General features: G+C 41.4%; 1 long non-coding RNA gene and 1 pseudogene across 1 annotated transcript; one reads left to right on the forward strand and one right to left on the reverse strand.

Annotated features, from left to right (window-relative positions):
• Positions 1-20,235: 20,235 nt before the first annotated feature.
• LOC116084436 lies at positions 20,236-42,574 on the reverse strand. The gene is made up of 4 exons (XR_004116110.1): positions 42,431-42,574; positions 37,275-37,388; positions 32,969-33,118; positions 20,236-20,361 (listed from the first exon to the last, which is right to left on the reverse strand). It is a non-coding gene; the product is annotated as an uncharacterized LOC116084436 (long non-coding RNA).
• Positions 42,575-63,369: 20,795 nt separating this feature from the next.
• Positions 63,370-70,707, forward strand: LOC116084210 (annotated as a pseudogene).
• Positions 70,708-72,089: the final 1,382 nt, after the last annotated feature.

The raw sequence follows: 72,089 nt of genomic DNA on the forward strand, positions 1-72,089 counted from the left end.
CCTCTAACAACAAAAATAACAGAAAGTAACAATTACATTTTCTTAGTATTTCTTAACATGAGAATTAATATTACCAACTTAGTAGATTCAAATTCAAAAGTATGAGGACTTGGAAATTTGTTGGCTATCACCTGGTGGTCTCTCTAATTTGGTAATTGGAGAAATAGGTCCAACATTGTACAATCTATATGCACTTTCTGCTTGTTTGTACCTGCCAGTGTCTTGCCGTGTACCACATAACAGTCTTGAAACCATGCTTCTCCTCTCTCAGCCTCGCTATTAGTAGGATTGTTTATTTGATGTTTTTACACTATACTATGGTTTTCAAAATAGCTTACATATTTCAAAAGTATTTATACAGCCAAAAGAAACATAGACAATTAACTTGTGAGTTGTCTTATAAGAGAACAACAAAGCCTGAGACTGAATGCTTTGCTTGACGTTTGTAACTCTTGTATCAAGTTTGAAGAAAAGGACTTTATAAGTTACTCTTTCTCTGCTATGAATGCTTTTCAAAATCATCACAGCCAATGAACCAGATTTTTACTCTCACCTAATGTCTGTGCCACCCTCAAAGTAGAACCATTGTTCACTGAAACAGTTGGTGAATGACTTCATGGATAGACCATCTTTATACACACACCATTTCTTAAATGAATGTAACCACTTCTGGGGGCTGAGAATAAAGACAATCACTCCAGTCAAATAGCTTTGACCATAGCAGGAAGTCTGTATCCAAAAATCGTGCCTACAATTCACTCCTTGGAGCAACAAAACTGCCAACTCTTAGCTTAGCTACTAGGGAGGTAAAATCCTTTGGTAATGTGAGGGTCATTACAATGAACTCCAATGTCTAAAAATTGTTCTTATTTTGGGCTTGTATCACAGTAAGAGCCAAGATTTTAAACTCTATTAAAAGTAAAACAAACAAACAAACAAAAAGACTTTATCTATTTATGTCCATTTAAAAAAACTAGTAGTGATGTATTATTTTAAAATATACAGTTAATATGTTTGGAGTTATTAAAAATTTATATTGAGAAAAATGTATGTATTTTCAGTATTGCTGCAGACAATTATCTACATAACACTGTTTAATTGATTGTTGTACATCAAACAACTTTTATACTACTCATTTTTATTGTTATAATATTTTATAAATTTTAAAGAATATGACAAAATAAAAAAACAAAAAAGGAATTATATAGGATAAGTTTCACATAACATTGAAAATATATATATTATGTGTATCAAAATTAACTTTAAATTAATACCAATATATAATAACCTATGCCAATGTATGAAAAATAACTTTACTTTTGTATCAGTATACAAAATTCTGCACCAATGTATCAAAATATAACTTCAATTTTGGGTTAAAATATAAAGATATCTACCAATGTAAAAAAAATTGTATAAAGTATGAAGCATTCATATTTTGGGATATTTAATTTTTGAATAAATTATGATTGAAAAAAAACCAAGAAATAAACTCATCAGGGCTGCTTTGGGTGCACTATGAAGAAAGCTGAGCAAACGTGTTTCTATCTTTCCACACGGGTTGATGGTTTCAATGACAGGATTTTGTCATATGATCACCTACCTTGGTAAGCTGGGAAGAATGTGGGCTTTTCTCTATTCCAGCCTTAATTTCTAATACTAATTCTTATATAACAGCCAGTAGATATATCTGTATATCTACATGGATCCTATATGCAAATATGCATGGGTAACAGAGTGAATACAAATTAAAAGGTGCTGTGATGGAGTCCAAGGGGTTTCAGAAGTAATCTGGGGAGAGTCTGTACTGATGAGATAAACAACCAGGTCAGTGTTAGGCAGCGACTGTAAGAACAGCCGCTGCTCCAGCAGCTGTGAGCAGGTTTGAGAAGCTGCTGAGTTCAGTTATGGGTGAAAAGTCAAACCAGAGTCTGTGATCAGGAAACCGTGGCTTCGGATCAAGATCCATACAAACACTAGAATGTACAGGCAGTTGAACGGGCTATGGGGGACAGGGCGGAGCCAGAGCTCTAGGAACAAGAGTCCACAGTCCTTGATGCGAACACCACCTATCAGGAGAAAACCTGTGGTGCCACGCCATTTTGGAGTTAGGTGTCTATCACTCTATGCGGTCTAAGTGAGGGGCGGTTCCAACAAGCTCTTGAGCCTTGTTTCCCTGATATGATTTCAGCATGCCCATATACTCTTACAGTTTCAGTTCTCCCCAATAAACTTACACGATGGCTTCCTTTCTATTCTCAGAATAAAACATGTATCCATCTGTGTTGGATGTGGGGTGTCTGAGACATGGTGCTGTTTCTGGAGCTACCAAGAGTTGCAGTCATCTTTCTCCTTCAAAATGAAGTCAAAGCTGATTTAAGATGGTGGCTCCAAAGACAGTGCCCAGCCTGAAAAGCCACTGTTTCTACATCGTTGAGTCACTTAGAGAAGGACATAGCCAGAACTCAACAGGCTGTGATAGCTAATCTCAATTGTCAACTTGATGGGTATTTAGTTGGATCCATCACCTGGTCACATTCATAATGAGTTATCTAAAGATGGGTTAATTTAAGGATAAACACCTGCCATGCATGTAAACCTTATCATTCCATGGGCTGATGTCCTAGACTGGATAAACAGGAGAAAGCAAGCTGAGCACAAGCGTTCAGCACTGCCTGCTGCAGACTGCATACAATACAGCGAACTACCACCTACCTTGCGTTCATTGGAACTGTAAGCCAAATCAAATCCTTTCTTCCTTTCTTAATGTTCCTTAGCCAGGTATTCTGTCACAGCAACTAGATGTAGCCAGTACAAAGGCCACAAGAATGCAAGAGGATACAATGGTAAAAGAAAAGATGTTACTATGTGCCTGGAGGGTAGACATAATGGAGCAGAGAAAGCTGGACACCAAGTGTGGAGACAAGAAAGTAACTATGAAATGAGCTGTTTCTTTCTGTAAAAACCAAGAGGAACCCAGGCGCTAGAGACACCAGTGTCTTAGCAAGCTGGACAAGTAGAAGCACCTGAATTCCTGTAGTAAGTCAGACTGTTAGATCCTCTTTTCCGTCTAACACACCCAGGCAACTACCCTTCCCCTACTGCAGCAAGTGACCAGAGGTTCATTTATGAAGAAGTCAGTCAAAAGGATTCCAACCCTTCTCATCTACTGGTCTGGAGGAGATGTAGCCCAATGCTACATCCATTGCATGTCATTCATCAACTTATGGTAGAAATTTCTGAGCCAGCACCAGCTATGTAACATTCTTGGGATAATTGGGAAAATTGGCACATCTCCCTAATGCTTTTCAGTAAGAGACTGTGTAGGTTTTCCTGTGGAAATATATGTAAGGGATTATCTCATTAGTCATAAGTCCGCCTCAGTGTCCAGAGCACCATTCCCTATATGTGAGATCCTGGGTTGGTATAAAAATGGGGAAGTGAGATGAGCTTGAACATGCATACATCTGTCTATTCCTTTCTGTCTCAACTGTTGACACAGGTGACTGGGTGCTTTATATTCCTGCCATCTTGGCCTTTCCACAGTGGTGGGAACTGTCCTCCAAGCAAGCCTCTTATCATTGTAGTTTCTCTTTTTGGCATACTTCCCAGTAAGAGGGGATCACACTAAAATAGAGAGCTTTAGTTGTAGTAAAACTAGTCCAAGCTAAGTTGAACACATGGTTTAAGATCAGAAACCTATGCTCACAACCAAATAGAAAAGTAGTCCCTGCGAACTAGAACAGACTTATACAAACTGTAAAAGCGCAAGCCTCGTTCCTGTCATGTCTTGTTGAATTATTTGACCTTTGAACTTATGTACACATACCCTGGTGATTATAATGTGTATGTTATTAAAGACGGGATATTCTGAGAACAGGCATTATACTGTGCTATGCTATGCTATGCTATGCTAAGCTATAATATACTTAGGCTTGCTTAAGTTCACAGAATATCAAGGCTCGGGGACAGCCTAGCTCCCTAACTTGTTTTAGTTTATGAAAGGCACAGTGATTATACCTTGAAAGGTTGTGTGGCAACATCAGTGAGGATATGGCATGGGAGAGCTATACCGCAAACCTTCAGAGTTTCCAGAACCAAGTGCCATTAAACTTATAGTGATGAAGACTTGGACCAAAGAATTCCGAAGAACCACAGAAGAAATAGTCTGGTGGGGAAAGTAGGCAACAGAGAACTGCAGCCTAAGAGGAAATTCACAAGCTTCAGCTGGTTTTAAAACATCTACAAAGATGGAGTTATAAAAAGACCCCAGCTGTACCCCTCCCTATGCTCTTTGGCTGAAACCAACTCATGCTTGCTATACCATCTAACTTCTGAGGACAAGTAGGTCTCAGGACTGATGTGATACATAGGGTAGAATATAATTTTTCAGGTGTTGTGACTTATCTAATGTTTGAACCTCTTTAGGAGAGTGACGCATGTCATCACGAATTTTAAGAATTGGGAGGAGTGGAATTATACCAAGTGAGTGTGGAGACAAGGCTAAAGAGGCATGCAGGAAGCCATAGCTGCGAAGGGCAGCTAAAGGACAGAGGCCACACGAAATGTTGGTCTTGTGTTGTGGGAAGACGCTGAGCATTGTGTAGTGTTCTCAACCATTCAAGTGTAAGTGACAAATGCCAGCATTTTGATGTCATTGATGATATGATAAAATAAATGGGCATTTTGGGCCTTAACAACTTACTTGCTTAAGTTTCAGTCCTGCTAGGTACTGCAATTATTAAATTCTTCATTTAAAGTGGAGACATTGCTGTAATGAATAATAGGCAGGAAGAGATTATAGATTTTGCCATTTAAAGTCTGACCCACTGGTCTAAGGCCATACTACCCTGAATGCTTCTGATCAAGCAAGATATTACCTACAGGAAAATCTGTTTAATTATAAATCAGATGACTTCATAGTTTAAGCTGCCTCATCTCTAGTGTGTCTGTAAAATGTACATTCAGGGAAATGGTGCTTTTCTAAGACTACATTAAAAATTATCCTTTTGTTTCTATGCTTTCCAAGCCAAAGATAGACATTAAGTACGATGTGGCCCCGGTAGATGGCAGACATCTTAGCTGCAGCCGCTCTCTCACCCTCTTAGTCACAAGATGCTGACTGGAAGGTAAGGCACTCTTTGGCAGGAGAATAGCAAAACCTTGGAACTGCCATTTATATCCTTACAATCCCGGGGAAAGCATCACTTCACAGAAAGAAGCAGAAGGTATCTAAGAGAAAGGAAAGGGCAAGGGGCAAGGTTGGGTCTTTTAAGGAAAACTGGGGCCTTCTTCAGGGGAATGGCACATAGTCCCAAGAACCAGAAAGCAATACTGAGTAACAAATTTTTCTACTTGTATAAGTTTCCCCTTGCAGTTGGTTCCACCCCCTAAAGCAGCATTCCACTTTTTGAAAAACACTCTTTAATGACATTGTCTACCCTGGGAATTAAAAACAACAACAACAAAATATATGTTTTATCTGTAAGGTAGCTGAACACATCAAGCTTAAATTCCAGATTTGTACCAACAATAGTCGGTAGGCAACTCTGACACCAGAGATAGTTTAGTTGGGTACAATAACAGCGATATAGAGTAATGTATATCCACGTCCTTAGTATTAGAAGGAAAGTCATTTGGGGCTTATTGTGGTGACCCATTGCTAGTCAATATGTACAATCCAGTCACATCAAAGAATAGAAAATGATCCAGTACTACCTTATGTTATACTATTACATGTAATGTAGAGAGTTAGATCTACGGTTAAGAGAACTTACCTCTCTTACAGAAAACCTTGATTCAGTCCCAGCACCCACTTGGTGTTTCACAAATAACTGTACTCCAGTTCCAGGCCACCCAATGATCTCTTCTGACCTCCATAGGCACGTGCATATGTGTTGTACACATTTACTCATGCAAGCACACACATACATGCCCATAATAAAGTGTGTACATTTTAAAGACTACTACATGTATAGATTTTCTATCCAAATCCACCAAAATTGAAATAGTTCAGAAATATTCACTGAAGCCACTTATAATTCTGATCACTAAATGACCCAATATCTGAAAACTTAATGAAGTTATCTGAACTTGTTGGTAATAGTGTAAACTGTGCTGCTGTATGATAAACTCTAGATTCTATCCTGACCCAGTCACATGGCTATCCAGAATATTGTAATATTAAAGGAATAGCAAACTCTCGGTGAGTTACAACCATAAACATTTATTTTGGCCACAAGTCAACTGCACACCTGGGTAGCCCTTCTGCTCTAGCACAGATTTATCTGAGCTTGGCTGGATTTCTATGTGGATCTGCATCAGCTGGAAGTTGAGAAGGAGGTTGGCTGGTCTTCTTGGTCTCTGCATTTCGTTGGCAGATTTCCTCTCCGTTTCATGTTGCCTTTCAATCCAGCAAATGATGGGGACTTCTCTTGAAGCAGGTCAGCATTAAGAGAATGAACAGGACCTCTTGGAATACAAGAGGGTTCCAAAGGGGTAGTAGTCTCCAGCTTTCATAAGACGTACTAAAATTTCACATTGCATAGAATATGCTTACAAGGAAGGATGATAAATACACACCATTTGGGCAATCAGTTATAATAGCTGTCTATTAGCATCACAAAATTAACTCTGTGATTAAATCAAAAGAACTTAGTTAATGCCAATATGGTATCCTCAAAGGAAACATTAATTGCCAGAGAGTTGCTAAAAGCTGGATAAGGTATACTTAATGGTAATATTATTTCTTTAGTTTTGACACTTCACCACAACTATTGAAAGAGAAGTTGGGTGGAAGGGGATATGGTATGTCTGTTTTGTTCACATAACTTTTCTATAAAGCTGAAATTATTTCTAAGTTACTCATTTATATTTTGGGACACATGATAAAAATATAACTTGCGATATCAACCGGTTTGATGGCAGTATCCTTGACGCCATCCTGATGGAGACACTACTGTGAGCTGGGAAAACTGAGCAGCATGAAGAACCCAGTTAAGCAAGTAAAGTGACTTGGCCAGAGCCTTGTCTCTGCAAACTCCCAAAGTCCCGGCTCACAGGGAGCCTCAGGTTTCAGTAGGGAGATGCCAAGATACGCAGGGCAAGGGCTCTGCCAGTATCCTTTCTCAATGCGATGGATGACCCAGCTGGCTCTGATGCTTAGAGAAAATTCCACAGGGCCACTAGGCTGCAAGGCTGGGAAATTTCCTCCCCATTTAGTGGAGTAAAATCTAGATTTTATCACCTTCTAATTTTTGAAGAGTGATAGCGTGTGATCTTTCTTAGTGTGTGATACCTTTGGGTCCAATGTTGAGCCAAATGAGAATGATAAATACAGAGCTACAGTATGAGGCAATCAGCTTGTATAGCAGACACAGACTTCATCCCTGTTCAGTCCGCTTTCTTCAAGAAACTCCAAACCCCTTCTAATGTGGTTATCAAGGGATCTCCCTCCACTTTCCCTACTATGTGGCCCATGGAGTAAACTAGGACACATACCCCAAATCTAGCTGCTCTGAATGCCCATCCTTGGTTACTGGAATTGGCCAAGGGATCTTGATTGCTCTTCAAACTGAGCTAATCATACTTTCTCCATCATGTTTCATATAAGACCACTTGGAAAAGAAGGGTTTCCCTTTCAAATTGTAGCACCTACTGTAAAGTTATTTGACACTAAAGACCATCCATGAGAAGAAACAAAATACAGAGAAAAATGTCCTCGTGATAAAGCAATTTACACCCCAGACATAGGCAAATGGGGCCAGAGACATTGCCGGGGCTTTGCTGGCTTTCCCCTACTTGTAACCCAAACAACCTAACATAATAAAGAAATCAATATATAAAATTAGGGTAATGGAATGAACATATATGAGGATGTGGAATGAGCTGAGCACTGATAGAGTGCTAGGCAATTGCATTGTTTTCTTTTTTGTTGTTTTGTTTTGTTTTTTGTAGCAGAATGGCTGGGTAGATTTTTGCGTGTACTCTGGAACTCAACTTTGTGTCTGGAACTCAACTCCCCTGTGGCAAAATCGAACTGAGTTGACCATGTTTTCCAGTCCCCATGAACTCTCTCAGGAGCTCTAATTCAGCCTGTCTCTCTGAGGTCAGGAAGGACAGGGCACACACTACCAAATGAAAGAGATGAATTCTTCCTCTAAGAAATGTTACACTACCACAAGCACCCTCCTTCAGCTTGAAGATAGTTAAGACAGTGATGTGGGAATACTGATTTCCTAGGTCCTCATCACAGCCTTCTTCCCATCTATTCCCCATCTGTGAAGGCAAATTCTTCCAGGTTCAAAGGGACATAGATAAGAATGTGTCTCTACCTCAGCATCCTAGCTCAGTGTCCCAAAAACAGGGGACAAGAGGAGGAAACTTCCAAACCAAGCTGGATTCCAAGGCCATACTGTCCTGCAACCCTCTGGTCTACATGCAAGATCAGCTCACCACATTTAAGAAGTCTCTCAAGTCCTACAGTCTTATCCAATTTAGGCATAGTCCTGGGGGCCTGAAACAAAATGAAAGGAAACCCAGTGTCTCTCTCAGTGGCTCTTCGTAACTTCTGGCAAGCTTGGGGAAAGGACTGAACATCCCAGCCTCTCCACCCCTCTGCTAAACCACAAGTTGCAGCATTCTCAGCAGCCATGAGGTATTGCATTTTGGCCTCATTTGCTAATATATCTAATCCACAATTAACCCCCCCAAAAAATCAGTAAGAGAAGATGATCAGCAATTAAATTGAACTCCCAACCCTCAAACCAAGAAGTTGACATTTTATTTCGAAGGCTTTAAGAAGCCATAGAGGAGCTGGAGAGATGGCTCAGCAGTTAAGAGTGCTGACTGCTCTTCCAGAGGTCCTGAGTTCAAGCCCCATCTGTAATGGGATCTGATGCCCTCTTCTGGTGTGTCTGAAGACAGCTATAGTGTCCTCATATAAATAAAATAAATAAATCTTTGAAAAGAAGAAGAAGAAGAAGAAGAAGAAGAAGAAGAAGAAGAAGAAGAAGAAGAAGAAGAAGGAGAAGAAGGAGAAGGAGAAAAAGGAGGAGGAGGAGGAGGAAGAGGAGGAGGAGGAGAAGGAGGAGGAGGAAGAGGAAACCATGAGAGGCTTGTCACTAGTTCCCAGCAGATTTGAGACCAAAAACACACATTGTGGTGTTTTATAAAGGTAATTCTGGCAACATGGTCCTTCAGCCGTCAAAGACTGGAAATCTAATAATTAGTAAACAATGGGGAAAGTAAGGAAGGATTGAGCTCATAGACTCACGGTAAGGCTGGAGAAGCACTGGAGGATGGAAGAGCTTATGCATAATGTGGAGGGAGTGGCCAGATAGGATGCTCAGCAGAAGCTGCACACCCTGCAAGAGACAAACATCAAGCTTTATGGCCTGTGCATGAATGCAGTCTCTTGTTTTCTTTTTGTTGGAGGGAAGCAAGAAGCAAACAGCTGGGATTTCTGTCTGAAACAGAAGAATCCCTGTTTATTTTTCACTTAAAGAGGATTTGTCCTGAAAATTGTCAAGCTGTATGGATGCTCTTAAGGGATTTTAGCCTGAAAAATACACATCTAAAAGTGCTTTGGTTAGCGGCCACATAAAAACCTAAATCATAGTGGACACTGAGGGCCCTCTCGGTGTTGTTAGGAAAAAAAGGAAAAATGCTTCCTTTCTGAGTTCTCAATTACCAGGATGACAATAGGGTGAAAGAAATTCTGAAGAGTGCACTGATCATAGGAACACACAGACTAGAAACATTTACACCAAACCACATTTTGTGTTTATGAAGGCTAGAGGAGATAGATGCCCAAGGGACTTTGCCATTGGCTTCATTGCAGCAACAGCCATCCCTTCACCCAGTGGGATTCAAGTACATACTGATTCCTCTAAGTACAGTACAGTTCTTCCTTAGTCAAAGTTTCACATAGTCACTAAATAGTGTCAAGTAAATGTCCTTTGTAACTTAGGAAAATACAGATTGTGTTTAGCAGTTGTAGTCCATCTATCAGGACAAATACACGACAGAATGAATGAAGCATTCTAGGGTGCGTGCTTCCTTCAGTTCCTGGAATATTAGTAAGCTACTACTCACATGTAATAGCTATACACGATCTCATGTACTTTGGGAAACTGCTGGGTTTAACAGCTAGAAATTTGCAGCGAGATTATCTTTCTTACCGGTAAGCTGCTTGGCTACCATGATCTTGCATAGATCTTGTGCATGCAAGCACAGAAAGAGTGAGTTCATGTGTGCACCAGAACTCGCATGTTTTTCAAGTGCTGTTTTCCTGGAGATAACTGATACCTTGGGATCTTTTGATCTTTATCCCCTCTTCTATAATGATCCCTGAACTCTCAGCATAGAGAGAAAAGGATTTATGAAATCCCACCCACTAGCTGAGGAGCTCCTGGTAATTGATGGCTACTAGAGAGAATCAGTTTTCTTCAGTGATAGGGTGGCTCAAAGGCTACCCGTGCTCCCACAGATGGTGCTCCAGCAGATGGCCCTACACACATGCACATACAGAAAGCACTAAATAGGCTTGCTGAGGGGTTTGTTGTGTTGTTTTGTTTTGTGTTTTTTGATTTGTTTTGTTTCGCTTTTAGGGCACATAAAGTTAATTGAAGTAAGTGGTAAGGAGATTGGGGGAGAACTAGAGAAGAGAGAATGGATGTAAATGTAATCAAAAACATGTTATATGCATGTATAGGTGAAACAAATGGAAGAAGGAGATGGAAAGATAACTAGTGGTTAAGAGTGATTCCAGAGCCAGCACTCAAGTCAAGGGGCTCACAATTGCCTATGACTTCAGAATCTGGAAATCTGATGCCCTCCTCTGTCATCCACAGGTGCCCACATCACACACACAGAGAAAACGCAGACAGACATGCATACACATAAAAAAAATGAAAATAAATCTTTATTATCTTAAAAAAAAAAAAGGAACATGGAAACTTGGAAGCTTAAAAAATAAACTTTTTTTTTTAATCAGAGCATCCAACACTCCCCGGCTAGGTCCAACATTACTATTGATTATACCTATGCTTCTAACTCCTTGCAAAGAGGAAAACTTATCTCTCATCATCAATGGGAAGTTATAAGGCTCTTGCCCAGAACTGTATTGAAGGTCTTTCCCCAACTAGGCCAGTTGGTCTTGAATTCAGGGTATCCACCCCAGAAAGCATGCAGCTGTTTCTAAGTGGAATGAGTCACAGATACTAAGTAGAAAAGTTTTCATGTCTTTAAGAGGAGCAGCAAGGAGTTCCATTTTTATCACAAAATAGTGCTTGCAGCAGACCAAAGTAGAGTCTGTCCCGTCTCATTTCCTCTTCTCCATTCCCTGTGACAGTGAGATGCAGGGAGGAACTGACAAGACAGAAAATTCACTTGAACCCTGGCAAAAGGCCACTTGGCTTTGTAGATTCACCAAGTAATCTTGGCCAAAAGAAAATGGTCCTTGAATAACAGTATGGAACAGTAAACCCCTCTGGGATGCTCATTAAATGCACATTAGCTGTCTGTAGAGAGTCCTAAACCCTGTTGACTCATGCTGTCCTATTTGTTGCCTCTAGCTCTGTGGCCTACCTCCCGCCGCCATCTTCTTTGGAGTCTATCTATAAACACAGGCTACTGTTGTTGAGACGTCATTTCTCCAAGACTAACCATGTAATGATGTGGGGTTTTATTAAGTAGTTTATTGATGACAGATATTTTCAGATAAGTCCAGACTTACAAATGTGTAAATAACCCAGGTTATTTTTGATATAGTTGTTGAGGATAGGCCAGTTTCCTGTTGTCAATGTTTTTCAGCATATTTCTTTAATTAATCATTATATCTGCCCTGGGAAAAGCAAAGGGCATAGCATTCATTCCATTGGGTGCAATTTTCTCATAGGCATTCTGTAGAAGGAGCAACCCTGCTATATACTTTGGAAAACATAAAGCTAAGGACACAGAGTCCCTATTCTTAGTTTATGTTCAAGGGAAAGGAGCAAAGCAAAAGTACATACAATGTAAGCAATGAAAAGTGTTTGGTTGTAAGCTAAATGGAAAAAAAACTGAATGGATGCAACTAGGAGAACATAACTGAAAGAATGTTTTAGAAAGATCATCATCCTGGCAGATGGAGGGAAGGGATCAGAAAGACCACAAAACCTTTAGGAGAAATGCATTGCTAAAGATTCCACAAGAAACAAAAACAAGAGTCAACTCAAGATGCCAATTAAAGGCAGATGGACAAACATTAGATAGATAGATAGATAGATAGATAGATAGATAGATAGATAGATAGATAGATGAATAGCCATTATAATTATAAAGAACTGGCTTGTGGTATCATTGAGGGTGATTCCCACCATCTTCTGTGTGCAAATTGAAGGAACTATGGTCCACATTTAGGAAAAGATCTGTATCTAAGCTCATTGTTAATGTAAAGAGAGAATTCACCCATCTGCCTTTTTGTTCTATGCAGACCTCTATTTAGGAGAGATGATAGCCGCCTGTGTCGGGTAAGGTCCAATGATTTCCCTAGTCCAGTGATTCAAATGCTAACTTCTTCTGGGACTGGTACATGCACACTCAGGTATGTTCACCATCTACAGCCCAGTCAAGCTGAAAAGTAAGATTATCCATCCTGGAGGCTGCTGGGGTAATCTAGGAAACACTGCAGTGAGGCCTGGGTTAGGAGGTTTGTACAGAGGCAGAGCAGGAAACTGATAAAGAGATTGTGGGAAAGGAAGTAGCTGATGAGGGATATAGCAAAGAAATAATGAACCATATGCCTCTCACTGATTGGTGGGGAGCACTGCTATTCACTGTCAGAGGGGAGAACAGAAGTGAAGGGCATTGGGTCAGCTTGAACAGAAGAGCATGGAAGATGGTTGAAACAAAAGAAAACATTATAAAAGAACAAAGGAGACTCTGAGTGAGAACCAGCTGCCTGGCAGGCAAGGCTTGAGCTCATTCCTCATCCTTCCAGGGACTGGACATTCTTCTGCTGTCAGACAGTCCCACATTTTTCAACTCTGGGGTTCCTGACATTTTAACAGTATACCCTCAGCCTCTTGTGTCTTCCTTCAGCTGTGGTCTAAGAGTAGAGTCACACCAACACCCTCCCTGATTTTGACTTCTCAACTTAGACTGTAGCGAAGGTTTTAGATGGTCAGATCTGGCATGTTTCAGCCTCCAAATCAGTTTGAGCCCATTGCCCTAATAAATCCTTTAAATCAGTCAGTCTCTCACCCCATGCACACTCTGAGGGTTCACCTTGCTTGTCAGCGTGACTGGGTATAAAAGAAAACAAGAGACAAGCCACTTAGCCCATCTGGAAAGGGACCTTTTTTCATGGAGTTAAGTGGCATGCCCTAAAGGTGGGCACCATCCAGTGGCAACCCAGGTAAAAGAAGATTTGTGTCTGCTTGCCTTCATGTCTTCCTGGAATATCATCTCCCCTGCTGCTGCCTGCTTCTGCTATTGCTGATAGCAGAATCCAGCTTCTTCAGGTCTCTAATGGGCAGTGAAAACCAGTGGCCTTTCAGGAATCCCCTAGGCCTTCAGTATCAAACTGGGACTTCTGAGGGACCCAGTTATATGGACAGAACAGCCTCCAGGCTAGTTCATCCAGGATAAAAATAGCCACTGTAGAACTATCCAGACTGTATCATCAAATAATCACTACTTAATATAAAATGTTTGAAATAAAATAGACTAAGTCTGTCAGTCTAACACACACACACACACACACACACACACACACACACACACACACACACACGGTGTATTTATTCAGTGAGAAATAGATAGGCTTTCAGGCAATAGAAATAATTGAAGTAATTTTCTTGGAAAAATTAACCTGAGCAATGAAGAGACCTGGACTGTAAAAGGTTAACAGTGTGGTGCCTAACCAGTGTCTGGGATGTGGCGAGGACTCAAGTCTGCAGACTCTACAACCGTTTTCCACAGGAAGGAACTTAAGTCCGTTCTCTCTCTCTCTCTCCAAACCTTCCTCCTTTAGTGGACTCCACGGCCTCAGTAAAGATCTTGAGCAGACACCTAAGTGCAGAAAAAGAGCAAATGGCCATGCGCAGCACTGTTTGACTAAGGCCCAAAGAGCCAACCCCATGCTATTCCTGTTTATCAAAAATTACATGTGGTTGCTCAATGTTGATAATGGCAATAACCCAGTCAAACTGCTTTAAAAGAGGAAATCAAAGAAGTAGAAAGATTTAAAAAAAAAGAAAAAAGAAAAAGTAAATATTTTAAAAAATAAATATAAATGGCTTGAAAATTATTTTCTTAATCACATTTATCAAAATAGAATTCATAATACTAATTTATATTATGTAGACAATATTAATTAGAGTTACGGTTTATCAAAGTGTCAGTCTTTGCCAGAGGCTATTTCCTTTTTGTCTTCACAAATAACTATTTGATACAGGAAAAAACACACTTAGAAAGATTAAGTCATTTATCTGATGCCTCTCAGTAAATGATGGATTTAGAATTTAAGTCCAGATCTAACTTACTATGTGTTGTCTGCCCTTAAGCTGTTTGCCTTTCTGCCCTTTGAAATGTTTGCTACAGAAAGCTCAAAACAAGCTAGAAGGAACAGCAGAGTTTATCTTCTTCTAAGAGTAATAAACAGTGATTTTCTTGTGGCTGTACAAGCCATTATAGCAGACAGTTGTCTTTTACTGGGAGCCACAAAGAAAACCTACCAACACAAATTATAGCTCCCAATCACAGCTGAACTGTTTGCAAAGAACAAGAAGTTCTCATTGCCCTGGAAATAAAGACTGGGGGAGAGGACAGAGTGAAGAGGGAGGGACTGCCATTAACCTCACTTATTTCAAATAAGCACTCTGATGAACAAAAGCAATCAGGAAGTTAAAATAAGCCAAATTCTAATGGATGTGTGTGCTTTCTTATGCTCTGTGCGCCTTTATCCATGTAGGAATGCACACAGAATGGAAGTGGGGGCTCTGACAAACCAAAATTCACAGAGAGCAGAGGCCTTTCAGGTTAACTTCTGGACAACTACCCCTATGATATAAAAGGTTGTATACTGGCTTTTTCTTTAGGTTAAAGCCCCTAGGTTGATTGTTTTATGAAGATGATTAATTGCTAAAGTTGGTGTAATAGAGGAGCAAAGTGACTATATTTTTAGTACTTTTACATTTTTATTTATGAGCGAGGAATGTGAATGCAAATGTCAAACATCCATGTCGAAATCAGAGGACAACCTTTGAAAGTTGACTTTCTCTTTCAGCTATATGGATTCTGGAAATCAAACTTGGGTAGTCAGTCTCTATGACAACTACTTGTATCAACTAAGCCACCCTGTGATCCAAACATGACAGTAATTTTAAACAGAGATTTAACTCCGTTTTAAATTAGCATATATTTTCCTATGATTATTCATAACAACAATGAATAATAAATGGGATTCTTTTATGATCCATCTCAAGTAAATTTCAAGCTTGATGAGAAAGGCTCACCAGAAAGAGACCCCTGAGCTGAAATAAGCATTCATGCTACTTGGGAAGGAATTAGAGGAGAGAGAAATGACCCAAAATGTGGAGAAGATCATGGTTAAAGGAGCACATGGAGTGAGGACAAAGGAAGAGGGTAAAAGACAGAAGAGACAACAGCAGCATGGTCAAAGCAGAAAAAAATGAAAGTTCTCTTGTACTAAAACTTTCAGTTGTGTGTATCCACATGTGTGCATTCCTGTGGTGTCAGGTAAGTATGTGTGGATGGGTGTGCATGTAGAGACCAGAGGACAACCCAAGTTCTTAAGGTGCTATCCACTTCTGTTGAGATGGAATCTCTATCTGGCCTGAAACTTACGCATGGCCAGTGATTCCCAGGACCTGCCTGTCTCCAGTCCTTCAGCCTAAGATAACAAGCAGGTGTGGGGTGCATTAGATGGATTCCAGTGATCATCCCCAGGTTCTCATACTTGCGAGCAAGCTGTTTATCAACTGAGACTGACACATTTTCTTGGTTCCATGATTCCCTCCCTTTCTCCAGCCTTGTTGACCAATATGTTTCATGGTATCTTCTGAATTATAAAGCCTTGGCCAACGCTATTGTGATGTCAACTTAAATAGCTACAAGGTATGTCCCATTAATTACATGTGACTTCTTCAAAGACCTAGAATGGATCAAGGAGTAAATTGTAGCCCGAAGAGACAAGCATGAGATGAAAAAGCCTAGGAGGAAAGAGAAGGAAACATGCATGAACACAGAAGAAACTCCAAATGGAATAGGTGTTGTTTAAACTTTGTATTTATGTTAACAAAACAGATTGAAAAGCCCAAAGAGAAATGAGAGGCAAATCTCAAAAATCTTACCCTAGACCCTTAAAATTGTAAGTTAAGAGTTGTAATATTTTTGGTGAGACTAGCCTTTAAAACCTGAGCCATATATTCAATTAAGTACAATAAGAGAACGTCCAGAGGTATCACCATCGATGATTTCAAACTGTACTACAGAGCTATCGTAATAAAAACTGCATAGTTTGGCACAAGAATAGATATGTTGATCAATAAAGTTGAACCAAAGACCCAGACATGAATTTACACACCTGTTGATACCTAATTTTTTATACAGAAGTCAGAAATATGCAATTAAAAGAAGAAAGCATCCCCTTCAACCAAACGTGCTGGTCTAATTGGATGTCTGCATGTAGAAAATGCAGATAGATTCATAACTGTCACCTTCCACAAAACTCAGATTCAAGTGAATCAAAGACCTCAGCGTGAAACCAGATACACTGAGCCTGTCAGAAGACTAAGATACCAACAGCACAAGCTCTAGAATCAACAACTTATAAATGGGACCTCAAGAAACTGACAAGCTTCTGTAAGGCAAAGGACACCATCGATAGAGCAAAGTGGAAGCCTACAGAACAGGAAAAAAAAATTTCACCATTCCACATATGACAGAGGGCTCTAGCATCCAAAGTATATGTTGAGTTCTTTATAAGAACTCAAGAAACTACACATTAACAAACCAAATAATCCACAAACATGGGGTACAGATCTAAACAGAGAATTCTCAACAGACGAATATCAAACGGCCAAGAAGCACTTAATGTTCAACATACTTAGTCATCAGGAAAATGTAAATAAAGGTGACTCTGAGTTTCCATCTTACACCCATCAGAATTGCTAAGATCAAAAACTCAAGTGACAGCTCTCGCTGATGAGGATATGGAGCAAGGGGAACACTCCTCTATTTCTGCTGGTAGATGCGCAAACGTGGACAACCACTTTGAAAATCAATATGACAGTGTCTCAGAAAATTGAGAATCGATCTACCTCAAGACCCACCTATACCACTCTTGGGCATATACCCAAAGGACTCACCATCCTCCCATAAGGACACTTGCTCAACTTTGTTTATAACAGCTTTATTCATAATAACCAGAAACAACCTCAATGTCCATCAACCGAAGACTGGGTAAAGAAAATGTGGTACATTTTTACTCAATGGACTGTTACTCAGCTGTTTAAAGAAATAACATCATGAAATTTGCAGGCATGGATGGAAGTAGAAACAATCATACTGAGTGAGGTAGCCCTGACCCAGAAAGACAAACGTGGTATGTACTCAACCATAAGTACATATTAGCTGTAAAGTAGAGGATAATCATGCTACAACCCACAGACCCTGAGAGGCTAAGGAACAAGCAGGGCACAAAGGGGGATGCAAGAATTTCCGTGGGAAGGAGAAATAGAATAGATCTTGTGGATGGATGTGGGATAGTTAGGGATGGGAATAGGTGGTATCCGATAGGTAGAGGGTGATTGAGGGAGAGAGTACTGGAAGAGAAGAGTGGAATTTAAGGGCATTGATGGATAAGGCAGAAATTTAATGCAATGGAAAATCTCTGAAATCTATGAGGGTAACCCTAGCTAAGACTCCTAGTAATAGAGGATACAAATCCAAATCTGCTCATCTTCTCTACCCAGGCAAGACTTACGGTGGAAAGACTGGAACACCATCCCTGCCACAAAGCTTTCATCCAAGGTATGCTAGAGTACAGGTGGAGTAGAGTTTTTGAAAGTGGCCAACCAATGACTGGTTTAAGATGAGACTCGTGCCTTGACACTGCCTGGAAGGCCAAAATCCAGAGGCTGGATAGCCCATAGATATAGACAAACAAACAAACAAGTCCTAATGATATTCTACTATTCTAGTACACCTGAGCCCATCATACTCTCCTTCAGAGAGGCTTCACCCAGGAACCAATAGGAGCAGATACAGAGACCCACAACCAAACATTAGGGGGATCCGGGGGATACAGCAGAACATGGGGAGTAAGGATTATAGGAGCCAGAAGGGTCAAGAACACAAGAACATGCTCACAGAATCAACTAACCAGGGCTCAGAGAGGCTCACCGAGACTAAACCAACAATCAGCGAGCCTCTAAGGTTTTGAGTTAGGTCTCTGTATGTCTGTTATGGTTGAGTAGCTTGATGTTCATGTGGGACTCCTACAGGAGTGGACTCAGGGACTATCTCTGACTCTTCTCCCTGCTCTGGGGACACTTTTCCTCCTCCTGGGTTTCCTGTCCAGCTTTGATATGAGAGTATGTGGTTAGCCTTATGGTACCTTATTGTGTTATATTTGTTGATATCCCTGGGATGTCTGCACTTTTCTGAAAGGAAATGAAGGAGAAGTGGATCTGGGAGAAGGGAGGTGGGCAGGACACTGGGAAGAAAGGAAGGAAAGCAGCTAGAGATGTAATAAGTGAGAGAAGATGAAACAAAAAGAAAATACGTTATAAAAAAGAGTTATATACAACAATGAAATGAATGTCTGTGGTGGATATTGCAACAAGCAACACAATAAACTGGACACTAAATTGCCACGTGTCTTTTATAAACACTAAACCTAAAAGAAAAATTATTGACACAATGGAATTATCTTTTGAATATTTTTAGTGATGCAAAGACTTTTGACAAAAAAAAAATTACAGAAAAGAGGACTGTATCCAAGATCATTAGAAGTCTAGACTTCAAGCAGTTATCTACAAACCCAAGTTCCAGACAGCGTTGACTTCAGATCATACCAAACGTGCTCTTATTTAATCTTTCCTACACTCCTCAGAAAAGGAGATGCTATAATCAATCTTGAGAATGCCTGTTAGTTAGTTCATAACCATTTTTAATTCCAACATAGATTTGATAAAGGGCCAACTTTCAGAAAATGACTTTCTCCTGAATATTTCTATAATTTCAAGTTACATTGTGACTTTTAAAACATAAATTGTATTATTTATAGCTGAAACACAAATGGCTATGTAAAGTAAAAGGCGGTGGTCTAATGAAATAAGCCCAGTTTTGGTTCCGAGGAAACCCTGGTTCAGCACTAAGCAAACAATGCAGTGGCCATTTCTCTTGGTGAATGACGGCAGCTAATGGCTGTGTACAGACAGCTACTCAAAATAACATCAGAGGAGCTTGCACACATCATCTACAGTCAGTCTTGGCCTTGGCAGTTTGGTGTTTTTCGGGAGGGAAGACATGAAGAGCTGGGTAAAATCTTCCTTGATTTTTCATGCCCCTCTTGAGATTTCAGCTTAAAAGTCTTAGAAAAGGCAAGAGCGAGCATCTAACCCTTGGAAATCATAGTATCAGCGCCCCCTTCCGAGCTCTGCACATCCCTTTTCCACCCGGAATACATCAGTTCTTTTCTGATCTTGGAAGCTAAGTAGGGTAGGTTCCGGTCCCCACTGGATGGGAGACCATCCCTTAATATTCACACCTCACCACAGTTAATGCTGCGGTGTGAATTAGCTTGCCTAAGAACGCGCTGTCACTGAATAGAGTAGAAAGGCAGTTTTGCTCAGCCTGCTGTCCTAAAGCCAGCACACAAAACAAATGTAAAATATCTACAGAAAAATCTCCCATGTAAACTGTCCCAACCACAAACCCACAGTGTAAGGCTTGGCGGTAAAACACTGTACGATCTGAAATCAGTTAGGTAGCCAGCCTCGGGGCACAACTCCTCAGATCCCAGAGAGATGAAGAGTTCTGCCACAAGTGGTCTGGCTTGTATTCAATCTCCCAACTGAAAATCTGACTTCTGTGTAGGGGGACAGACCGTTGGAGAAGCAAAGAATATATATAATTCCTGAAGAGTTACAATGTAACACCACAAGGCTGCTAAGCGCTGGGGGTTACAGGAGACAGCATGACATCTTGCTCTTCCCATGAGATGATTCAACTTCTTATCTCACGGAAGTGGCCAGAAGTGGAGCAGAGGGTAGAGAGGAGAGGAAATGGTGACGAACGGAGGTCAGCCATCCTGTGATCACGTGGCTTCGCTCTTGGCTGTACTAGCCTCTGCAAACCGAAAATACAAAAGGAAATTGTGTCCTGTCAAAAAGTAACTGGGAACACAGAAAGTTTTCAACACTGAAAACCTTGCGGGAATAGTTAAAGACCATCACACTATCTCTTCTCTGTTTGTGTCACTGCTAGCAACCCTTCACACCACACACACACACATACACAATTAATGGTCAGTTTACACCAAAAAATGAGAAATTAATATAAAAAGAGAAAAAGTGAAGATGTTAGAGACAAGCTGCTTTCCTTGGTTTCCTTAACAAGAAAGACAAGCAAAATTATTTGGAGCTTCTTCACCCCACCAAAAAAACATTTCAGAAATGAGCTTGTCAGGCTTCAGGATAATAACGCAGGTCCTCATGCCTGCAAGACAAGCATTCAAGCATTTTACTGACTGACTATCTCCCCAAACTACCTTTGTGTGTGTGTGTGTGTGTGTGTGTGTGTGTGTGTGTGTAGTGAATGTGTGTGTGTGTGTGCATGTGTGTGGGTGTGTTCTTTTATTCCATTTGTTGTCTTCTAGTTGGGAGTGGGTTTTATCTGCCTTTTCTATTTATTTCTTAAATTTTACCAAATTAGAGAGTCAAGGCCCTCCAATGGTTGAAAACGTGAATAACATTTTAATGGAAAATTTCTCCGCCATTTTTACTGTTTGGAAGTGGATCAACAAGAGCACGGGGTCTCTGGGGAAAATATATGAGAAATGAATTTAAGTCTGTGGTTATGGTTCGTCTCTCCCTGCCTTTCCAAACCCCTACCTGGTGGTCCACTCTGACCAATCGCTTTGTGAAAGAGTATGACTAGCTTCCCAGATGAGCTGTTGGTGGGAGCGAGAGGAGAACCTTTACTCCACTGGATTCTTGACCTCTCACCGACACAGCCCCGGGTTTGTGCTTACCTCGTGGGAAAATCCGAGAAGAAAAGCCATGGTCCTCTTACACATGTGTGAGACAATCAGAGAAAGGGACTATACAACAAACAGGACCCCATAGGACCGGGTCAGCCTGCTCTGGGATGCGGAGCTATCTATAGTCTCATTAGATACATTTCCTCCTTAGGGAAGAGTAGAAAGAGGCAAGAGATTCTCTCAAGCCTTCTCGGAGTCCGTGGTAGAGTCATGCCTCTGGTCCTTGCTCTGTGGGTCAACTTAAGGGCATGGTAGAGCCAGATAAGATATATCTACTAGAGAGATATGAATAGGGGCCCAGCTGACCCTGCCGGTGCCTCCACAAACACTGTCCACACAGACAGGAGTTAACTCTGCCCCTGGAGACACTCCCCAGCAGTAGAAGGCTAATCACACCAGGCGCCGCTCTCAATTCATAAACGATATGGGACACTGGACTCACACCTAGCTGTAAAAAGATTTCATGGTATATCACACAGTCTTCCAGAAGGTTGGAACCAAGACTGAATGCCAATTATCCACAGCAGTGATCCATTTACCACCATCTTTACGTAGGCTGGCATCCTTCCCTTCCTTATAGTACGTGTAAGTTGTGTCCTGGGCTTTCTAGGACGGCATATCAGAGAAACCACTTGCAGTCAAGCCCTTGACTCAGTGCGGCTTTGGGGGAGGTTACCCTAAGATACAGTCTTTCAGGAGGGAGCTACTGGTTCCACATTTATCTCTGGGGCTTGGATTAATAGAAGGTCTAGTGTATTCTCAAACAAGCTACAGGGTGTATTGGCATTTCAGCATATGCCTGGGTCAGAAGCCACATGTGAACCCTTAAGAGCTCACACTTTTTGGATGACCAATGTTTGATACAAGGGTGGTGTTTATCAGTGTGACTTCTCTTTCCCTTTCTACCAGGAAACACACTTATGTTGGCACCTAGCTCATGTGTTTTATCATCATCATTATAGATTTTAAGGACTATCTTTAAGTTCTTTAGTTTCAAATCAACTTTTGCTCAAATGAGACAGACAGAACCACTGCGTTCCCATAGGCATAAGTTTTCTGATTTCTGCCACCATGAACTTTTATATAAGAGGATATTTTTAACCAATATTTTTAATATCAAGTTCATTTAGGATATATATCATTAATGATTGAGCCATCAACTTCCTGGAGAACAACAAAGAATTTCAGATGTGCCTACATCTGGAACATGGAAAAAGGATGGAACACATCTTACCCTAAGGGATTCTCCTATTCACAGTAATCGAAAGGTTCAACATGAAGACTCCCAGTGTCCGGGTGATAGAATTTTCACTTCTCTAGTTTTTAAAAGGCAACCTTACTTCCCAGTTCCAGCTCTCTGCTCTTTTAACACAAAGACAATCTACAACTCCTTTCTCATTTCTGTTTTCCAGCATCTCACCCTCAACTGTTCTCTCATCCGTCCATCTGTCTCTCACACTGTTTCTCCCCCTTTGCTGAGCCCATGAGCCAACCCATCACACCTGCATCCCTGGGGCAGACACAGGTCTCGACTGATGTTTTGAATTCCATCTACAGGGGCTCTCTGGACCTCACTAGGAGGCTCTGTGCAGTCTTTAGGAATATATCCTTTAGCAACGTGCACAGTGCTTTGCCCGTCCCTCTCTAACTTCTCTAAAATGAACCAGAGGAAAACTCTTGTGGTCCTAGTGGAAGAATATTGTGCTCCTGGTAGCAATAAATGCATTCCCTTGTCAGTTAATCCAACAAAATATTCAGATCGAAGTTGCTGAGCCCAGAGTTCGCTTCCCCCCTCCAGGATCCCTGAGGCCTCACCCTTCCTGTGCAAGCTTGCAGACTTCCCTAACTGCCACCAGGGACCACAACTGCCTGACTCACAACAAACAGGAAGCAGGGTGGGAGGGGCCAGGTGAAATGAAGTCAAAGACACAGGAAATGCTCCAAGCCAGATTTCTATCATTGCTCCAGGTGATGTCCTACGCCTGGGTTCAGTAACTAGACAACCCAGCATCCTTCCCAGGTGGAGCCAGAGCTCAGATACCATCTGTCCCAATAGCTCACCCAAGGATGAATTCTAACGGAAACATTCCTGCAGCTCAGCCAGGCAACTTCTGTCTGTTTGTAGAAGACCTTGAGAAACACGTGGACAGAACCACTCCTCTCTTGTGCAAGCTAAGCTGCCGTGGTTTCTCCCACACTGTTTGCCGAACACTTCCTACAGGGACCTGTGTTCTCTTGTCTCCCTATTGTTAGCATGCTTGGTTTCAGGGCCAGGTTCAAAGTCAGTAACTCCAGCCACTAAAATTGATGAGGTGTTGTGATTACTATTTGCCACCGGTCTACTCTGTTGGAGGTAAATACCAGGTTTTAGGAGTAGTTGTTTAACATTGCTCATAAACTGTGTGTGGTGGAACATGCCCGTAAGCCCAGCACCTGGGAGGGGGAAATGGGTCACCAATCCCATACCATCCTGGACTAGAAAGCACGACTCTGTCCCAAATAAGTTGAAAAGAATAAATTCCCCATTGGTCTGAGCCCAGGGTCTCCAGCAACGAGTTAGAGAAAGGACTGAAGGAGTTGAATGGGTTTGCAACCCCACGGGAAGAACAATAATATCAACCAACCAGACCCACCAGAGCTCCCAGGGACTAAACCATCAACCAAGGAGGACACATGGCTCCAGCTGCACATGTAGCAGAGGATGGCTTTGTCATGCACCAATGTAAGGAGAGGTCCTTGGTTCTGTGGAGGCTGGATAGATGCCCAAGTGTACAGGAATGGAGGGTGGGGAGGTGGGAGTGGGTGGGTAGGTGGGTGGAAGAAGACCCTCATAGAAGCAGGAGAAGGGAGGATGGGATAGGGGGCTTCTAGGAGGGAGGGAAACCAGGAAAGGGGATAACATTTGAAATGTAAATAAAGAAAATATCCAATTAAAAAAAAGAATAAATTCTCATTACACACTAGAGTGGATATTTGCCTTTGTTTAACTTCTTCCACATTTTTTAGTACTCCAGCAAGAAAAATAATAGCACATCATGTTTTGTTTTTTTTTTTTACAATATCAAAACAAACCTTAAAATATCACAGTATTTCAAGCCATATTTTTCATGTAGCACCACACCTGGAAAGGGTCACCACTGAAAGAGCAGTGAAAGTTAATTTAAGATGGGCAGGAAGAAAGGGAACTAGACGAGGAAGCAGGAAGACTCACATGGGGTCTAGCTAGATGATGTGTCCATAGGGAAATTGCAGCTTTGTAAGTATAGAAATACGAAAGGAAGCTGCAAGCCACTTCTCCCTTCACAGCTTGAGTGGCCAAATACTAGACACTGCCAAGACATGATACCGCACAGGAACAGGCTGAGAATAGGGAAGGAGAAAGAGAAAACAAGGAGACGTGAAGAAACAGGAAGTAGCAAAGCCCTGACAGAATGAGCCAGTCGTGCTTGCTTCACTTCACCATCATTGCCGCCAAAAGACTACTAAGGGAGTTCCGTCATCAGCCACCGATCTCTCGAGTCCATTCTTGTAGCTCCACTCATGACGATCTCCACCCTACGCAGCCAAAACCTGTTCCACCCTCCGTATCCGGTGTGCAACTGCGGCAGAGAACACAGCATAAATAGTGAGAACGGGAAAACATAAGTCATCCGACAGAAACAGAGGGAAAGACCAAGCCTCTTCCTGACTTCAGAGTGCATCCAGTTAGAAGCAGAGTTGGCTCTAGACTTGGGCTGCGCTGTGCTCCGTTTTGCTGGGGTTTATTTGATTTTGTTTTCCAGGGGATAACATCTGGTGAGAAACCTTCAAAATGCTCAAGGAACTCTGCTGCTGGCCTAGCAGTGAAGAGCTTACTTCACACCCCCTGCTTCCTGGGTTTCCACGGTTCCTTTTTCCTTTGGCCTCTGCGATGCATTCCATTTGCATGTTGTTTTCCTTGTTGAGTGGAGCAGAACAGGCTGGGGAATGCAAACTGATGACTTCCAGAATCCTCTCTTATGTTCTGAGAGTTTAACGCTGGTTCCCAGTACACTTGAGATAGTTTCTCAGGCTCTGTGCAAAATCTCTCCCATGCCTGTGAATTTCTTATTGAGTTTGCTGTTTCTGTCGGTTAACTCCTCCAGATGGGCTTGCTTGCTTTGGAAGCCCCCTGTTGTCTATAAAATTATACCTGATGTTCACGTGAGGCTGCTTGGTATTGAGACAAGAATACAATGAGCAGAGACAATTGCGAAAAAGACTCTCAGGTACTAAACATCTTTCAAATGCAATAATAAAAGGTTTAGGCTTTATTATTATCATTATTATTGTCTAGTCACATCAAAGAAAGGTTTCAAACAGTCCAAATATCCAAATGTATTAAACTTACATCTACAATATACCCAGGATGGTAACCTGGCTCTGCAAAAGATAGAGCCTTTAAAAAAAAATACAAGACATGGTCCCTGCACCCACGCAGTTTAAAATTGAACTAAAGCACTTGGAACATTGAAGAGGCAGGCAGGAGGAGGAGGAGTCTCAGGGAAACCGGATCTGCTGACATGGTTCTGAACAGTGAGGCTCCCTGCAGAGGTAAAGAGAGACAAGTCCAGCCTGGGAAGGGCAGGCTGAAAGTGCGAGAAAGGCAACCTGTGAGGGCATTCAGGAACTGCAGCAGACCTGAAGAGGAAGCCAGCAGAGAGAGAACGTTAATCCCTTAAGAGAGTTTCAATCTTTTGAATTCTATGAAGAGTCCCTTTCTCCGCTCTGTAGGATATCAAGTACATTAAACAGGCTTTGCTTTTTTTTTTCTAATTTTCTTTCTTTTTTTCCCCCCTCTCATTTATTTCAGTCTCTATTTTCTTTCTTTCTTCTTCTTTTTTTAAGGAACTTATTTCTCAAACAGTTTTAAGACTCACAGCAAAGTTGAGAGGAGAGTTCAGAAACTGCCAACCAGAGTGGTTCATTTGTTCTGTTAATGAACCTACACCAACATGGGAATTCTAGCCAAGATCCATCACTTACTACTGTTTACAGCAGAAGCTAAGTAACAGAAATGTGTGCCTGCCCCAGCTCAGTCTAGTAATGAGTGGTTAGAAAGAACTGTAAACGCATGGACATGACAATGTGGACTAAGTACACACAATGTAAAATGATAAATAAAAAGAGCTTTAAAAAAGAAAAGGTAGCAACTGAAAAAATAGCAGAAACTGATGGGGAACCCACAAAGAGAGAGAAACACTTGGTCTCCACCATAAAAAAAAAATCTAACACTAAAATTCACCACCTTTATCTCAAGCTGCTTGTGTGGGCTCTGCTTTGTACAGCTATAACTCAGCCAGGGAATATGTGAGCTGTTCTGGAAACTTTCACCTTCTTCCCTCATATTCATTTCACACACACACATATATATCACATGTTCATATCAATGTTTATATATATATATATATATATATATATACACATACACACACACACACACACACATATATATATATATATATATATATATATATCACATTCCATCAAGTAAGCATGCTAAGATTTAGGGTCTGTCCTAAATATCAGGAACAGAAGACAAGAGATGAAGATGAAAGATTTCAGAAAAGAAAAACACATAGGGAGAAAAGACCTCACAGAATATTGTTCTAATGTTCTCTGTTTTGTTTTGTTTTGTCACTAAGATGGATAAAATGGGGAGATGGTAGGCAGAGAAAATGAGATTAAGGAGTTAAAAACACCAAGAAGAGAAGGCTTATATGTGTGTGTGTATGTTGTATATATATATATGCATCTAATATATATTCAGTATAACATATAATGAATGTTTATATACATATATTGCATATATAGATTTTTCTTTTGCTCTCTATCTCAACCTAAAGTAGGAAAAACTCCAGGGTAATTTTACTTGGAGTGAGCAAATCTTAAATACATTTTTTGTCTCAAACTTAACCTATATAACATAGGAGGGGATTCAAGAAGCCACAAATGTCTCCAGAGAAAAGCTGGGGAGCTCCAGGTGGTTCATTTCTGCAGCATGTAGAAATGTTTTCCTCTCCTAGGTCATACATGTCATAGGCAACCTAACCAGAAGGCATAAAGCCATGAGAAAAGTGCTGCTGGCTGCAAACCAAGCACAGAAAGGAGAGACTGGGAAAGATGTTGACGCAAAGGCCCAGGAAGCCTATTGCACTGAGGTTTCGGGGGTGGGGGGGAGTGATTGCATTGCTTTGCAATAGTCAATATTTACTCACACACAAATGAGAGTTCCTCTCCTTATGGGAGATTTTGGCTTACAAGGAATAGTCCCTCTTGGGAGCTTGTCTATGCCTTGATGAAAATATGAGAATGCCCCAGAACACATTGTGAACATTTATCAAGATGTCTCATTCCCATTCAGTTCTTACAATGAGAAGAGACTGCATTCCAACAATCCACAGGAGGCAGGCCAGTAAACTGAGATGGACACAATGCTACTGAAATTGTCTAAATGTTTAGAACTCTCCTGCTATTGCCAGTAGAGTGGTTGGGGGGTCTTCATGTTATATCTGAATAGAAGTGGCAAATAGAGAAAGAAAAGCTTTCTCCATATTGGCGGGAGTCTCAGGCACTTGGATATCAAAGAACCACAATTTGGACTAGCAGATACGTATGACTCCAATCTAAAGTGGCCAAAGACATCCTCATGCGTACAAGAATTTATAGAGAGAATCTTTCTGATCTGAACCTCTACAGTCTGTGGCCTTGTATTAAACAAGCCATGACTTATAATGCCACCTACTATTGCCAGAAGTATTACAGATTTCAAGTCTTGGGTGTGAGAACCTTTCACTCTATAACAGAAACTAGTGTTATAGGCTGTGGGGCCTTGAATGTAAAGATCCCCGACATAGGCAACTCCTGAATTATTCTAACAGCTGCGACCTACAATCTCTCATGTTAACCTCTTACGTAAACTACGTCAAGGCAAATGTGTCTAAATATATGGTCTTTAAAAATGTATGCCTTCCATCACATGCAGGCAGATGTAAAACTGTATGTCACAAAAAAACTAGCACCTAAAACCGGGGAGCTACATGACAATTTTTAACATGTGGCAAAGGCACAGCAGACGTGATCAAACAGTGGGCACAGAAGATGTAGAAACTACAGACTAAAGTGCCAGTGGCATTTATTCTTCAGTGGCACAGTAGGTCAAAGGGAAACACTATGATCCTAAATGGCAGGTGACCTGCTGACTGAAGCGGCAATGAAGAGAAAACAGGAGCGTTTGATCCCTCCTCCTTCCCCCCCTTTAACCAATGATTCAAGGTTAGAGCTAATGAATAGGCTGGCAGAGACGGACGGATGCATCCCTTGGCGAAGGGTAACCTAGCTCTCGGTTTGTGGTCTCACAAGTTGACAGAACTCACGATCTGAAACTAGGCAGGGTTTAAAAAATAAAAGTCAACATGTGTACCCCAAATCAAAGAGGCATTTAACAGAAGTAGCAAAGCAATGGCCTTGGCAGGGCTTAGAATGGTGCCCTGTCCTGCTGACTTCATAAGCCTACGAGCCGAAAACTGAAGTGACATTTTCCCAAATAAACCACCATTGAAGTTGTCACTAAGATGGATAGAATGGGGAGATGGTAGGCAGAGAAAACGAGATTAAGGAGTTAAAAACACCAAGGAGAGAAGGCTTAAATGTGTAAAAGGACAAGTGTAGAAGAGAAGCCACCAGACAGATTTCTGACGAAGGCTCTTATATCAATCTCCACTCACCCCCTCTCCCCAGAGGCCTCACTGCCCCTCACATCAGCGTCCTGGAGACCAACTTTCTAACTGTCAAGTGTTATCTATACCAGTAGCATCCTAAGCTTAGGCCCAGGCAAGGGCAGGGTGGAAAGCTTTAAGTTTTCATGGTGACATTCATTCTTTCCTCTTCCCGGCCCGAGCCCTGTCTTCTCTATAAAAGATATTCCTCACTTATACTCACAGAACTTCTGAGAGACAAAACAACTTGAAGACTTTCTGTGCTGCTGAAGGCATCCCAATCCCAGCCTACAAAAAACAGGGATGGACCCACGGTTAAAACAAGGGTTCTAGACCAAGGTCATCACCCAGAGGGGATACTTACCCCACAGTGAGGCACTCTCTTCACTGTACAGCTCCGCATTGACTTGGAGACAAATAGAAAAAGCAGAAAGACCCAAATGACACAGCCAGAGGCCATAAGCAAAATGATCAGGGGATATCATCTCATTGAGGATTTCCAAGGAGGAAAATTAAGTTCTTCCCAGCAGGAAAAGGCAGTTACTGTGAAACAGTTACCACCATTTGTTTCCCTTCTTTTCCTAAGTGAGGTTTTTAATCATGCTTATTTTTTCCTCCTCTGCTACAAGGCATGGGGTGAGCCTGAGAAGGAACTATGCAGTCTGGTTTTTATGATGCTGCAGAGCTACACAAAGCCACATGAGTACCCTGGCGAAAAGTTCCTCTAGATGAAGAGTGCAGTGCAGTTATCAAATGGAGTCATGGGCCGAATTGTATCTAAGCCCAGGACATAAATTCTAATCTCCAGCACTCCCAAATGGGAATTCACTTGAAAATACAGTAATTACATACACAATTACTTATCATATGAATGAGAATAGGCCCATTGTCCATTACAACTGTTCCCCATATAAAAGTGAAATTTGTAGACAGACAATGCAAGGTAAGAAAACCCTGTGAAGATAAGTCAGAGATCAGGGTGATGTCATTACTTACTGTTGCAATGGTTGCTGGGATGTCATGAGCAGGTAACAGAGTGAATGGTGGAGACACATGAAAGCACCAAGGAACAGGTACAAGAGACCTGAGCCACACAGAAAGAAAGAACCCAAAGAATTCTTGAATTCTTGACTAGAAGCACACATCTCTGGGTGTGGGCTTTGTGCTTCAGGAATTGGAAGCTAAATCCAAAGGGGTGGGGGGCGGGGGAGGAAGATGTTGTTTCTCTGCAGCCCAGCCTCCATCCACTCACCAGAGAACTGTAGATGCTCAGAAATACGAAAGCCAGTCTCCAAAACCAGGAGAGTGAAACTGACAAGATCTTGAGAGTCACTGCCCAATCCGCCTTGTATGTGACCAACCTTCTCATCAGAGTAGAATAGGATTATGAATATACCAGAATTGAACAAATAGCCCATCACTGCGTTTTACCATGGCCCACCCCATCTACCTGGACAGCACTCTATAAGAAACTTATAAGTGTCTATTTCTAGAGCCTGGTGGACACTGAGTAGTAGCCCTAAGTCTGGTGGACCACATTCTATACATAAAGAAAGTAGGTATAGAGTGGAGGGAACTCTTCAGTGATGGAATACATTTAAAATAAAATATTTACTGACACTAGTGTCTGAACCTTAACTCAAAACTTAGACACATAAATAAAGCCGGAAAGTTCTAGAACAAGGGGTCTTCTACAAGATTGCCTGATTAGTAATGATCACAAAATTATCAGAGTCACAAGCTAGCACAGGCTGCCATACAGTAACTATGCCTGAAAGGACATAGCTGTCAGTTACGCCCCAGACTGATGCTACTCTTGTTATTACTTACTGAGAACAAAGATTATTGTTTCATATATCTGATGTCATCCTCCTTTCTTTCTACTGTCTTTAAAAACTCCCCAGTGCCTCCATGTCTTGTCACTTGCTATGGAATTCATATGCCCTGGGCAGTGTCTCTGCTAGTGTTATGCTATTGGAGAGTCTCTTGGTGGCTTTCTTCAAGCTGGACAGTCTGGAGATACTCTGGAATCATGACATCCTTTCTCATTGCAGAGGAACTCCCTGCTTGTCTTCAAACTCCTTCAACTGACTGGACGAGGATTTCTATGAAGACAGTGGGATTCAGTGCCTTCCCATCTCTCTTTCACATCATGGCAGTGAATTGAGGGCTTTGATCCCCCCACATGTTCCCACCACAATAGTCTGACTCATCCCAGGCATCTGAACCCTCAGGCATGGAGCTAGAAAGATGGCTCAGGGGTTAAAAGCACTTGCTTTCCCAGAAGATCCTAATACCCACACAGCATCTCACATCCACCTATAACTCCAGTCCCAAAGGATGTGATAACCCTCTTCTGGCTTCTATGGGCACCATACATATAGGCATTACAAAAACATGTATGCACAAAGTATATTCATATACAAAAATCAAAATAAAAAATAATTCTCAAAGCAACAGTACCAATGGACCACAGACTGGGTTTCCAAACCTTTGAACCAAACTAATCTTTCTTTTCATGTTGACTTTTTGTAATTATTTATAAAATAAGAGAAAGCTTACTAATAAATGTTAATCACATCTAAATTATACCTTCACAAAAATATTCGGACTCAGTTAAAAATAAATAAATAAAAGCTGGGTACCATAACATGGCCATATCATCACATAAAATCACATGATCACAGATGCCAGAAAGCCTGGATCCTCTGACTCCCAGGACCCTCTAAGCTGTAGCTTATATTTAGGCACTATCTCTACTTATCTATCTTACACATGTGTAATACATCAGTGATACCCAACCCCAGCAATCAGTGGGGAATCCTGCTGTTCAAGAGGCACTTTACTCAGTCCTATGACAGGAGCAAGTCTCTCCTCTCTAGAATACAGAACCACAGGTAAATATGGAAAATGGGGTGCTTATTCCTCCCACGCTTACATGCTCATAACAGAAGCCTTCTGTCATAAGAATGTCTTAGCTAGGGTTTCTCTTTCTGTGATAAGATACCAAGACCAAAGCAACTTGGGAGGAAAATGTGTAACATCTTATGCCTCCACATCACAGTTCATCAACAGAGGAAGTCAGGACAGGAACTTACAGGGCAGGAACTAGAACCAGGAGCTGATACAGAGCCATGGGAGTACTGTTTATTGGCTTGCTCAGCCTGCTTTCTTATAGAACGGAGGACCAGCAGTCCAGGGATAGCACCACTCATAATGGTCTGGGCCCTCCCCCCATGAATCACTAATCAATAAATGCACTATAGGCTTGCCTACAGCCCAATCTTTACAGAGACATTTTCCCTCCTCTCTGATGACTCTAGTGTGTGTCAAGTTGACTAGCCAGTACAGAGAGTTCTATTAGATAACCCATACTATTATAAATTCAACCTTGCCATACCCTTTTAGACTTAACATTCAAGCAAGACACTGAGCTATTTAGAGATCACTCAGAAAGCATATATCACCACTTAAATTTAAAGTTGGGATTTTAACTACTTGAAAAATTTATATACATTTTAATATAATTTAAAATTAATACATAAATGTACTCATTATCTTCAGAAATAAATGTTTTACTGCTGTTGTTAGTAATGAAAACAATAGCACTGAGTTAAGAGAAGATTCATCCCAGACTTTGAAGTCATACAAAACTGAGGAAGACATGGGAAATTAAGGACGGACACACACACACACACACACACACACACACAAAGAATGAAAGGAAGAAGACAGCTCACTCACTCCCATACTACTGCTGAGCTAAGTGATCTTTTGGAGTTCTGACAATCAACAATTTGACACAACTGACCATACAATCAGGACCTTGCTCTTGCCTCCTGACAGCTCTGCGTTGAATAACTTCAGATAAGACACATACTGCAGCCTAGGGGACACAGGAGGTGTTCTCGAGGGTGAGAGTAGACTGTGACAACGGGCTGGGTGAGGAAACACTCACCAGATGGCAGTGGACGGTGGCTAAGGAGATGAAGGCGCTGTCACACGTGTTTAGGTGGGCTTTATTCTACTTCCTGAAGTTTCTGGACTAGACAGCTTTTCTGGCAGGTCTCTTCAGGTCCAGATAACGGAAGGTACATTTGGAAGAACTCTGGAGGGAGGGGAAGATAGCAGGACTTTGTTCTTCAGCAGAAGGTTCCTCCTACATAGAAACCTCAGTCTCATGTGAATAGCGTAGAATGTCTTATCTCCACCCAAGGCCAGAATCATGATCCAGACTCCTTCCATTGGCCAAAAGACACATTTAATAGAATTAAATGAGTCCACAAAAGCAGCCCTACATGACGAGAAAGAAACAACTCTGTACTTAATGGGCGCCCACCAAGCTCTGTCCATGTGATGGTTTAACCTTAGGAAGGAGCAATTGTTACACTTTTCCCTCCATTAAAATTAGTGTGTTACCACAGACACAGTATGGGAAGTGCACAGTTTGCTGTGATTGACAGGTCCACCTTCACGCAGAGGCAGCCCTACTAGTATCTGACTAGCTTCCTAGACAGCCTGCGTGGCCCCTGACCACCCTTCACTCAGTCTATATCCACACTGGTTTTTTGAGGCAGATGTCTCACTGAACCTGGGGTGAAAGACAACAGCAGTAAAAGAGTTAATGCACCATGCATGCTTGCCCTGAAAATGTAAGTCTTAAACCTTTTTGCCATTTGATTTTTAACCTTACAAGCACACCTTTGTCCTCCATAATCCTGAACAATGAACCCCATAACAAGCTTATAAGATCATTTCTAAAAGGAAATTCTTTTTGAGAAGAGACATAAGTAAACCTGTTCATACAGCTTCTGCTTAGTTTTTGGAAATTAGCTTAAATGTTGAACCTGGTTGAGGACTATATCCTTTGCGTGATGTAGTTTCCAAAGCCAGGAAATCAGAGGGAGATGGCTCCATAGAATGCTTTCTGTGCAAGTATGGGGGCCTGGGTTTTGTCACTAGAGGTGACACGTTTTTAAAAACCACATGGGATAACATGTACCTGTCATCTCATATGGGATGATAGATATGGGAAGATCCTTGGGGTTTTCCAGGAAATTAGTCTAAATGAATCAGAGAGCTCCATATTCAGTAAGAAACCGTGTCTCAAAAAAGGAAGGCAGAGAGAGAACAAAAATATCATCTACTAACTTGCATGCATACACACACACACACAGAGGGTGGAGGGGAGGAGAGAGAGAGAGAGAGAGAGAGACTATTTTTAAGACACTTAAGTACATCTCCTTCTGATCCCTGCACTGACCTCCGTCTCTAAGCGCACACTTTTCTTAGTAAACTCTGCTTTGTCCTCATCCTGTATCGAGATCCCAGCTATTCCTGAGCTGAGTGAGATCCAAGGGGTGAGGACCCTTCAGGCTGCACTGCAGGGAGTGATGCATTGTGTCTCCTGCTGCCTCTGACAAATGGGTTCTGAAAACCCTGAGTTCTGTCCAGAGACAGACAAAGCCCAAAACAAAACAAAGGGAAACAAGAAGAGCACCACCATAGGGAGCACTCCCTTTCCCAGAGCTAATACCACCACACTCACCCGCAGAGATTTTCTCAGCTCTGGGAGCCAAGGAAGAGGCACATCACACAACAGAATGGAAACTGAAATAGGAACAGTATGAGCACAGGGGGTTAAATTCATGCAAGTTGTTCACTGGCCAGCAGGACAGTTACAAGCAATCATACAATCCGAAAGTGAGTTACTGCAGACCCAACTCTTTCTGTAGATATCAAATTAGTCTGTCTATTCTTAGAACAATAGATTAGCACAACAGTAATGCACGGCTGCAGACAGCCTTGAGGAGCTTTGCCCTAAACAGGGAAGTGACCACTGGTTTCTGCTTCATGCTGGCCTCTTCCTGAAGAGTGGGGCCAAGCTGCAGGAGCCAGCAGATTTCATAAGCTTTCTTACTATCATCCCTTGACAATGAACATTTGCCCTTTACCAAGCAAGCATCAAGGGCTCCTTAACCACCAGGCGCAGCCTGAAGCTGTGCCCCCCACTCCCCACCCCCACCCCCGACTCTGAGAAATTTCAACAGCAGGGTGTATCAACAACCACCAAGAGTCCATCGCAGGAGGACTCAGGCTTGCCTTGTCAGACTGAGGCTTTCTAGTTACACAACAGGAAAAAGAAGTGGCCTGAAGAGGACTTAAAGAGGAAAAGCTCATATTTGGAAATGTGCCACTCCTTACCCTGTTGACATCTTTTGTAGAACTTTTCCAAGAAAGTATTATTATTTACCATCAACCACGATAAAGAACTGAAAATTGTTCAGGATTTCCTGGTGCATGGAGTAGGCTTTGGATAAAGGGAACATTTTGTTTTTCACCATTTAAATTCTTGTTAGATTCCCTAGTAAAAGCACAAACCAAAATTAACTATGGTTGGCACATCTCAAATTTGAAATATAAAAGGAATTTCCTTAGAACACAAGGAAACCCGGTTTCTGTTTTGCAATAAGGCACTGAACCCTAGCTGAGAGATTGTCATATGACCTCAGTGACCAAACTTAGTGTTTGTGTTTTGGCAAGTGAGAAGAGAGAACCCAACCCCAGAAGTCTGTCATGAGAAGGGAATGTGGTAAGTCATGTAAGACTTCCCAGCATAGGGTCAAGCATATAACATGTCTGCAACAAGTGTTGGGTTAATATAATTACAATGCCAGGGCACCTTGCAAACTGCTAGGCAAGACATCAATGCACGATACCACACTGCCCTTATTTATACAATCTGTTTATAATTACTTCTAAATAACACATTTTCTTTTTGTAAACAGACCCATATGATAAAACATAGGCCACATTGCAGTGAGTTTCCTGCCTGCCCAAAGAAGGCTGAGGTGCAAAGAGCTCCTTCCCTAGGAAGATGGCGGTGGTGAGCTTTCCTTCTGGTTCCGGCCTAGCCAAGGTGAGAAAGCTCATCCCACCAGAGGGTCAGCTGTTTCCACACAGGCATACATTTCATCTTACAACGCATATCAAGCCCTTCAAAAATGTTTGAAAGAGTTCGGCTATCATTCCAAAATGAAGACATGAAAGTACAACATGCCATGATAGCAACACTGGGGCCAGGAGACAGGAGGACCTCCGGAGCTCGCTGGCCACTTAGCATTGCCACGTCCTTGAGGTCCAGGTTAGGTTACAGGCCCTGTCTTGAAACAGAAGTGAGAGCACTATGGGAAAATTCTCACCATTGACCTCTGGTCTCTTCCGCCTGTATGCTCTCAATAGAAATGGACAATAGCCGGGCGGTGGTGGCGCACGCCTTTAATCCCAGCACTTGGGAGGCAGAGGCAGGCGGATTTCTGAGTTCGAGGCCAGCCTGGTCTACAGAGTGAGTTCCAGGACAGCCAGGGCTAAACAGAGAAACCCTGTCTCGAAAAAACAAAAAAAAAAAAAAAAAAAGAAATGGACAATAATGGTAGTGGGCCACACACATACAGTTTCAGAGACAACTTAACTCCAAGTGATGGGAGTTTACATGAACAGCAGGAATTAGATGCCCCATTCACACTTCCTCCCTATCTCCTGCACCCTGACCATCTACACTAACTGCATTCTTCTCCCCAATCCACATCACTCAGTGACACTTCCCTCCTGTGACCTGAAGCACAGCAGCCCTAGCAGAGGGATTTATCACACCCATGTACCTTTCTCCCCACAGCCTAGTACCTCTTACATTCTATCTTCACAGTACCTAGAGCTCATCTGCTCTTAGATCTCTGATATATAGCACAGAGCCTGGCCTACTATTAGACTGCACATAAGTACTTAGATGAATATAGCATGCATGAACATGTCCAGACTGTTCCCATTAACTCTGTCATTATCTGCCTGTCATTATCTAACCTGAAGGAGGCACTTGTGGAAGTACTTTAAATGATCAAACAAGGAGCTCCTCTACCACCGTCTCTTCTGTTTCTGATTTCTATACTTCTCATTAGATGTCCTTTCTCTCCTTTCTTTTCTTACCCCTTAAACAACCACAATTTTAAAATATTCTCAAGGGGTTAAAAGAAACATGAGGTCACAGGAAGGAGGTGACTAGTGGTAACTGCCAAATCACTCACTAAATAGGCAGAACCTATGCAGCCATAGCAACAGGTAAGAATAGAGAGGTCCAGTCCAACCACTGGCAGTAGCTGAGAGAGGCACACTAGAAAGCCACCGTCTACACTCCCCTTCACTTATTTTCATAGACAAATCGTGCTGCCCCCAAACAGGCAATGCTCCCATGGTGCATTGCTACTTACATGTCCTTACGCTTCCTCTTTCCTTCTCAGGCCTCCGGCTCCACTGTTCTCACCCTTGGCTGGAGACATCTTGCTTGCAATTTAACTAAGAAGAGGGAACCACTCCAAACAGGCCTGCAAAGACAGATGCCATTCAAAGTGAACTCCCCGAAGCTTGCACTTGTCCACACAGCCATACCCCAGATGCTGCTTCTGTCTTGCAGACAGGGGATCCTATCCCTTCTTGACTCTTCAGGGGCACCTGGCATTTATATTTCTTCTTGCCTCCCTTCTGCAGTATCAAATGTCCCTATCCATTGAAAGAAAATAGTTCCTTAGCAATATTCCCCACCAGGAATGGGGGCTTTATCTTAACTCTTCCTGTCACAATGGGGATCCACACCAGAAACACTTGCACCTTCAAAACCCCGTGGAGCTCTCCAGTGAGTGCCATACTGCCAAAACCATGGTCACATGCCTGTACTCATCTTGTTGACATTTCAGCAGTGTTTGAGACCAATCACACCTATGTCCTTTAATATTAACCTCAGTTTTTCTCTTTAGTTTTTTCCTGGGCACTCCATCTTCCTTGGCTTTCTGGTTTCTCTCTATCTCTAAAGTCTCCATATTTTGAACTTTCTTAAACTTAAACCTTAGCTTCTCTTCTCAACTATGCTCACGTCCCTGATAATCTCAAGTAGGTATGTAGATTGGAATGACATTTGCATGCAATGACATCAAAATAAATGACGGGAGTCACAAATGCAATCAAGAATGTCAACAGACACAAGGGACACCAAGAATAAGCCACAGTGCCACCTGCCCCCCAGATCTCTCTCTTTCCCAGTGGCCATAAGCTTCCTTCTGCCTCTCCTCCACACCACTTAACCATACCTTTTAGCATTTGTTTAGAAAGAAACACAGTCTCAGTAAGTAGTTTCAGGGACAGTATATGAGGTTCAGGAAGCCTTTGCCTACATTTTCTCCCATGACTGCCTGTTCAACTGCAGCACAGTATCAGACAGGAAATAGACATTGTCCATGAGCTAAATTCCAAATCACCAGACACACCTGGTGTGTGCAAGGTCACACACCCACCAGTGCAGCTGTCGTAGAGTTATTCCCTCTCCACAGAGCAGTTCCCATGCCGTACTAGCTGCCATATCCCTCCCCCTCGTCCCCAAATCCCATCTCTAGAATTATGCCATTTCTTTAATGTCATGTAAATAAAAACAGACAGTGTGCCACTATTTGAGGTCAGCATTTTTTTTTCTTCTAAAAAGAATGCCCTTGGGACTCTTAGACATTATTGGAAGGAAATTGTAGTGATTTTCTGTTTACAAGTATTGCAAGCAAAACCCCTAGGAGTCACTCTGTACAAGACTTTGTGTAAACATAAGTTTTCATTTCTCTGTGATAGGTGCCCAGGAGTGAAGTTGTAGGGTTGAAAGGTAAAAATTGTGTTTAGTTTGGCTGGGTTTTGATACATTTTGTTTGCATTATATTTGAGAGAGTGATAGTAATTTTTCAGAGTGCCTGGTCTAGAATCTCATCACTAAGCCAAAGCCAGCTCCCTCACCATGTCACTGTACTCCCTCTCTGAGGTCTATGATGCACCTTAACTGAAGTCTCTTCAACTATCAGTCTCTCTCTCTCTGACCCTCTCTGTGTGTCTCTGTCTCTGTATCTCTGTGTGTCTCTGTCTCTGTCTCTCTCTCTGTCTCTATCTCTCTCTTAGTCTCTCTCTCTGTCTCTGTCTCTCTCTCTGCCTCTCTCTCTCTGTCTCTATCTCTCTCAGTCTCTCTCTGTCTCTCCCTCTGTCTCTCTCTCTCTCTCTCTCTCTCTCTCTCTCTCTCTGTCTGTCTCTCTCTCTCTCTCTCTGCCCCACCCAGCTCCTCTCAAAGCAGCACCAGAGTGATCCTAACCCAGGCCTGTACAAACAGTAGCTCCCCCTCTCCTCTAAGTACAATTCCTCCTCTTGACAATAAGAACCTCTATGGTTTGCCTCTCATCTCTCTTTTTTTCTTTTTTCTTTTCTTTTTTTTTTTTTTTTTTTTTGGTTTTTCGAGACAGGGTTTCTCTGTGCCTCTCATCTCTCATGTGACACCATTTCCAGTCAGTATCTCAGTTGGTCCCTTCCCTCCAGCTATCGCAGTGACTTCCCTGGTCTTCCTTACTCTCTCAGCATGTCTCTGAGACACTGTGATCGCTGTCCTCTCTACCTCAGGCGCTCTTCTCAGATAGCTCATGCCACAGGTCAAGCATCACCACTTCCCTCTTGGGGAAGCTTTCTCAGTCTCCGTGCTCCACCCGCCCTTCCTGCGCTGTCTTTCCCTGTAGCACATCCGCCTGGAACACTTTTCCTATTTTGTCTATTCAGCCATACCCTTCACTGCAATGTGTGCCCTTTGAGGCAGCCCTGTGTCTTGCTTGTTCACTGCCGAATCCTCTATAACAACCGTAATTCTTTCCATATGACAGATGCTTGCTAAATGTGTTTTGTGTGGTGAATGGATGGGTAAACGAATAAACAATCACTATGTGGAAAAATACAGTCACCAGCATTTCATGTTCATGTATAAACATACAATATTGAGTACACAGTGAAACAGATACCAGACGACACGCGATGAGGAGTTAGACAGGTTCCTGGAAAAAAATGAAAAATACATATTTGAAAATGGGCTCCTCAATATGCACCACCTAGACGGTTTTCTCATGGTTTTACATCACAAGGACAAAATTCTGGAGCTGCTCCAGGTCTGAAGCTTAAAGCCTGGACACGCAGGTTAGGAAGCTAAGCAGGAAACTCCCAGGGCACACCCTGAAAGCCCAGAGAAAAGGGGCAAATGCCACCGGCATTATTCCCCTTTGGCTCTCAGTGAAGACACAAACATGGTGTTCTTTAGCCCTATAATAGTTTCCTGAAGCCTGGAAGAATAAAATCTTGTCCTCTTATCCACTGAATTGTACTTTTGAATCAGTTTATGCTTTATCAGAGATGGAACTTAATCAAATAACAAGAGGGAGATGGTTTAACGAAAATATGAGGATATCCAATGCCAACGTAAGGGATCTTTTAAATACTGAGAGAGATCAGTGTACTGCACAGACATGCTGAAAATCAGTCTAACTAGCTAGTTAATATTTGTTAACATCAGTTAGTATTTTAAGCACTTTATCTGAAAACAAGTAGTGTTTAGGCAACACACACCACATGCCAGGGACCATTCTAAGAAGTGTATGTGTGTGTGTGTGTGTGTGTGTGTGTGTGTGTGTGTGTATGCTGTAGTTTGTGGACTGAATGTGTCCCCAGAATCACGTGTTGGAAACTGTGTCCCCAGAATCATATGTTGGGAACTTGATTCCCAATGTGACAGTATAGAGAGGTGGGACCTTCAGCCATGAAAGGGAAGTTACTGCCACTGTGGCAAGAGGGGGTGACATGCCATCAGCTGCTTCCTTCCAACTCTGCTCACACACATCTTATTCCTTCCCCTTCCCACGAAATAATACAGCGAGGAGGCCCTCGCCACATGCACTAGCCACTAACCCTCACCCTGCCTCCAGAACTCTCTAAAATCTGCCGTGTTATTTTTAATTATAATCTAACCAGTCTCGGATACCCTCTTACAGCAGTGGAAAATGCACTAGGAGAGTATATCATCTCTTTGTACCTGCTCTGAGACCACACTATAGCTCTGTGGTTCTCAACCTTCCTAACACTGTGGCCCTTTAATTCAATTCCTTATGTTGCGGTGACTGCCCCCCCCAACCAAAAACTTGCTTTCATTGTGACTTCATACCTGTAACTTTGCTACTTTTATGATTCAAAATGTAAAGGTTTTAGAGACAGGGGTTTGCCTAGGGGTTGCAACCCACAGGTTGTGAACCACTGCTATAGCCTCTCTAAAAGCCTGCACATGACAGACACTTGACTGTGTGTCCAAGCCATATAGCTCATGAAGGAGGCCCCAGGACATGCAGCCCAAGCAGAAGGACTCTGGTGTTTGAGCTCTACACTTGACCTTTCTGTCCTATGCGAATATCTGGCTAAAAATACATGTACCTGTTGTTGTAATAAGTGCTGAAAGTTACTTCTAAAAGTAACAGGAGATGTAGAAGGAGTATTTACGCTTAGGAGTGCCTGACTCTAAAGTCCATTGTAGAGATCTCTTCCTGTTCGCTGTTTCTCTCACCATGCCCATGGGAGTCTGTGCTATTCCTCATGCTTGCTCACTCCCACAGCGCTCCCTCAGAGACGGGAGGAGTCAACCCGTGGTGATTAACTACTATTACATCTCTCCTTTTGATAGATTACACCGTTTAACTCAAATGAAATTTCTATTGGTCAAGCTTCAGACCCAAAGATAAAAGTCTTGGGAAAAACATAATGTGTGTCGTGTCAATCACTCTGACCAGCAGGAGAAAGACAAGCACACCAGTTCCTTCCAGCAGCAGTTTACTCAGGAGTTGCAAGTTACAGCGAATGTAAGGGTGTGCCCCCTATCCTGGCCCCGGAGAGTGACTATATACCCTTAGCCGAGCCACTTATGAGCCCATACCACGCTCCGCACTGTTATAGGCTACAGAGTCGTAACAGAGAACAGACCGCTGATGGGCGCAACCTTCTCACCAAATAAGGACCTGTTTGCTTCCAAGATGGCAAGGCCGGCCAGCTCCATCTTTAGGGCGTGGCAGCAGCGCTCCACAATAATGGAAATATCTCTGTCAAGGGGTTTGACTACAGATCACTCCTCTGGGCTCTTAGCTCTGTGAGCAAGGCTAGCTAAAACCAGAAGAAGACTCGCTAACTGCAATCTCTGGCTAGTGTGCAATCTCTTTGTACCTCAGTTTTCCATGGGCAAAGAAAAGAGAGCAGGGAGAGAGAGAGAGAGACAGAGGCAGAAGGAGATTTTAAAATGTCAGTCTTGGAAGGTTTCAGGCAAAAGGTAAATACAACAGTATCTGCTTTTAGCATCATGTTTATCCTATCCCTGGTCACTGGGATGAGAAGAGCCAGGATTCTTCTTCCATTCCCAGGGCACAGAATGGGGAGCTAGGCTTTTCCCATGTCTGCCTCTCCCATTCTCTCCTCCCTTTCCAGTCCCAGCTATTAAGAGAGCTTAGTGTCTGCCTCATAGGGTGAAGAGTTAAGTTGACTTAACAATACTTACTATTTATATACTGCTTTTCTTCCTTAAAAGACCTCTGTGCAACCAACATCTCACTGCCATGAGACTAACCACAGGAAGATCCTTCAAAGGAAAAAAAATTTGAAAGAATTGTCATGGGCCTCCTCTTCAGAAATGGCCTCACTGGTTTAGGTCTGCTTACCCTGCAAAATGTTACACAAACCTCCCAGAAAGAAGAACTTCGATGGGACAGGACTATGCATGCTGTTCAAACTGCAAACAAATAAGGTCTGATTTGCGTTTATCAGTGCATGAGAATAAATTTGCATTACTCTCGACACTTTGCATGCTCCTTCTCAGGCCTCTTTGCAGGAACATTGAAGAGAAGGAAAAGACAAGAGAACAGTTCGATAAAACCAAAGCAGTGTCCGCTGCTGTGACCGGCCATGAAGATGCAGAGGAAACGGAGGCTAAGCAAGATGATCCCATCTCCTTGCACAATCTGCAGGCCATGCTGACGTCATTCGATAGAAACCTCTGCGTTTCCCCTTCTTTCAGAGGACTGCTTCTCTTCCTCATTTGTCATCTATCCCAAGCTGTGTGAATCTTCAGCAAGTCACCATTCACTGTCTTGTCTCTTTGGACACTAAGAACGTTCTGAAATGTAGAAGCAGGAACTGTGCACTGCTCTCTCACAATTTCAGAAACAGTGCCTGCCTGATAATAATCCATCATCACAATATGGCAAAGAGTGTCAAAAGGAAAACTTCTCTGAGAGTTATGGATGGAAGCAGATAAATGAGAAACAGCCTGCATAGTCAGAGATGCGGGATATTTCCTAAACAGAACAAGAGCCACTCTTTTTCTCGTAAGCTGAGGACACATTCTCTGGTCCCTGAAGGTGGAAATCTGCATCTGGCCACCTAAGAATCTCCTCAATGTGGCATATGATTAACTGATGGATTCTGATTCTACTTGCTTTTCCTTCATAATGTCTGGCCTGTAAAACATCAGACACATTGGGCTGCTTATCCTTGGGGACCCCTGTTAACCTGCTCTGCTACACAGTCACACTTAGTGTATGGCTCCATCCTTAAGAGTTTGTAGATTTGTCTGGAGCTTGGAGCCGCAGCCTCCTAGCTGTCAATGGCTACTACAGAAGCTTTCAGTTGACTCTTCTGTCTGCTTTGAGTAGACTTCCTTCCTTCAACTCACAGTATGGCGATTGTTTTGGCATCTCGTTCTCACTCATTCTGTTCATGGGCACAGATAAGAAGAGTTGAGTCCAAATAAGCATGTGTCTTCTTCATTAGATTGCCTGATTAAGTTAAGTATTGCCTGTGAGTAACCTCAAGCCCATGGTTGTGAGATTTAAGCAGAATCTGTGTTGCTGGAAGGATACAGAGGAAACACAGTCATGTGATTCCTATAGTTTCTTGTCGTTCTCCTTGCTTCCATGAGGTCTTCTTGAAGTCAGTGTTCTTGAGCTTAGATGATGAGGACATTACCTTAGTAAGAGCAGATCCACAGCTCTCATCTATTCACTCGTGAACCAATGTCACACAATTCCATGATCACAGAACGGACTAGTCTTACACACTTGTCTCCAAAAGAAGGACAGGTTATAAATAAGAACAACTTTAAATGTATGTAAGGCGGCATGAATCAACTGCCACAGCAGACTGAACAACTCAACCCCCCCCAAAGGCAGGTTATTTTTTCAATTTTTTTAAAACACTGTTTAGTTCAGGGTGTCTGGAAATGCATGATTTTCCTGCCTAAGCCTCTCCAATGCTGGGATTACAGACATGAGCTCCACATCCCAGTAAGATGGGCCACCTTTCTTGTGGAATCAATTACACTGAATATAAGAGAGTCCTGTTCCGAGTAATGTCCCTCCAATGTTAGGGAAACTCCATACCGGTATCTTATTCCTGATGTCAACAGCCAGTCCATACAATGTCAAAGGTTGACAGTCTGTAGTCTGCAGAGTGCCAGCGTCACAGCCACCAAACCTTTCATGCATTTTTCTCCAGGGTTTTAAAGAATAAATGGCAATGAAATTGAATCTCTCCTCAGAGTAATTGTGACAAAGTTTGGCATGCTATCACAAATTATTATATTAATAAAATCTGCACTCTTTCTGTTTAATAATACTTACCACTCTGACATGAAAACATAAAAAGCCTAGTGTCAATATTTTTCATAAAATAGAGCCCATTCCAAAATCATGTCCCATCCAATCCTAGAGGAAGATCTATCCCACTGCTGAGATGAATTGAATTCCCTTTGCCAAATGTCAGGGGTTGTTCAAACTCATGACTAATTCCCTTGGTTCCAAGCAGAAACATTGCTGCAAGGATGAGATGTGTGCCATAGTAATGCACATTTATTTACTGCACTCAACCAGCAAGCAGCATTGGGCACATAAGTCAGGGTTGGGAAGATAGAATCCTCATGGATCTGGAACTTCAGTCCACATTGATCATGGAATTATGGAAATCTCTTGAGGTGTGAACACCTTGACTGAACACGTATAGTCCAAGTGATTGTAAAATAATCCAAACCCCACAGTATTGCTATTACACTGGCCAAATACAAACAAATATGAAAGATCACTTTTGTTGTTTTGTGGAGAAAAAAAAAATGACACAAATGCAAACATTGTTGAACTACAGATCACTAGATAAAAGTCAAAGGTCATTTTGCTACAGTGTATAGACTCAGCTATACACTGCAACCATGGGTAATAAATAATGTCTCGATGGTTCTGTATACAAAGCCTCATTTTTCACTTGGGCAAAATGATCTGCATGCCTGGCAACTGTCCAGGGCAAGTTTACTCACGCAGTGAACTAGATCCACTCCACTGGCTTAGCATGGCATTGAGATCTCAGACTGTGCCTTCCAGGTCACTATAACAATAAAGATAAAGAAAGCAAGGGATCAGACCCCACGCCTGGATGACTAGATGCTCTGCCTCATTGCCAAGGCGGAGGGAAACGTGAGCAGAACACGGGTAATGAAAAATGTCTTATCTGAGGAGGAAGAGTAGGTGTTCAAATGAGTCATGGAGCTTTTCTGAGACCATTTGTTCATTGATCAAAATGGAAGGGTAACTCAAACTACCACCCCAGGGTCAGGAGAACGAGAATGAGGCAGCCTTATACACTGCAAGGAGAAAACCACAGAGAAAATCCACTGCCGTTACCTGTACCAAAATCCCCAGCAACACTCAACGCCAAGGAGGAGGCTAAAAACTGAGTTAGAGTCATAACCGAGTTAGAATCACAGAACCAGAGCATGGCCTGGCTCCTGCAGCTTTGGCAGAGCACAGTGGGAGGAAATAGCAGGACAGCAGACTGACACAGGCCCTAGCACTCCCCTGATGCCCTGCGAAGTCCAAGTTGACTGCACTTTTACCCAGTTTTCCTACTGGGTTAGTCTAAAATTGCCTAACCGGGTTAACAGACCCAGTTTTACAAATTTAAAAATAAAGCTTAATATTCCTAGTTATATAAGTACGTTCTTATTCTAGAAAAAAAAATTACCCTGGGTCAGAGCTGAGGTTCGTTGCTTGGTAAGTGATGTTATTATTCCTTATTTTCCCATTACGAAGCCAATGGCCCTGAGCTAAATTCCAGATCCTTCTTCGCCTAACTAAAACCCAAGAAACCAATAAAAAAGAAATTCCTGGTTAACATTATGGTTCCCAGTTGTCTTTGGCAACATGGCAACACAGGAGGTGTTTATCTATTTGAGTAATATTTTATTTATTTATAGTGTCTTAAGCAGCCATCCCAGACACCCATCTATCTGTTTTATGCTTTCTGTTTATTGCTTTAATGATAGGTACAACCGTTAGGTGTGCAGCATGACAGATGTCCAGTTGGGACCTGCATAAATGACGTCAGTCTTTTTATCATGTACTTCCATTTTCTGTCTGCCTCTACAGGCTGCTAGCAGTCAGAGCAAAGAGGTAGCATGCAGGAGTATCAAGGGCAATATCAAAATAAGGACAATATCCCATAAAATAAGATAGGAAGAGGGTGACATGGGAGTAATTGATTGCAAAAAAAAATAAAGTGTCAGAGGCTCCAAAGATAAAAGTGAGAATCCAAAGACTTGAGAAATTAATTTACCTATAACAAGGGGGTGACTCTAAAAAGAGAATAACCTGCCAAACCTTATGAAAAATAAGTAACTATGTCAGAAAATTCTATGAAAGTGAAAATTCTGAGATGCAGAAATATTGAAAGGACCTGTTAAACAAAACTCTACTCAAGCCAGGCATGGTGGAACTCAATATGTAGGAGAAAGAGGCAGGAAAATCCCTGTAAGTTAGAAGCCGTTCTAGTCTATATAGCAAGCTCCAGGGATATATTGTTATATCCCTGCCCCAAACAAGTAAACCAAGCTACCTCTATCTGTTTCAGGAGTTATAAATATATCATTAATGTATGTCAATATTAAAGTGTACGATAACAACATGATTAGGTCTGGTACTCTTTTTCTTTTAGATTTTAGTTTTCTTTCATTTCCTGCACATGTTTTTGTGCCTGGGTGAGTTTATGAGCACCACAGGCACGTATGTGCTTACTTAGGCCAAAGGGCTTCACGTTGCCCTGGAACTGGAATGAGAACACACACTATTAACCATTGAGCCAATTTGTAAAAAATCTTAGGGACTTTTCATCCAAAATTAGAGCTTGACAAATCAAAAAAGATGGGTAAATGGTTTAAAAACTATCGTCTAGAAAGTACAAATATATAGTATAGGAAAACAACTAGACTAAGAACCACACACAAAGAGCACACTTACCAGCAGGATTATTTCTCATCTTAAAGTTGGTTTTGCTCCTTCCTGGTGAAAAGAGGGGGCAGTTCTAGGTGAGCTCAAAGACACTGTCACTTTTACTTTCAAATGAGAACCTGAGTTTCTGAGTGTTCCTTAGGGAAAGTGATTCATGAGTGATCTCTGATTATTGCTAATAGAGACTTGTTCTTATGTAGTACAACGCGTGACCTTTCCAGCTTAATTTATGGGAATTATCCATACAAGAATGCTCTGCCATGTGAGCATGAAAATAAACATGTTAGGGCATCTTAACAGATGTTTATATATGTACTAATGCTTATGTCTATCTGTAAGTAACTTCCTGTGTGTGCAGTATGGTGAGTGCATAGACATGTGACTTTGTGTACGAGTAGTGTGTCCTTGGGTTGCCAGAGCATCTGTGAATGCATGTGTGAGTGTGTGTGTGGGGGTGTGTGTGTGTGTGTGTATGTGTGAGAAGAGAGCTTATGTGTGAGAGTGCATATATGAGCACAGGTGAACAGAACATCTCTTACAAGGCCAAACCAAGCTGCTCTGAAATTTGCTGTGTAGCCCTTCTCCATCCTGAGGTCAAAGGCTGTGGCACACCCTGTTGAGCAGGAGTCCTGTAGCTGTTTTCTTTCATCAGTTTTTGCCACTGTTCTTTATGCTTAAAACTTGTAACAAAGGTTAAAAAAATGGTCTTTGCTGAGGAAACTCCTAGAGACATTAGATGTTTTTGTTACTATGGCTTTGGTAATGGGATCAAAGGTGTTTGCCTATGAATTCACTGTACAAGGAATTAAAGTCACATAATTGTCTCTGCAGGGTGACTCTAATCAACAATAATTAATGTGTTTTTCCAAAACAACCACATCTCTTCATGGGCCATCTCCTTACTATTGGTCACTTCAACTAAGGACATTCCCATTGAGTCCTGGGAACCTATTACATCCCAGGTCTATCCCCAAGCCCCCACCTCCAGTAGCTGCATATTTCCATTCATTTTCGTGGCCCTCTGGTCTTCTCTCCTGTCACCCCCCCCATAACTGGTCCTGCCCCTCTTTTTCATCCCCCTCCCCTCTATCACCCAGGTCCCTCCCTCCCTCTGAGTCCTATAATGATTTTGTTCCCTCTTCTAAGTGGGATTGAAGCAACCTCACTTGAGCCTTCCTTTTTGTTAAACTTTCTATGGCCTATGGGTGGTATCAGGGATATTCTGTATTTTTTGGCTAATATCCACTTATCAGTGAGTACATACCATGCATTTCCTTTTGTGTCTGGGTTACCTTACTCGGGATATTTTCTAGTTCCATTCATCTGACTGCAAAAATCATAATGTCCTCATCTTTAATAGCTGAATAGTATTCAACCGGGTAAATGAGCCACATATTCTGTATCCATTCTTCAGTTAAGAAACATTTGGGTTGCTAAGAGTTCCATGCAATTCTGTGCATAAATAAATGGGTGAGTAGATGGAATTATTAATATTATTGTCATCATCATCATCATCATTATCATTTGGTGTTTTGAGAGAAAGTTTCTTTGCATAGCCCTGCCTGTCCTGGAACTCACTTTTTATACAAGGCTGCCCTTGAACTCACAGAGATCCATCTGCCTCTACTGTGATTAAAGGTGTGTGTCACTATGCCCTATAAGATTATATGAATTATTGAAAGATAAAAAGATAAATAGAGAGGTAGATGGATAGATAGATAGATAGATAGATAGATAGATAGATAGATAGATAGATAGGTAGATAGATAGATAGATAGGCACACAGATAGACAGATGAAAATATATAGGTTATAGAAATATGGTAATGAAATTTCCTAATTTTCTCATTTATTTCAAAAGAATGTACACTGGCTTCTGAAACTCTGATTCATTTGATTATCTTTTATTGTTTACACTAAGATTTTTAACAATTCTGTCAAGTGATTTTTCACTGTGTCCTGAGAAATTTTAATGATGTTTAATGAGACTCCAGGCCCTGTGTAGTCTTTTAGCAGGTGATCCACGGCAGCTGTCCGCACCACTGACAGTGTTTCCCATTGTGTCTCCCTGCTGTTTCATTGACAGCTTTCTGGTGTAGGTAAGGCACTAGGTTTCACTCCACTGGACTCTAGCTGCCACTTGAAGGAAGGGAAAGAACAGAAGCAGAAGGCCAGAGCCCAACCTTCCGTTATCTAATCTGTCACTACTGGATGGAAGTGGAGGTTCGGTACCCATTGAATGCCACCAGGAAAAGTTCAGTGGTGCCTAACCACAGCTAGCACCTCCCCTATGTGGCCCCAGATCACTGGTAGATCTTTCTGACAACATCCTGGCATGAGAGTCCTGCAAGCTTGGTTCCTCTGGGCAGGGCATGGATAATGACCTGCCTACTTGGTCCTGCCAACACCACCAGGTGGGAGATTTGAAACGTTACCTTTGTATGCTGTACTCAGAAGGCAGAATATCCTCCATCCCCACCCTGGTGACATCACCTGGTAGAGTAGGTGGAGCCTTTTTCATTGTTTCCACCCAGAGAGGGGAGGAGAGAAACAAGGTGACATTTATCATTGGTTTAGTAGTACCAAATTATGACGCTTGGCCAGGGTGCTTGGCAAGAATAGGATAGGTGGTTCCAAAATGCTTCCAAGCTTTTGGCTAGAAAATACATTTTTCTTGAAGCTTTTTATGTAGATTCTTGTCAAGAGCTCTAACTCCTGTGTCGCTTTGCAAAATGCATGGAAGATAATGAGGTCACCCAGGAATTCACCAGGTACCATTCCTCAAAACCCAGGATTCCAAGCAATCTGTTCTCTCACCTTTCAGAAACTCCCTCTGCTTGTTCACAGCACCAGAAATTGCACCAGACATATTTCATGAAGGGGGAGAAGAGTGGAAAAATGATGACAGCCTTTTATCTTTGTAGAACTTGAAGTATCCAAGGTTTACAATTGGTGAGGCCAGAATTTGACCCTAAAGAGTCTTCACAGAAACAAATTAGCAATAACAATAAAAATAACTTTGTGTATATCAGTTTGTTATGAATGCCATAACAAAATATCACAGGTTGGGCATATTAAGCAATAGAAATGTGTTTGTTTACAAGCTCTGAAGGCCACAAGTATAAAATTAAAGTTCCTCTTGAGGTCTCTTGTGTAACTTCTATATGGCTCGTTTCTTGCTGTGTCTTTGTACAATCTATCCTCTGAATGTCTATATGTCTCCTCTTACAAGGTTAGTGAAGTTGGTTAGGACCACTCTAAAGTGAATCTCTACTGTGATGGTTTATGTTCATTTTTAACTTTCAGGATGTTGAATCAATTTCCTAGAAGGCAAGTCACCAGACATTCCTGTGAGGGATTATCCTCACCCAGTTCTCTGAACTGGATCTGTGACTACATAAAAAAGGAAAAGTGAGCCGGGCGGTGGTGGCGCACACCTTTAATCCCAGCACTTGGGAGGCAGAGGCAGGTGGATTTCTGAGTTCGAGGCCAGCCTGGTCTACAGAGTGAGTTCCAAGGCAGCCAGGGCTACACAGAGAAACCCTGTCTTGAAAAAAAAAAGAAAAAGGAAAAGTGAGCTAAACATATAACATTTGCTGCTCTCTGCTTCTTGTTTGCAAATGCAATATGAAGACTGCTTCAAGGTGAACTATATTCCTGAACTGTGAGCCAGAATAAACCTTTTCTCTTTTAAGTTTATTTTGTCAGAGTACTTTATTATAATAGTGGAAAATGATATAAGACATCCACCTTCTGATTTAATGGGGAATCATCAACATAGGAATATTCAGGAGCCACAACTTAACCAATAACAATGTACTAACAATATAATATGCAGAACACTGTTACATAATGATAAGACCACATATATATGTGTGTGTGCTTGTGTGTGTGTGTGTGTGTTACCTATGAAAAATTGCCTGAATATATAGTTAGTTTCAGCTGAATTCACCAATTAATCATAATGACACCCAACTGGTGTTAATGATACCTGGTCATTTACCTTACTAGCAAACTAGACACAGATTATAGCTGATCATGGGGTATGATAAAGAAAAAGAAGCAAGTATTTTTCTGAGATTCTTTGATAAGTACTGGAAATAACTGACAAATTCTTCCCTACTCCTAAAAATACAGCTTCAGTGGGACTTTCTCTTCTGGACCTGGAGAAGGAAGGCTACCGTAGACCGTTGGAGCCTCTCAGCTTCGTATTGGAGGACTAATGAGTTCTGTCCAGATCTTGGTGTTCCATTTTCAGTTAGTCCAAAAAGTCAGACACTTGAGCTACAGCTATACTTAACAGCCCGGAAGAATCATAGCCGCATAGTATTGGATTTAAGAAATCCTGAGACAACCTTCTGCCAGGGAAGAGCACATCAATTCTTGCCCAGTGCCAAATGGTCAGCCCTGAAAACATATATCCAAGTAACATTATATGGACTGAACAGGTTACATTTAGGAATATATATTTGTATACATATATCATACACATGTACATATATGCATGCAATGACTCATAATGAACATGAATTTAAAGGAGAATGGACAGAGGTAGATGGGAGGGTTTAGAGGCAAGAAGGGGAAGAGAGTAATATTGTGATTATATTATAAACTCTAAAATAAAATAAGTTCCAAAATACTCTAAACAACATATTAGTCCCTTTGTAATGTCAGAAACAACTAAGTAAACATGACTATACTTTCTGGAACTATTATATAGGTTAAGTCATTTGCAGAGAACAGTTAGAGGATACTGGGATGGGATTGAGAGTGGACAGAGAGTAGGCTGTAATAGTTTCCTTTCTTATTCCTGAGATGACGCCATCACTGATACAACTTAAGAAAGAAGGAGTTTATTTTGCCTCACAGTTTGAGAAGAGTCCATCGTGGTAAGTTGAACAGCGGCAGGAATGTCATGTGACTCCATTGCATCTGTAGTCGGGAAGTAAAGAGAGAAGGACTCTGAAACTCTGCTCACTATCTTTCTCCTTTTCTTTCAGTTTTAGAACCTCAAACAATGGGATAGTGCCACCCACTGTCAGAGTAGGCTTCCCCACCTAAACTAACCCAGTCTAGAATGGGTTAACCCAGTCTAGAATGGTTATTTTGGATCTTGTGGAGTTGATAATCAATATAAGACATCTCAGAGGCATGCAACAGTATAGGGTTAGTTTCTGTCAGCATCCCAATTTTCAGTTGAAGGGGTAGATTCAAAGATGGTCATGATGCTGTTTATTATTTTATTTTTCTTTGGTTTTTGTTTTGTTTTGTTTGTTTGCTTTTAATACAACCTGACCACAGTTTCCCTTCCTTTCACAATAAATAAAATTAAGATAATCATTATGCTATTTAAAATAATGAAATCAAATAACTAATTGAATCTGTGGAAGAAGAAAACTGGAATGCAAAAAACTAGATTTATTACTTTCTTTTCTCTCATTCTTCCAATAAAGAGTTGACTCTGTCTGAAAGGATGATGCAGTTTTCCTACTAGCAAATTAGTTATGCCTTCTTGGGATGAAGCAATACTAAATGAAATGAGTCCTCATATCTTCACTCTCTTCATCAAAGGATTTTCCAAACATTCCCTACCCTAACTTCACAGGTTCTGATCTGAGAGTTAGAAACTTCTATATTTTATGTTGAGAGTTAGAAACTTCTATATTTTATGTTGAACATGGAACCCTCCCTCACAACGCTACCCTGCTTTCAATGACATAATTTAGGACATAGTATATATTACTGATGTATTCTCTGTCCTTAAAGCCTTACTTTCATTATGTCATTTTTCTTCAACAATTTTTGCTGGGCACCCATACTTATCAAATTTAAATCTCCTTTTGCTTTTTCAAAGTTTCCCACAGTCCAATTACCAAATTTGCCTTGAACATCCACCTGTGGACACAGTGGAATACATTCCTACCACCATGAGCCCCTCTGGCCTGTTTTCTGTAGCAATTGTCTGGAAAACATCTCCTGAGTCTCTCCAAGTCCACCTTCACCTCCTACACAAGCCCTTCCTGGCCCTGCTACCACGTTAGTGCCTCCAAAGGCTCCTTCCTGTAAAGTGACAACAGGTTCCTTTCTCTTCAGTTGCAAGCACATTTCCCTTGTGACTGAAATTCTTCTTCTTCCTGCTCATCCGTTCATACTTGGGATGATATCGCAGTCTCTGTGTTTAAGGTATCGTCAACCTGGTTCTTCCTTCAAGGAACCACTCCTAGGCTTTATGTATCTGAAGGTAACATACTAGCCATCACGGATTTTTCTTAGATTGGGTCCCTCTCAAATCCAAGCTGGGTCCTGAGCACTGTCCCCCAAGAGTTTAAATTCAGTGCCCAAAAGCAGTAAACAAAGAAAACGGGAGTCTCACACAGAGGGGAAAGACATGGCTTAACAGAACAAGCAGAGCTGGAGAGCTTGTCCTTGCCTCCAGGTCATGAGCCCTGAGTGATTTCCTACCGTTAGGTTTAATGAAACACTTCAGCGTTGGTGAACACACTCTTCCTTCAGATTAGCTATCATAATAGGGAACTCGTTACAAAGAATCAACTCACTTTATGATCCTATTCTCTATCAGTCTGGCATCTGTCCATCATTCTCCCTTTCCCTGAACTCTCTGTCAATTATGCCAGCCGCATAAGGAATACTGCAACCAAGGTTAAGACAGGGAGATTGGCCAGTCCTGTTCTCCTAGATACTCGGGAGAAAAATGGCCATCAAGTCCTTAGCTCACGGATCCTCAGATTCTTCCTTGCTTCTGAAAATGACACCCCTAACAGCCTGGAGCCTCACACCCATTAATTAAAAGACAGAAATGTAAAGGAGTATTCTAATATCTTCTCTCGTGTTTAGCAAAAATGGAAAGATCTCTCCAAAGCCCCTTATCATCGTGGAGAATTCATATCCCTAAGCTTCAGAGCATGGACTATCTCCTTAACTTCTACTTATAAAAAACAAAGCATTCAACACACATCAGGTCGCCAGATACTCTGGCAATCCATTTACTGGAGTCTGCACACCATATTCCCTTATTCTGAAAGGGAGGGTTTCAGGAAGCAATAAGAATTCAGGGCATATTTTAAATATCCAGAGTAAATTAATTAATTATTTGCTCTGTGGCCAAGGCTTTTGCATTCCTCCAACCTGGGCTTCATAGATAACATTGTGACTGGTGTCCCAAGCCATGCAATGACCATAAAGAAATGTTTCTGGTTACTCTGAGCTGAATCTACAAAGCGCACATATTTTTGCCTGTCAAGTACACACACCTTTGAAAAACTCATTCTGTCATTATTATGAATTCTGTGGTGCCTGGGTTTTTTCTTTTACCATGCAAAATAAACAGTTGGCATTGGTAAATGGTCAGCCCAAAGATCCTTTGAGTCCCACAGAAAATCTAGAACAATAGAAGGTCAGAAACTCGGCTCTTGCACACCCCTGGGGTCTGTCCCTGTGGACCAATTAAACAACTCATTCAGATGTTGGCAATCCTTATTTCAGAAACATAGGAGTCATCACCGGGCTCCAAACAGGGACATTTTATAGCTGAAATGATTTACAGTCAATGTTTTCATCGCACAGTACGCGTCCGCCTTTGTTAAACAAAAGTTCACAGAGAAAATCTGCAACTGAGGAGGGGAGGATAGCACACATGCAAAACCATCTAACTCCCAAAGCCACATGCAAATCAAGGAGAAAGCAGCAGACCTCAGCCCTTAGTCTTCTGGAGTCAATGCCAGATGTGTATTTAGAGACACCACGAAATATCACCGCATTACAATTTGTGCTTGCCTTCCTTTGTCTGAAGAGCTGCTCTGTGATAGGCTGTGCTGAATCATAAATCTAATTCAGTTACTAAATACCAGGAAAAAAAAACTACCAGTCAATCTTTTGCATTATGATAAGCAAAGACAAACTGACTAGCAGAGGGAGAGAGAGAGAGAGAGAGAGAGAGAGAGAGAGAGAGAGAGAGAGAGACTTTCTCATTGTTTAATGTGTAACTTTAAAAAAAGTTGGGAGTAAAGAATTGGAAATGGCTCTTGAAATTTACTGCAGTTATAAAAGGAGCATCAAGCTTTGTCCCAAGTCATCCCAGGGTACATTCCCTGGGGTCAGGCGAGGGAGGAAATATCCACCTCACTGACATAAATGCCTAGAATACAAACAAGATCGTTCTTCACTGCCCTATGGAACCACAGCTTGCCTCTCCCTCTTCCTCCCCTTCTTTCTCCTCTTGCTTCTCTCTTTCTTCTAGTATACGTGGGTGATCATGTGTGTGTATATGTGTCTGTTGGGGGAGGGAGGTCTGCACGCCACACAAGGGCACAGTGTGTGGAAGTCAGAAAGCAATCTAGGGTACTTGTCCCTGGGTTCGGCCCACCTCCCTTTTTGAGACAGGGTCTCTCAGTAACATTGAACATTCTGATTATGCCAGGCCAGCCAGCCAGTGAGCCCCAAGGATCTACCTGTCTCTGCCTCTAAGAAACTATATAGGATAAAAAAGAGATTCAGAGAGATTCAGAGGACGTGCGAAGTTAACTACTAGATGCCTCTGTATTCAGTAGATTCCGTTGTTTTCCATGGTAAGTTTCCGACTTACCCACCACGGATTTTTATTTTTTACATTGTTGGTTGTCACCATTACAAAGAAGATATATTGGTGTCTGGTGGGCTAAGGTCATAGATTTGGTTAACTATTCCACAAAGGAAAGGGCGAATAAAGGAGTATCAGGCCAAAATGTTAAAAGACTAGAGTTTGAGCCATCATGCTTTAGACACTTCCATGAATTAATTATCAGATCCTTCTAAAAGTTCAGCCAACTGAAAGCAGATTTCAGCAAGGTTTTACCTGGCCTGAGCAAGGAGCCTAAGGCGTGTCAGGATTAAGGAAAGGGCAAGAGGTCCTCGAGGAGGAACTGATCATGAGTCTTCCAACAAGTCTAGTGGGCTTAAAAACCAATAACACAGATGTAGAGGCTCACAGCCATCCATCGAACTGAGTGCAGGGTCCCCAGTGAAGGAGTTAGAGAAAGGACCAATGGAGCTGAGGGGTTTGCAGCCCCTTAGGACGAACAACAATATGAACTAACTAGTACCCTCAGAGCTCCCAGGGTCTCAACCACCAACCAAGGACTGCACATGGAGGGGTCTGATTGTTCAAGCAGCATGTGTATAGTAGAGGATTGCAAAATCGATCATCAATAGGAGGAGAGGACCTCGGCCCTGTGAAGGTTCTGAGCCCCAGTGTAGGGGAATGCCAGGGCCAGAAAGTGGGAGAGGGCGGGGTGGCAGGCATGGGGAAGTGGGAGGCAACAGGGGTTTGTTTTTGTTGTTTTTGTTTATTTCTTTGTTTTTTGGAGGGGAAACTGGGAATGGAGAAATTTACATGTAAATAAAAAAAAATATCTAAAAGAAAAAAAAAAAAACAATTACCTACCAGAGCTCTCTTAATAATCAGTCTTATTACATTGTCTTGTCCTAAAAGAGAATCTGACTTAAACCTTCTTCCAACTGATGTTACAATTTTCCACTAATTTCTTCCTTAGAAAAGAAAGCTCTTTAAACTTCTTACTCTTGAGGTTCCTTTTGGAACACTTATATCCAAAAATTTTTAATTTGCTATTCAGGAAACACACACACACACACAAAGCCTTGTTTATAATAACTTTAATATATTATATTTCATTTGCAATTTCACATTACTCACTAAAAATTACATCTATGTTACTGTTTTATTTAATTAATTTATTCAGTTTGTATCTCAATATCTGCCCCCTCCTTCCAGTCTACCTCCTTGTGCAGCTCCTCACCCCATTCCTCCTTCCCTTCTCCTTTGAGAAAAGTGAGCTCCCCCTGAGTGTCCTCCCATGCCCTAACACTCCAACCCCCAACCTCCCCACCCCATCCCCTTCCTGACACATCAGTTACTGCAGGACTGGGTACATCATCTCTCACTGAGGCTAGACAAGGCTGCCCAGTTAAAAGAACAGGATCCACAGGCAAGCAAGCAACAGAGTCAGGGACAGATCCCCCACTCCAGCTATTGGGGACCCACATGAAGACCAAGTTGCACATCTGCTACATATGTACAGGGGTCCTAGGTCCAGCCCATGTTCTCTCTTTGATTGGTGGTTCCGTCTCTAGAAGCCCTCTGCTGTACAGGCGAGTTGACTCTGTTGGTCTTCCTGTGGAGTCCCTATCCTCTTTGGGTCTCTCAATCATCCCCACCACTCTTCCACAAGACTTCCTTAGCTCCATGTATCAAGTCCTGCCTGGCTACTTGAAGTGGCCACTTCACGATCCATAACCCCCACAGCCATGAGTTTCAGCTAGAATTCACCCTCATAGACACACTGGGGCCTCCTCCCTGTCCCAGGTCTCTGTCATGTCCTAGAGATGCCCCCCCCCACTGCCAATTTCCTTTCTTTCTCCCCTGCTTTCCCTAGGCCTGATCTCCCCTGCCTCAACTCTCTTTACCATCCTCTCTCCCAACAAGTTCACTCCTTCCGTTCACCTCCAATATCTATTTCATTTCCCTTTCTGAGTGAGATTCAAGCATCCTCCCTTGCCCCACCCTTGTTACTTGGCTTCTTTGGGGCTGTTGATTGTAGTATGGTTATCCTGTACTTTATGGCTAATACCCACTTTTAAGTGACTACATACCATGCATGTCCTTTTGAGTCTGGATTACCTTACTCAGGATATTTTCTAGTTCCATTCATCTGTTTACAAAATTCATGATGTCCTTGTTTTTAATAGCACCATAGTATTTCATTGGGTAAAATGAACCACATTCTCTTTACCCATTCTTCAGTTGAGGGACACCTGGGTTGTTCTCAGTTTCTAGCTATTACGAACAAAGCTGCTATTAACATAGTTCTTTTTTTTGAAACCCTCCAATGTAATAGACAATTCACACAATCTAAAGAGTCCTGACTGTAATTTATAAAACATAAATAAAAATTTCTTTCTTATAATTCTTGAGGTTGAGTAGTATCAGAGTGTATTGCTGGTGGATCCAATGGCTAGAGAGGGTTATTGTACAGATAGTGTTCACAGGGCATCTGTATGTGGTAGGAAGGATGACTCCTGAGACCCCTGTGGCAAAGGAAAAGAGAGGGCAACTGGATTGGCATGCTCTTGGCATCTTTTATAAGGTCACTAACCCCACTCAGGAAGTTCCCTCCCCCTATATCTTGCACTTCTCCTAATGGTCCCTCTCAAGACCACCACCTTGGCAACTAGAGTTTCAACATATAGATTTGAGGGAACACAGTTAACACACTTTAAGAAGCTAACTCTAATTCTAATGAAACTCTAATTCATTTTCCAGCCTTTCTTGGCCCATGCTCACTTTCTTGAACTTAGCATTCTTCAAGGTTAGTGTTCCGCATGACCACTTGAGGGAAATGTAGTTTTGCATTCTACATCTGGAAGATCTCAGACTCACAGACACCTAGAAAGGACATGATACCTGCTGGTTGTTGACTGAATAACAAGGAGCAAAGGATTAGCCTTAAAGAATTCTATAAAGCAGTACAGGTCCCACCAGGCTGGTGAGAAGCCACTCCTGAGAGCAGAAACACAAGAGCTTCAGGTTTTTGGAGACTCCCTTTTACAATTGAATCCAAACCATATTTTCTCTCTGAACAGCTGGAAAGTATTAAGGGCCATGTGAATCAATTTCTTTCCTCTAGGAACAAAATACATTCAAATAAATTGCCAAAGGAGACTTGGTGACTTACAAAGCATGTTGGCCCTCTATCATCACTGCCTTTCAAAGGCCAAAAAATGAAGTGTTATCAGTGAATGGATTTCCATATCTCCATAACAACTTTTATGCTCCTCAAACTTGCCTCCGTTCCTTACTTTTATAGTCAATATTTAATTAGGAACACAACTCTGAGAACATCTGTATCTAGGGAGCAAGGCAAGGGCACCTTAAAAGCATTGCATCCTGCAGGTCACATCTGCTCTAGTGAAGCCAAGAAGAGTAACTGCAAAATAAAACCAGATGTGAATCTGATATAACCACAGCCATCCCTTCCAACATGAACAGCACATTCAAATTCACATTTTCTTTCCACTTGGAATCAGTTGCATCACTGAATTCTTTCAAATAAATGAAAAATTGAGCAGCACTTGCCAGAAAAAAAAAAATTACACCACGAAACTCCCACATGAATTTTGAAAATCCATTTGCATTTGAATGATGCAAATTGTGATTTAGGATAATAGCATGCATGCTCAGAATGAGAAATTGTGTGAAAAAACTAACTTCCAGTCAAGTCTACCCCTAATCCTAATCCTGATGTGTTAACTTCAATCTCTGATTCCCAACAGAAATAATGCTCAATAGAATAAAATAACTGATTCTCCTGGCCTTGACACACTCATGGGATTTATAAGCAAATCAAATGTAGCCAACATATGTGGTTATTTCCTATTAATGTGTTCTCAAGGATTCCTCGTGGATAAAAGCTGCTTCTACCCAAGGCTTCTTTGGTTCTGCAGGTATGGCATTCTGGAGCCATAATACAAGTGGGTGTTGTTAACATACATACATGTTTTGGTTATGAATTTGAATGGTAAAAATCTGCATTACAAAAGGTCATAACTTTGCTATAAAATATTCATCATTTGACAATCTAACTACAAACAACTGAACATGTTTCTTTATGTTCAAACACATACAGGATATAATCAATGTTGTTTAATCATTTCTTAAAGTATTTGATTCATTTAAATTCTAAGCATGAACACCACGATGCAAGAGGAGGCAGAGTTAAGCTAGCTCAGTTTGGGAAGAACATGGAGTTAAATACCATCTTTCTTCACTCCCTGCTCTGTCCCTAAAGCAGGGCGCTCGCTGCCCACCTCATACTTAAGCTTAAGGTTTCCAAAGCATTTTCACAAAATCGTAAGTTCTCAGGTTTCAAGCAATATTGGAAGTACCTAGTGTTCTCACCAAGGCCCATCTCTAAGGAGGAATTACTTCTTAAATAATAGACAGTAAGTTCCCCTCAATGAGAAGGCAACTGCAGACACATCAAGGAAGGTGGCTAGATGTTCTTTGTGTTTCTGCTCAAACTATGTTTCCACCAACAAAACCAGCTTCCACAAAACTTCTCAACATGTATACAAACATCACAGACTAAATCTTGTCATGCTTACAGAAGCACATTGTATAGCTCTGGATGGGATCTACCCCCTAGAGCAAAGCTTCTCACACTAGCTGGACCTCACGCCTCATGTGATGGGGAGGACAAAACCCAGCATCCTTCCCTCGCTCTGTGAGATTCCTTCACAGCTCTCCTCCCTTCCTCCGCCTCTTCTGCTTCTGTTCTCTCCTTTGTTTCCTCTGACCATTCTCCTCTCCAGCCACGGTCTCACCAGTCCTCAATGAACTACAACTCCTGGACAAATTACTCTTCTGAGCTCTGTCCTTACCTGTGTCACCCATGCACCTGTATTGAGGACATCTTTCCCCTGTACTCCCCATCACAATTGGTGATATTTACCTTCATCCATATACGTATTTGTATGTATGTTTGTATGTGTATGGGTATATACAGGGTTCATGAGTAGTTCTCTTTCCTACTTTTTTGCATTTTTGCAGTAAATCTACTTGCTAAAACATTATTGAATTGTTTTCTCTTCCCTACATTCTTCCAATGCATCCTCTCAGATCATTGAACTTCTCAGAATTATGGTAATGCTCTCAACGAGGGCTCCTCACTCCAGTTTCATCTCACCTCCCTCACTATAGGCAAAGTGATCATACACCACAAGCATGATTGTGCTGTGCCTGCTTTAATCACACTCAAGTTAGCTAATCAATCCCCTTCTTGTCCTGAACAAGACATCTATACCCGATGATTTTTTCAGACAAATATAAGCAAATCAATTGTATGTTTTCTTTAATTTTATTTTATATGAATGTTTGTTTTGACTGCATGTTTTTCTGTCCATCACACTCATGTCTGGTGCCCACAGAGGCCAAAAGAGAGTACTAGATCTTCTGGAACTGGATTACAGGTGGTTGTGATGATCATGCTGGTACTGGGAGTTGACCCAGAGTCTTCTAGATAGCCTCCAGTTCTTTTAACCACTGAGCCACCTATACATGTATACATGTTCAGTGCTTACAATTTGGTATTGGATAAGCAATTGATGTTCTGGGAAAGATTCTCTCTTATTCTTAGCATCCTCTAGTTACTTACAGGTTTTGTCTAGGGTTGAGGCCTTCTGGGATTTCCATGTTCCATATTTCCATATTCATTGGTGTTTTTGTCATTTAGGTAGTCATATTGGCAAGACCTTATAAGCATAGCAACTAACATTCCTAAAAGACGCAATGTCACTGCAAACTCCGTTTCTCTGACTCTCTCTCTTTCTGCAATCTTTTCTCTAGTGATCTCTGAGCCTCAGGAGGAGGAATTGTACTATAGATATATCCATTGGGACTAGGCTCTATAAATTTGCATTTTGATTGTTTATGGGTATCTGAAATATGTTCACTGTTGAATGCTTTTCTCCTTTGGAATCTTTACATGGTATGTTCTGGAACTATGAAAGCTAGTTTTCAGGAGGAGGCTTTCAAGTCAATTCCAGCTCATAGTTTCTGGTCCCTGTGTTTGAAGTACATGATATCTTCAGCAATAGGGACTTACTCTCCACCTCTGAGGGACAACCATTATAGGCAGCAATATCCTATAATGTTGTGGGAGTCTCTTGGAAAACCCTGTCCTGCAACTCAAAAGAGCTCTCTCTATATATATCTGGTGTTGGAACTTTTATTAGTTGGAATTTTGTTAGATGACCTGTAGCTCTCAAAAAGAACAGTGTCAATCCAGATGGAAACTTTCATTTAAACTATATATATATGTATTTATATACCCAACTACATGTATTATAGGTATTCTGTATGCACAACTATATTTTTATTAGCAGAAGTTTGAGTTAAATAAAAGAATCAATAGTCAAAAAGGAAGGGTTTGCAATCTTGCAAAGGATTTCCATACAACTCATCAGTTCTAAGCTGTTAGTCAACAATAAACATGTGGAATGAATGACAACATGAAATAAAGAGATTTAAAGGTCCCATCAAAATATTTGTCCATCTAAATAAAACATCTTTCAGTCCCTCACGCATGGGTAAAATCAAAGGAACATTCTTAAGATTCCTTAAGCCTTTTTAAAAAGAAATTAATCTTTCATTCCAACTATCATTAATAAAAACCATGGCTTTTTAGGGATGCCTACCCACTTGGATAACTGGAGTTTCTAACAAAGTTCTCAAGTTGAGATAAATGCACAAGAGGAGAAAGTTTGAAAAGGATTGTGATTTCAGTAACTGAGACAAAAACCTTTAGAACATTTTTTTCATGAAGCCTGATAACTTTTATATCATGTGAATTGCCTCTCTTATGAGCAGCTTCATGATAAAGAGGGTGAAATGGATCCAGTTAGTCTTCGGCTACTTTTGTGGAATTAAAGCAGAGTGAGTCAATAATATATTCTTTGCCTCCATAAGTATATTTGTTAGTATTCTGTTACTATGAATAGATACCATGACAAAGCAACTCTAATAAATGGAAGCATTTAATTGGGGGCTTTCTTATGATTTCAGATGGTTAGTTCATTATTATCATGGCAGGGAGAGTGGTAGCAGGCAGGCAGGGGAGTTCTGGAAAAGTAGCTAAGAGCGCACATCTGTTCAACAAGCTGTAAACAGAGAGAAAGAGTGGTCCAGGCCTGGTGTGTACTTTTGGAATCTCAAATCTCACCCCTAGTGACACACCTCCTCCAACAAGAACACACCTCTTAGTCTTTCTCAAACAGTTCCACTAACTTGGAACAAAGCCTATGGGGACCATTCTCATTCAAGCCAGTACAATAAGTAAGCATTCCTTTTCTCCGTCCTTGTGTTTTTCAGTGAACTTAAGGGTGTCTTCAGAAGTTTCCAAATAAAAGACCCCCTCCCTACTCTCCTCCCAATCCCACACTTACAAATCCCTCCCCCCATCACTTCTATCTCTTCTCTTCAGAGAAGGGCAAGTCCCTTTGGTACCACTTTACCCTGGGACATCTAGTCACAGCAGAACTAAGCACTTTTTCTGCCACTGAGACCTAACCAGGAAGTCCAGGTAGGAAAGGGGGAACCAATGGCAGGTAAGAAAGTGAGAGACAGCCCCTGCTCCAATTGTCAGGGGACCCACATGAAGACCAAACTGTGCATCTGCTACAAATGTGGGGGGGGCTAGGTTCAGCCCTTCCATGCTCTTTGGTTGGTGGTTCAGTCTCTGTGAGCCCCCATGGGCCCAGGTTAGGTGACTTTGTAGTCCTTCTCATGGTGTCCTTGACCTCTCTGATTTGCTGGCGAGCTCAATTCTATCCCCCACTCTTCCACAAGATTCTCTGAGCTCTACCTCCATTCCCAGTTGCATGTGAAGCCTCTCAGAAGACAGTTGTGCTAGGCTACTATCTGAAAGCATAGGAGAGATCATTAATAGTGTCGTGGGTTTCCTCTTTCCTATCTCAAGTTGGGCCAGTCATTGGTTAACTGTTCCCTCAGTCTCTGGCCTATATTTATGCCTGCACATCTTGTAAGCAGGACAAATGTTGGGTTGAAGGTTTTGTGGGTTGGTTGAAGTCTCCCTTCCTCCTCTAGAAGTCCAGCTTGGCTACAGGAAGTGACCACTTTAGTCTCTCTACTCCCTACAGGCAGATATCTTACCTACAGTCACCCACATAGACTCTCCTGTGGCCTCTGTCATCCCAGGTCTAGTAACACAAAAACACCACCACCACTACCACCCCACTTTCATTCTTACACTAAGCCCTCTCCCACCCTACCTCTACACCTGATCACCATCCCAATACACCTCCTTGCTCTCATTGCAAGGACCTCACTGATTCAGGTAGACCAGATGGCTCAGGAGCCCTCCTCTTATCTTTCCCAGTGCTGTAACCACAGAAACATACTGTTGGTCCTCCTGTTTGTACAGCAAGCACTTCCTTGCATTGTCCCCCTAGCCCTGGTTTAATTTGTTTTGTTTTCTAAAATCCAAAGTACATTCTCATCTACAGTAAAATAAAATTAGACAGAAATCTCCTATAATTTTTTTAAATTTAATTTTGAAGAGTCCTGAACCCTGAAATTAAAGTAAAGAGCACTAGGTTGCAAGCACCAGATTACTCCAGGCTCTAGGTCTGAACTGTGTCTTCTACCATGACAAGGAGCTACCATGAATGCTAGAAACACAAGATGCTGTTCTTGTTCAGTTGTAAGTCAATTTTGTGAAGCAGGCACCAATCTTCTCTGCATTCAAAGCTAGAAGGGGTTTGGTTTAAAGTTGCCTTTTTTCTCTCGGCCTCTCCTGCCTGGAGACTTGTTAAAATGCTGGTGAGAATCTGCAAGTCCACACATCAGTGTTGGCAGCCCCTAAGGACATTCGTCTTCCCCCTGTGTGGGTTAAGACAGTTGTTTCCATATGAGTGTGTGAACAAATATTATTTGACTTGAATTTTTATGCTTGTGTAAAACTCAAAACAGAACACAAACCTTATGGTCCTATCATATTCCCAGGAGAGAGGCAGTATAAGTCTATTCATAGTCAAGTCCATGCCCTGTTTGACAACATTCATATGACAATTTGAATTAAAATCATATAAAAAATGAGACTCAATTTTGTTTTTTAAGATAAAAAAATAATCTGACATGTTTTTATTCTAGCTTCTCTCATTAAATGGATGTGTTCAGCTTCTCTAAGAACGTACAGACTATTTTATGTGCAAGAGAAGACTTGGAAAGAATAGAATGGGAAATAGAGGAAAAGACATTCTTAAACATGACACTAGAATATCAGCCTTCTATCTAAATGTCACAATCAGGTGAAGACAATCTCTCTATGATGGACAAAGAGAAAAATAAGCCTTGTAAGTGAACACAAGAGCACCCTTGGAAGACATGCTAACAAAAGATGAGCTTACGAAATGCTAATAAGATGGAAGAGGAAATGATTTGAAACATGGACCATCTCTCTAGGCTGTACCAAAGAGATAACGGTGTATTATAAGCCAGGAATTTTTATGTTTCCTGTATGAAAATATATGTATATTTTGTCCTATGTTTTAGTGATTACAGCACATGATTTAAATACTTCAAAACAGCCCTAATTGTGGACACTTGGACTTTTCTAACAAGACTTGTAATTCATTGGTTAAAAATTCATCTCTATTTCAGCTTTTGGTTTAAGGGCCCTAATATCATATATGTCAACCCAGGGCTATGTAGCACATTAACTGAAAATGTCAAAAGTGTAATTCTTCATTACAGCAGAAATAGGATTATAAAAATTAGATCTTTCAATTACAAATGACATTTACCATTCTAATCAAGGTTAGTCTTATATTCTTCTGGGGTCAGAGGTTGAACAAGTGATGCCTCCACCAGAATAATTCTGGCATAGGATGCATGGTTCGGTGTTGCCTGCATCCTTAGGAAACATTTCTGTTTTTCTATTTCTGAGTAGCTGTAGTAATGGCTAAAATTTATAGTTGGTTTTCAATATCCAGATGAAGTATTCAACTTCAAGCAATTAAAATAGAGGCCTCCTAAAACTTGGATACCAATCAGACATCATGCACTTGAATCTTAGCTGTTAGAGACGTGACCTAACCTTGATAAACACCAGTTTCCTCACTTGTAAGATGGATAGATACTATCTAGACACTAGATTGTTATATAATATATGACAGCAATGATAGCATGAAAATAGGAATTTTTCCAAATAGACAGCTGGGACGTGAAAGAACCTGACTCAGTCCCTTCTATTTCTGTCTGTTTCTGTAAACTGACCATGACCTCTGAGGATGATACATAGACAGGCACAAACAGTGACTTGGAAAAAGTGACCTGAGCACTCAAAAGGCTAGGGCAAGAAGGTGGAGAGTTCAAGGCCAACATGGCCTCAGGCCTGAGATCCTATATAAATGCAAATAAATAAATAGACATTCTGGTTGAATCGCACATTCATTGGGAATTCTCATAACATATTCTTTTGTGGACATCAAGGGAGATAATATTTTTCTAACCAGTGTTTCATTCATTGTGAAATTGTTTTAAAAAGTATCTCATAAAAAATGAAACAATAAATTACTTCTAAGTAAACTTAAATAACCTAACATTTTATCATTAATGAAATTATATTACAAGAGGGTTGAGATGATGTTTCCTGATGCTTGGTTATAAGTTAAGACAAGTACAGGTAGATGGTTCATTGAAGTGACCAGTCTATACCACCTGACTTATCTTTTAGCATTCAGTAAGTATTTTTTTAATTAAATCGAGTTGAGTTGGATCAAATTGAATTGCACTGTCTCTGTGATCCTCATCCATAATTCAGAGATGTTTGGCTCTTGCCTGCTTTCTCCTGAGTGTTCAGCATCTTACAACGTTTTATACAATGGTCACAGATCAGACCTCTCAACTCAAGAAAAGGAAACATTCCACACCAAAAGATATGTGAATTGTTTTCAATGTATTTGCTTAATGTATGAGCTAGTACAAGTTGTCTGAGGGACTACTACATGACACTAACCCAGATTTAATGCAAATATCCCACCTTCACTGTAGAACCCAGAAATAAGCTCATGGAGATTTTCTTTGTAAGAGGGTTGCTAGAGTCAAAGGTTTGATGGCACAGAAGATAAGATGAACTCTAGGATACTCAGCTTTTAAGCTGACTCAAAGGAGTGTGTGGGTTCAATTTTGTCTTCCTTCTGAAAAAAAATGCTGTGTTTCCACAGAATGCCTCTCTAAGGAGTTTTCTTTCTCCCACTTCTGCATTCAATTGCTGATTCTACAGTTGCTCTTCTAAGCCACCAGGAATTCTGTCCTGTCACTGTCTGAGCCTCTTCCCTCCGTGTTCAGCATATATTTTATAGTCCATTGCCTTGACAGCTCTGGTAGATTTTTTTTCTACTAGAGTGACCCCAGCTCATCTCTCTACCTTCTTTGCCTAAACATGAGTCAACCGGCAATGGTGGGAAATTATGATCCTTAGTTTACACTGAGAACTAAGATATAGACGAGTCTCATAGTTCCCCCATATCCTTGCATCTAGAGAGAAGAGAAACTGGGATTTGAATCAAGTCTCCATAGCTCTGTTTTCACCTCTGCAGTACCCACTGCATCACACGAGGTTAATCCTCTCTGTGTGCTCTGCATTCTACTTAAAACACCCTACGTTCTCAAGGATTTCTGTCCTACAGCCTCACCATGTAGTTCTATTAACAATTAATAGGCACAAGTTTTTCCCAACTCAAAGAAGAAAGCTATTTGTGCCAGCTTAATTTTCATAACCTCTTTCAGAATCTTTGGTTCAAACTCTTGTCTGGATTTTTTTACCCATTCCCAAGGCTTGATGCAGTGACTGCAGAAAGCAGATACATAATAAATATTGGATACTATGGAGTGGACAGATGAGTATGAATGAGCTTTGGAAAAGGAGGAAATCAAAGACTGGCCACAAGCTTCAAGTTAGCTCACCCAGAAAACTAGGAACTATTTGACACATGAACTTTATTTAAAGATGTTTTAAACTAATTTCCATTTCAAAAAAAAAGGTGACACAAAGTTAGAATTCTCTCCATCTCCTTCCTGGAAGTCAACACAAAGTATTAAAGAAACTAATTAAACTAATTAAACTAATTAACTAATTAAAGAAGTATTAAGAAACAGAAGTTCATATTATGTTCCAACGGTACTAATAATAACTAAGTCTAAATGAAATGGAAATGCAAAACCTCCAAAACACAGAGGAAAATGGTATCTCACAATGACTGCACATCAGAGGAAACAGCAAAGAACATGTTCTCCAGATAAGCAATCCCACTGTGGGCATACAGTCAAAGAAAATAAGATTGGAACCCCAATGGGATGCCTGAACCTCTATATTCATTGTAGTACTAGTCACAGTAATTAGAATATGGAGTCAACCTAATGACCCTAAGGATTGACCTATGAATTTGGTTCAGTCTTTAAAAATATAGAAATTCTTTTATTTAAAAAGACATAAATAAAGGTAAGCTCAAAACATAAAGACAGATGCCAGATGATGTCATATAACTATGGAACCCAGAAGGTTGAATTCATAACAATAGAAGGCAAATGGTGATCAGCAGAAAGAGTTGGGGAAAATGAAAAGACGTTAGTCAAAGGCAAAAACCTTTCAGATACCAAGTGATGTTCTGGAGATTGAATGTATATCAGGGTAATGATAAATGTGCTAATTAGTTTGAGTGCTGTCATTACACAAAGTATACATCAAAGTATCATATTACACATCTTAACTATATCCAATCTTTAGCAAACTAGAATCAATTAACCATCTTTTAAAAGCGACACTGTGATTCAGCACTGACATGAAAAATTATCCTGTAAACAAAAGGACACAAGCAGAGGAGATGTGGGTAGATTCCATGTTTGCGAACCTGATGCTCACCTTAGGAAGCTATGCTTGGTCTAAAGCAATCGATCACCTATCTAAGGAGCAAAAGCAAATGGTGCTGCCTTCTATTGTGTTTCCTGAGAAGTATGCCAATGAATTTCTTCCCACATGCCAAGTAATGCAAGGAAAAGCAAAGAAATTGCCAAATCTCTGAACTAGAGGAGAGAGCTATCAAAGCATCAAAACTGGCAGGACAATGCCTATGTCTGGTAAGTTATCATTAAGGCTTATTGACACAGTTTCATAAGAAACCCGTTTTTTCTTCTCTAGCGTTTTATAAAAAATAATATCCTAAAGTTGGTGGCATCATAAAATTATACTTAAAAATAAAGATGTCATGGAGATTTGGGGGATTTTTTTACTTTAAATAAAAATACAAAAGCAGATTAAGATTCGCCATTTTGCAAGGCAACTGCAGTGGTGGGCAGCAGAGGCGGCTGGAGCTTCTGATTGGGTTTCGGGGTCCGGTTCTGGAGCCAATCAGCGCAGGCAGTGAACCAGAGGGGCCGAGGCACGACAGGGTTTCTCCATGTAGCCCTGGCTGTCCTGGAACTCACTCTTTAGACCAAGCTGGCCTCGAACTCAGAAATCCTCCTGCCTCTGCCACCCAAGTGCTGGGATTAACGGCGTGCTAAGATTGAGTTTTGAACAGTTTTGATCAAAAGTAACAGTGGTCAGTTGATGCTGGTATCTCCTCAGCAAGCTGTAACAGGAGCCAAGACCATAAGTAACATAACTCCAAGACCAGCAGTACCAGCAAACCCTCCAACAGTCAAGATCTGTACAGTGCCGAATTCTGGCTCACAATTAGTGAAGAAAGTAACAGTAGCTCCTGTTAAAAATTTGACACAGATAGGAACTACTGTGGCAACCACTGCCTCCAGTACTTCCTCAGGACAGGGAGGCCAGCAGAGAGGGTTGGATCACGTCTAACTAGAGTTAGAGACAGCTGCGAGCTACCCTCCTGTGGCTGTACCAAGCAGTGTTGTCACAGTTACTCCTGCAAAGCCAGTGAATGCTGCATCCATCCTGAAGTCATCAAGTTTGGGAGTGTTACCTACCCCCTCGAATGACTCAGGTCTTAGAGATGAGACTTCAGTGGCTGCTCAGACGGGTCTTCCTCCGACAGTGAATGTTATAATAAAGCTAGCATGTAGTGGATCACAGTCTCCAGAAATGGGGCAGAATGTGAAGAAGCTGGTGGAACAACTTCTGGGATGCAGAAATTGAAGCAGAAGGGTTTACTAGGAAGCTGTATATTGAGCTCAGGTTTGCACCTCAGCCGCACCTCGTCTCTTTAAGAAGAGTGTGGTTGCCTCAAGACAGCTCCTTCCAAACTCGCAGAACTTCATTGAGAACTGTGTTCAGGAAGTTTCTGGTGATGGGGTCATTTCCTCCTGTACCATGACAACAGCGACTTCTCCTATGGTGACAAGTACAGTTCCCCCAGTCCTTGTCTCTGAAGCAACAGCACCCAGAACTCTGTCTGTTCAACAGACTCTGAATCCACTTGCTGGTCCAGGAGGAGCAAGCACTGGAGTCGTGACACTGCATTCTGTGGCCCCAGCTGCTGCAACAGGAGGTACAACAGCTACAACTGTTTTTCTGCAGACTTCAAAACCACTTACAACATCGGTACCAAATACAGTGGCAGCAGGGTCCCTTCAGACTGAGAATCCAGTTGTGTCTGGGGCAACAGTAACACTGGCCGTTCCATCAGCAACTTTTGGAGAAGCATCCCCTACACCTCTTTGTCTTCCATCTGTGAAGCCTGCCATTACCTCTGCTGGGACCAAAGCCGATAAACCTGCCATTGGCACTCCAGTCCAGATCATTGCACAGCCGAGCCCCCTCCTTCCACAGTCAGCTGGCATTCCACAGGCAGCTAAAGTCAAGCAACTAGTGAATACCATTTCATTTCTTCCCCAGTCACTCAAAATATCACACATTCAGAAAACTGTCAAGACTCTGTCTACTTTCTGGATGTGACTAGGAAAAATTTTTTTAGCCTCACTTGGTGTGTGTATGAGCCTGTTATGCACACACCACTTCTGGTCATTCCCATAAAACTATTCTTGTGATCAAGTGCTGGGATTAAAGGCGTGTGCCACCACTGGGGAAAAAAATACAAAAGCAGGATGCAAAACTGAAAAAACATCGTTTTAGAGTGGTGTTAGGAAAGTACAAGTAAATCCATTAAAATTTTCAGTCTATGAAATGAAATGGTTATTAATTCTTTTTTCTTCTTCATTTAAATGTTTTCCCAAATATTGTCAAAACAATGTGTTTTAGTTAAGCTAGTATTTAAGTATTAACAACAAACAAGAAGTGAGTCCCTCTAGGCATTTGCAATCTGTTATATACCCTTACTATTATTATTTTCCAAGCCTCTTTATATTTCATGTGCTTCTTATTTGGTAAAGATACATATTCTATAGATAGAAAAGTTTTAAATTCTATCTCTCGCCTGATTTCTAGATTGAACTAAAGAATTCCAACCCAATATTTCTATATTCTTCACACTTTCACAATGGTGAATTTGGTTCCCTCGGTTTTTACTATTTTAACCACAAATGCCTCACTTTAATTTCTACATTTAATATTTTGTGGGGACTTTAATAGATGAGTTGTGTGTTTATATTTTACATTTCTATTGGCTACCTCATCAGTCAAAATTGACAGAAAACTTGTTCTAAGCAGCATATCTAGGTGGATGGGACCTGTTCCCTGTGATGTCAAGCCTTCATCCCCATGTTCCCAAGTGCTCCTTGACTTTTTGGCAAGGCCTGACAGTCTTCACTTAAAATACTGTATTCTGTTGCCATCCACTCTTATGGAAGCTATAGGATTCCAATTTGTACAGCTCAATAATAAGCCGTATTTCTTGATATATTCATTCTCTGTTAGACACTTTTCTAGACTTTATATCTTACCTGGTATAAATAGTGCTGCAGTCAAAACAAGGGTTCAAATATCTTGGGAACATAGATATTTTCTTTCCTTTGGATATATAACAAGTAATGAGATTTCTGGGGAAATGATGGTCATTCTCTAGTTCATGGAAGCCCCTCACTGCTCCCCATAACCAACTTATCTTTCTTAGTGCTCTTTCTCGTTTTGAGTTCATCAACACACTTGAGGCTCTTCTGCAATCAGGCCTTTAGGAAGCCAAGTATATTTCCAAGACTTAAAAAGAGTATATCTTGTGATCAGGATATAAAGTGAGTAAGTAAAAAAAAAAATACATTTAATTTAAAAATATATCTTGACTTCTATATAAGAAAAACTACAAAGGAGAAGACATCTTTTCCTGGGTATGTTGGTGATCGAGGTCCCGTTAATCAACTCATTTATAATCGTAGACAATCAGA

This window comes from Mastomys coucha, unplaced genomic scaffold, assembly GCF_008632895.1.
Source record: "Mastomys coucha isolate ucsf_1 unplaced genomic scaffold, UCSF_Mcou_1 pScaffold9, whole genome shotgun sequence".
NCBI classification, from domain to species: domain Eukaryota; kingdom Metazoa; phylum Chordata; class Mammalia; order Rodentia; family Muridae; genus Mastomys; species Mastomys coucha.